Source organism: Haemaphysalis longicornis, unplaced genomic scaffold (assembly GCF_048455015.1).
Source record: "Haemaphysalis longicornis isolate Haplotype H1 unplaced genomic scaffold, Haemaphysalis longicornis Haplotype H1 scaffold_1, whole genome shotgun sequence".
NCBI classification, from domain to species: domain Eukaryota; kingdom Metazoa; phylum Arthropoda; class Arachnida; order Ixodida; family Ixodidae; genus Haemaphysalis; species Haemaphysalis longicornis.
Window position 1 is genome coordinate 476,131,926 of NW_027526203.1, and position 72,089 is coordinate 476,204,014.

The following is a 72,089-nucleotide window of genomic DNA, read 5'->3' on the forward strand; positions in this document are numbered from 1 at the left end:
CACGACCCTGTGGGCAGAACGCCAGGTACATGGTGCTCTTCCCACTGCGCCACAAAACCGAGACAGAATCAAATGCTACGAATGCGCCTTATATCCTTGACTCATTCAAACTACGTCAAGATGCTACTGATACAACGCATGATGGGGCAATAATTAACACTTGCAATAAAAGAAAAGAAGCTCCCACTTACAGCAACAATGATGGAGTAAAGGTCGTTGCGACAGCGAAGCCCCAAGCGTACCACTTAGAGAGATTGACCAAGATTGGCCAATAAAACATAATAATCATACCCGTTCCCGACACGTTTCACGCGATTTCAGAATCAATCCAACGGAAACACCAAGTGAACCCCACGATGCGTCGCATCTACACAGGGTTCCTCTCGCGGGGAGGTGGGCGCAATTTTGGTCCAACTTCATTCCTTATTTCAGAGCAAACTCCAGTTTGGTGGGGCCACTTTCAGTTTGGCTGCTCCTATTTCATAACCTTCAAAGCATAAACGAGCACAGACTCACAAGTGTTTGCTTTGTTTTTCCACAACGAATGCAGTTGCATCCTAAGGTTCGTACAGCAAAACAGGCCCTATTTATAGCAGCCAATAACAGCTTCTCCCCCCCATTCCATCAGAACTTCCGTGAATACTTTTCTAGACTGTCCGGAAACAGTTTGGTCTGTAGAAATATGATGAACAGTTACGTAGGCAAAATGCAAACTACGCACCAACAGTAATCACCTTCACAGCATCGAGCAAGAATTCAAGAGAAACTTGCAGTTGGGGGAACATTGAATGCATGCCCTTTGTGAACATTTCTCGCGTCACATCAAATGGCAAGGTCAACGCAAAGCCTCCTGTGCAACACATTATTGCTCTTGCTGGAGTTAGTTGCTTAGCTTGTGCCCTGCACATACCAGTCAGCAATTTTTACCTGGACCAAGCAATCGACCAGATTGCAAGTGAGCAAACCTGCTGCAACGTGTCCCTGTTGAATCTTGCCGTCTCTTGAGTACAAACAAAAAGGTGCCATTGCTTTTGCACCAAACACTACTGCTGTGACATAAAGAGAATGATCTCAGAAGTGTTGCACATTTTATTGAATAACAACAAACTTCATATTCATTTAGCAAAATAAAAACTTCATTTTTAAACATGCACACTGGTGTATAACCCGCCAGCTACAAATCATTTGCAGTGAATAGTCACCAAACACTCATTTCCCACAACAAACCAAACTGGGCAATACAATGGCTACGGGGTGTTACACAGGAATAGGCTATGCTGTGCTCAAGAACAGAAAGAAAACTTGAGGGCCAGCCACGGGTGAAGCATCCGCCCAACAACTGCGATCGTATTCCTGAGAGCTACATTTAGAGACCATTTTTACGTTCTACTACCTTCTTGAACATACTACAGTTGCAATGTTTGGCATTTTTTTTTACTCCTCGCAAGACAAAGGCATCGAGGCAGTCTTCCGATCTGCTATCACATTTGTAAGAAAAACGCATGCACCCAGTAGGGCAAGCAAACACGGCTGGCCACCTCAACGTGCATGCAGGCAGAGTTGGCTCGCGCCACCACGAACCTCGTGCACCACAAAAGCCACGTCCAAACTCTACGTTACTACAGCGTTCCCTCGCAGCAGTGCTTGTAGAAAAATGTCCTGGCTTCCGGACAAAGCTACGCCTCACACAGGCAACTGCTCACCAATGAAAGAAAACGGCATGCACAGAGTTCAGGATCTCAGCAGATCCGAACCGAGGCGTTTTAGTCATTCTGCAGAGCTGATGAGAAACCTCGCGAAAATTATGGCATAAACTTCTTTGAGGGCCCTTTGGTTACCAAGGAGCACAATTTGCGCAGAAACTGCATTCCACACTGACTGTGCAACGAACATTAGTGTGAGTAAAATAGCCCTGTTTCGGTGGCGCTTGCTGCCCGACATTTGCAAATGACTAGCAGTCCAACCAGAAGATGTGCAGGAGAGATTGCACATTCCTCAACGACCCCAACACTGGCTTTATTGAATGTTAAAACTGAAACAAGGGCAGGAGGAGGAGGAGGCGAGCTCGGTGTGTCAGCACCAGGAGAAGAAGGGGGCCTTGTTTTGGAAGCTCTGAATGAAGTTGTCGTTGAGGGACTTGATGCGTCCGCGGGCGCCCGGTCGACGGCTGCTGCGTTCCATGATCACTGCGGGCATCTGCACCAGCTGCACCGGCGACTTGCCATCCTTCAGGGCCTGGTTCAGGTTCAGGATCTGCGCAGTGGAGGAGAGGGACGGGGCACCGAAGCCTGAACGACTTGGTTTGCACTCACGAACTTTGCAAAGCTCTTCCGGCGTTTGTTTGATGGCAAACAATCCTTTCTTTGTTTAGAAATAAATACCTTGCAAGCAAATAAGATAACATTTTCCTTATATTTTTCCATGACATCGTGAAGATGGCCCACCAACAAAACCATTAGAGTCCCTTTGAGTTTGCATTAGTGTCACAATTAACGTTAATGCAAACTCATTAACGTTAATGTTACACAGGCAGTAGTGCCTGTTTTCATGCCCTTGGCATTTTCTGCTTTAGTAAGCATCTGCTGCTTTTGCAGATAATAATGCAATAAATAATGCAATAAATAGATAATAATGCAGATAATAATGCAATAAAAAAAATAATGCCATATTTAGAATCAGTGGAGGAAAAGCAGCAAGTCTGACAAGTTTCACGGAGTTTACTCCAAAATTAGAAGAAATAGTTTTAAGAGGGGTGTCCCCCCTTAAAGGAGCCATGAAGAGAAAATACAACTTCGTTTAATTTGAAAAAACTAGGATTCAGTATCTCACTCAGCTCCATTACAGCCACAAACGATGTTTTTTTAACGAAAAAAAAAGCAAGAAGTATTTATTAAGAACTTTCAAATTTTGCGCCACAGTGACGTGTTATGAGCAAGAATGACGTCATACGGGCCAACAATAAAACATAATTTTCAGTGCGTCAACTGCACGTTAGCATTCAAGTGATGCGCTCAAATAGAACTAGAGGCCCCGTTACAGACGTCCAGTCATGTGTTGTCGCGACAGGTCAGTTAGGCAGCCGCCAATCGCACAAACAAGGTTCTGTGATGTCACTAGAAAAGTTGCGGGAAATTGGCTAGGGGGTCGCGACTGCTTCACACGTTTTCTTTAATATCTCCGTTATTTGTTCGAAGATTGCGATGATATTGGTATCATTGTTATCGGGACTAAGCAGTCTTTCTAATAAACCCAACTTGTATTTTGTCTTCATGGCTCCTTTAAAAGAGACACTCAAGTGAATTTGTTAAGCTCCTATTTTTGCTTGCACTGCGTATACTGCTCAAATAAACACTTTTCATCGTTTATCCGGGCAATAAGGCGGTATTTATTTTATAAACCCTGAAAGAAGAAAATACCATGCGCGGTTTGCAACGGCCCCACCAACTAACAACAGTGACATCAATACAAGGTGCTACAAGATTGGACGATGTCCAAGATTAAAATTCAAACCAGTTTCGGTTTCGGTTCTGTGAAACAACATGCTTGGCAACCCATGTTATATCGTTGGATGGGCATTCTCAATACCTCACTAATCGGCATACCGCGCTCCTGCTATGTTGTCGGCTGTAAAATGCATCAAATAAGACCGCCAGCATGGCTTGGTATCGTAATGAGCACTAGCCAAGGTGTACACAGTTGATGAACGCCCTCTGCGTCATCGAGATGCTCAAATGCAATGTGCTCCCCGCACCCCCTTTGGAGTTTGCCTGGCTCACGCCTGTATCGTAAGTTCGCACCAGGCCAAGCGTCGGCCCATTCAGGACTGTGCCTGCAAACAGTCAGTGTTTATGGCCACACCACGCCAACGAGAACTCGCCAGCGCATCAGTGTCAGTCTGCACGCGTTCTGCGAACTCGCTCGTGGAGCAATGAATGTTGCAGCTCAAAAATGGTGAATTCGGAATAAAAACCATCGCTCAAAAACAAACAAATCAACTCAAAAAATAAAAAAAGATAACATGCACTACTGAGGATTTGAACTTGCAACTTGCACAACAATACGCCTAGTGCTCCAGGCCACTTGGCCATAAGCCAGCAATGCCAGGGGCGGAAATGTAAAGTATATAATGTATAGCCAGTTTAGATTTTTTACTTACTTTTAGCATTTCAAGAAGCTCAGATGACTATTTCTTGTATAGCGCTCGTGCAGTAAGCATCCCCCAAATTTCCACAACATCTCACGTCTAGCAATTGCATTTCTTAGACGGAAAAGCATTCACAGATGTGTGGTCGTGCTGCTGACCGCTGTGCCGGTTCACCCAGCACAAAAAGTGCTTCCCGCACCCTGGTTTTATGCTGTACGGTAAAAGTTTCAGTTGATTTTAATTCCTTAGTACCTATATTAACTTTACTGACTCTTCTCCCGCCTTCAATTGGCCTTAATTTTTCTACTAGCATACCAGTCAGCGAAGCATCGCATGTGCGCCTGTGAGAAGCAACTTGGACTTGGAGCTTGATACAGCGTACAAACTAACAAAGAAAGTAAAGGCACATTCTCCCTGGCACAAATGTGCCCTGGCTTAGTTTCAACTGAGCGAACGAAATGCGACGACCCGCAGGCCGCCGGCCGACTAAACGCTGGGCCGACTGATTCTGTCAGAGGGCCGGTGATCCGTGCAGTAGCGCAGTCAAACAAAGCCATCTCGTTTTGACGTCATACAACGATTGATTGATTATGGGGTTTAACGCGCCGACGCAACGCAGGTGATGAGGCGCGCCGTAGTGGAGGGCTCCGGATTAATTTTGACCACCTGGGGATCTTTAACGTACGCCGAAATCTCGTACACACGGGCGTTTTTGCTTTTCGCCTCCATCAGAAAAGCGGCCGCCGCGGCCGGGAATCGAACCTGCGACCTCGTGCTCAGCAGCGCAACGCCTTAGCCACTGAGCCACCGCGGCGGGTTGACGTCATACAACACTTTATAGGAAATTGGCAGTGAGGATGCAGATAAGAGGACACATTTTCTAATGATTTTTCTACTGAATAAAGTCACGTAAATGCAGCGAGAGTGGTCGAAACATGGCGTAGAGACTCCCGACTACAATTTGCGCTAGTAATCCCACAATGTTTACAAATCACTTCAGTGTCCCTTTAAAGGGACACTAAAGGCTGAATGAAATTTTGTTTTAACTGAAAGATCATACGTTTCATTTCGCTCTCAGCTTTTGTTCTACGAGCAACGATTGGTTATTTCCTGAGAAATCCGCAAAGAGAGCCGTCATTTCTCTCCCCCGCTTCCCTTTCATTTTTTCGTGACGTAGACACCAGAGTTACTGGATATATACCAGTTGCGAAACTCCCCATAGCCCTTTACGGCCCAGCCCACACAAACGTGTGGGTCAACAAATTCGTTTACTCAGTGGCGCCTGTTTCGGTTTCGGTTTCACAGCCCTGGGTAGCCGCTGCGAACGCTTCCGAGACTTCATTGGTTTCGGTAGTTCACTCATTTTGCCACCAGGGGGCGAGAAATCGCACATTGAAAACAGCGCCCCAGCAGGCGCGATCACGATAGCCGCCTTCAAGATTAAAACTGATATTTCTTCTTGCTATTCTCGTATTTTCTGAATAACAAGCTTAAGACACGACTTGCAGGACTTGGAAAAACACGATCGGGTAAAAAATACACCCGTTCCCTTCGTGTGCGTTCCGTCATTACGCTTGAAAAATGCACCCACACATGTGTGTGGGCTGGGCTTTTGTCGTTACAAAAATTTTGCTGGGCGGTATAGGCTGGCGGGCTCGTGCACTGCAGCGCTAGAGATAAATAATTTTTTCTTGCTTTCTTGGTGCCTCATTTATTCGCGGTTTTGTGCTGGCTCATTGGTAATCTTTTCTTGCACCTTAACCTTGAACTAGTTCAGTAATTACTTGTGATAATAATATTATTTATAATTATTAATTATATTAATTAAAACTTCATTGTTATTTATTTTCACAAAATCCTATTTATAATATAGGTACTCCTGAAACAATATAAAACTTTGAAGTAATACATAAAAATGGAGTTTTTCTGCGCCTGATGCCGTTTTTAAGGTATTCTTACTATGCGCAGATCATACGAATAGAAGCCCAGCCCACACATATGTGTGGGTTTGTTTTCTGTGTGAAATACTCTGAGCTTTCCATTTTCACTTGTCGAAGCATCATTAGGAAGGGGTAAATGCACAAAACTTAATTACTTGTTGCCATTTTTTCTAAAAAAATATCGTTGGGCTGGAAAGGGATAGGCCCCATGTATTGAAAGCCGGTCTTCGGGTGCCCCCCTGCGCCGGGGCAAGCACGGGGCAAGTTGACTAGCCTGTCGTCTGTTGGCAGAAAGGTGAAGTATAGTACTCAAGCGCTTGCGGCTGCTGCCGTAAGTTATAAAAAGAAAAGCCGCAAAAGCACAAGTAAATTTCACCTAATTAATGAGTTCTAATTAAAAACCAATCTTTATTTTACAAAAAATTTTGAATAATAATTGTTCTGCGAAGTTAACGTTTTGTATCCTAGGTGCCGCGCGCGTCGACTTGCCCCTTTAGCTTCCACGGAGCAGGGGGGCTAGCGCCGCCCGGATTCTGAAGTGGAGTTTCGCAACTGTATATATTGAGTAACTCTGGTAGACACTGCGTCATAAATTTGAGCGAGACACCGGTAAGGTTTAGAGCGTAAACGGTTGGCGCTGGGTGCTCTCAGGCTGGCAACGGTAGCTTTTACATCACCACCGAGAACATTTCTTTGGCTGGGGAGGCTGGCCTTCGTTTTTATTACTAGCCAACGACCGAACGAGAAATGATTTTCACCGCTCCAGGAGCTGCTGTGCCCACCCACACCGGCCACCCAGACTTCATCACCCCGGCCGCGAACGCAGCAGTGAGAAGGGCAGTTTCGAATATCGTGCAAGAGCAGCTGCCCGGCAAGGCGTCACTCAAGCAGGAGCCTTCGTGTCAATTCGTCTGGTGATGACGTCTACCTCATGTTCTCTTCCTTCCTGCATCACACCAACCAGGTGTGAAATACCTCCCTGCCATGTATAGCACTTGAGATCGTGTATGATGGTCTTGAGTAGCCCTCGCGAGGCTGAAGCTCTGCCCGGCCCAAACACCACAAGGGTAGGGCTATGCGCGCACGATTTACAGATTACTTATCAACAGCAGCTCGCAGCGAACAGAAGAGCACAAGTTCAGATCGGTCGGATAACCCTCAGCAGTAAGTATGCTAACCTTCCCAGGGCGATAAGAACAAGGCACAGGCACGCCTTACCGATCGCTTACACACCTGCACTGCATTTGGTTCCTTCTGCTGCCTCCGGCCAGAGATACTGCTTGCAGAAGCTGGGCGTTCACCATGGTAGGCTATTGATTTCGTTAATTGCGCACCAATGCTTTTCCAAAACGAAACGGAAAGCATGATGGCTGACAAGTGTGAGGGAAGCAGCCTGTCTCGCAGTGCATAAAATCTGTTGTCTGCGTTCTTTTCAAATTAAGTCAGCTCACGGAAAGCTTTGATTTACATTTATTTCACACGTTAAACCACTTCGGAACTATTTGTTTTAGGAAAAACATTTCTAGGTGCTTCTCCAATGAGCTCTCGCCGTGCACAAATATTGTGATATCACAAACTGTAGTACCCGAAAGCGTCTGCACCTGTTTTCACATTTCTGACATTTCCTGCCTTGTTAAACAATGGTGAATTTGGACTCCGAGTACCTTAATCTATCGATACAGGCCAACTTGTTTCCACCTTTTAGCGTCCCTTAACTTTACAACCCCTGTGTTTTGTAAAAAGAGAGAGAGATAAAACTGGCTCCATTCAAAACAAAAACACTTGTTTACCATATTTCTTATATGTTAAAAAATATTGAAAAATTTACCTTTCACAGTAGACGACATCAACAGTGACACAATAGGGGGCACACTAAGACTAGGGATGTGAGTGGTTGAAAAAAAATCACACACTTTAGAAGAAAAAAAAAAACTTTTCCTGTGTTTTTTTTCTAACCGGGATAACATTAAAAAAAAAATACAGAGCTTCTCTGGGGAAATTTGTTGTGATGCGACCAATCTGCAGTGAGGGAAACGCCTTCTGAAATCAATGCCTTGATGTGAAATTGTGCGCAGATTTTGAGCGCGAAAGCTGTTACGACATTTGTGATGCAGTATGTAACAATTATACTGTTTTCAGTGCTACCAGAAAAATTCATCAGGCACGTGAGTCCTCTTAAGTGATTCAAAGGCGACAGCCAGCGATTATCCAAGATTTCTTCACTGCTGCATTCTGTTTGCAGTGAGCCATGTTCACCTGTCATGCGGCACGCATCTGGACACTTCTTGCTCCATCCTGGCACGGTACCGAGTCAGCGCTGTGGTTGCCACACTTGGCTGCAGCTCTGGCAACCCAGGTTCAAATATGCACAGAAACTCATTTGCGTTCAAGTCCAATTTGAACCCAAATGAGTGTGTATATTTTGTTTACTTGTTTTCTTTTTACAGCGGCCATAATTTCGTTTCATCGGTGACTTTTCCTGTTTGATAAGACATCTAAGTATTTCGAGTTTTTTACAGATCTGTACAGAACCACTATTTTCCAAGTGTTAATATTTTTCTGGAGAAAAAAAAAATATGAAAATGCCCTTTTTTCACGCCCCTCAAAATTTCATGAAAACTGACATCTCTACTAAAGGTTACCAGTGTGTCACTCACTGCGTGCTAGCATTCAAGCGGCACGATCAAACAGAACTCGAGGTGCCACTGCAATGGCACACTCTGGGCCAACCACACGAGCCCGCGATGGCATGAGCACCCTCAGGCGAGAAAGTGGCTTCCGCATAGCTGTTGGGGCATCACTGGCATCACTTACGGGGTCTAAGCAGTCTTTGGAATGCACCACACTTGTATCCCCCTCAGCAGCTGCGAAGCAGCTTTTGGCCGACAGTTGTTTGCATGCTCAAGCTCGTTTAATCCGGTTTCATGGTGAAGCTGGCTGCAACCCACTGCGAAGGATCTTGCCTCCACTTGCACATCCCGCAGTTCTTCTGGCCATCATCTTTAACGGCAGGGTCTTCACTCCCCGCAAGGCACACCCGGGGCATGCAAAAAGCTTTTCCCCCCCTGTTTGTGCTCCGCTTCTGATGCGCTCATCTGACACCACAGGTTGTTAGACCCTTCTGCAAATAAGCTACTGTCACCCACACACTGCCACACTGCAGCTGCGTCAAGCCATGGCAGCATTTCAATTATGTTATTATGTACAAAAAAGCACCAAGACGTGCATAACAGACAAGTGAACCATCCTGCCATAACGAGCCAAAGTTTTGCAAACCTCCAGCTGAACATATTATTGTTCAGATATGTTCAAATAAACCCAAAAGCATCGACCAAAGGGAATGGGGGGGGTTGAAAACAAAAGACCTTTCAGCTACCGTGCAGAAGCGATGAAGCTCGCACGCCTGTTGCTCAAAAGCCACCAATGATGTTTTTTTCCCCCAATGACAAACTTGTGACTAAAATCACCGACCACTGGCGACTGATTCACTTGGGTCTAAGCCGTGCCACCGGAGAGTGTGGCCACTCTTCAAAGCATGCAGTGCCTCCCCCTGCAGGCCAGTGTTCGCTCCCTCCCGCACTCCCAATGCCTGCCCTCCCTGTGCAACCCAGCCGAACAGGGAGCAGAACTGTGCGGGCGCGCCCAGGGAGCCAGTTCCAAGTCGAGTGTGGCCGCTGCATTCACCGGCAGCCGTGCTGACAAACGCCCCACGCTCACAAATAAGGACAAAAACAATGTTCTGCACAGCCCTGAACAACGGTGGGCCTCCTTGACTATCAACTCGGCCCTCCATTTTCCCATGTATTCAGTTCTGAAGACAGTCCTCACTTTGCCCGTGGACTATCCAGGAATGGTAAACCGAGGAAACCCCGTGCAGTTGATACCACATACAACAATGAAATAGACTTCATATTATGCGATAACCCTGGCGTCGTGCAGGATGTGGAAGTGCTCGGAAGGGTAAGGTGTAGTGACCACCGTATGGTAAGATCTCGAGTTAGGCTAGATTTGAGGGACCGCAACAAGCTAGTACGAAAGAAGCCGATAAACGAACTAACAGTAAGACGTAAAGTAGAATTCAGGATCGCGCTGCAGAACCGATATTCCGCCCTTAACGAGGAAGCCAAGCTTACGACACAGGAAGCCAGCGACAACCTTACACGCATCATCACGGAGTGTGCAATAGAAGTCGGGGGCACTATGGCTAGACAGGATACTGGTAAACTTTCACAGGAGACGAAAGATCTAATCAGGAAACGGCAAACCATGAGAATCTCTACCGCAGCTGACAAAATAGAACTAGCCGAGCTCTCGAAGGTAATCAATAAGCGTAAGACAGCTGACATACGGAAGTATAATATGGAGAGGATCGAATACGCTGTAAAGAACGGAGGTAGCCTGAAAGCAGTGAAGAGACGTCTTGGCGTTGGGAAAAATCAGATGTATGCACTTAAGGATAAGCTAGGCAATGTCATCACAAATAGGGATAAAATAGTCACAGTGGCCGAGGTGTTCTATAGGGATCTGTACAGTAGCCGGGACATACAGGATAATGCCGAACGAGACAGTAGTTCAGAGGAGATAGACATCCCACCAGTAACGACCGAAGAAGTAAGGAAGGCCTTGAAAGAAATGAAAGGGGGCAAAGCACCTGGTGAGGATCAGATAACAGCAGACCTCTTGAAGGATGGCAGAGAAATTGTACATGAAAAACTGGCAAACCTGTATACGCAATGCCTAATGACCGCAATGGTACCGGAATCTTGGAAGAACGCGAACATCATCCTAATCCATAAGAAAGGCGACATGAAGGACTTGAAAAATTAGAGGCCGATCAGCTTACTGTCAGCCGTCTATAAGGTATTTACCAAGGTAATCGCTAACCGAATCTCTGCAACCTTAGATTTCAGTCAACCTAAGGAACAAGCAGGGTTCCGTAAAGGTTATTCAACAATGGACCATATTCACACGATCAATCAAGTGATAGAGAAGTGCGCTGAGTATACTGAACCCCTATATATAGCCTTCATAGATTATGAGAAAGCATTTGACTCGGTCGAAACCCTAGCAGTCATTCAGGCATTACGGAACCAGGGGGTAGATGAGCATTATGTAAGAATACTAGAGGATATCTACAGTGGGTCTACAGCGACCATCATCCTCCATAGGGAGAGCAGTAAAATACCTATAAGGAAGGGTGTCAGACAAGGAGACACAATCTCTCCAATGTTATTCACAGCATGCTTACAAGAAGTATTCAGAACGTTGGATTGGGAACAGGTGGGAGTAAGGGTTAATGGAGGATACCTCAGTAACCTCAGATTTGCTGATGACGTTGCCTTGCTAAGTAACTCGGGGGACGAATTGCAAAGCATGCTTTCCGCACTGGGCGAACAGAGTAGAACCGTGGGCCTCAAAATTAATATGCAGAAAACTAAAGTAATGATCAATAACCTCGGGACAGCACAGCAGTTTGAGATAGGAGGCGAGGCAGTGGAAGTGGTAAGCGAATATATCTACTTAGGCCAAGTTGTGACCCCAGATCCCAACCATGAAACAGAGATAATTAGAAGGATCAGAATGGGGTGGGGTGCATATGGCAGACATTCTCAGATAATGAATAGCAGCCTACCATTGTCGCTGAAGAAGAAAGTGTATGACAGCTGCATCTTACCGGTACTCACCTACGGGGCAGAAACTTGGAGGCTCACTAAGAGGGTTCAACTTAAATTGAGAACGACTCAGCGTGCAATGGAGCGGAAAATGATAGGTGTAACATTAAGGGACAAGAAGAGAGCGGAGTGGGTCAGAGAGCAAACTGGTGTTAAAGACATATTAGCAGAAATTAAGAAGAAGAAATGGACGTAGGCAGGGCATGTAATGCGAAGGCAAGATAACCGCTGGTCATTAAGGGTAACAGATTGGATCCCTAGAGAAGGCAAGCGTTGCAGGGGGCGGCAGAAAGTTAGATGGGCAGATGAGATCAAGAAGTTTGCGGGGATAAATTGGTCACAGTTGGCACAGGACCGAGGTAATTGGAGAATAATGGGATAGGCCTTTGCCCTGCAGTGGGCGTAGATAGGCTGGTGGTGATGATGATGATGACAACAATATGCCTGTCATAATGAGGAATTCATCTAAAACCAGCAATTCATGCATCGGTGCTATGAAAAAACCACGCATAGCAGTGGAATAAGGCTCACACAGCAGATTACATCTTTGCTTCTTGGCCTTGTAAGTGAACTGGGCATGAATAAGTGTGCCCATATGTTCCCAGTGTCCCACATGTATGACGCTTTTTTAATGGGCTCTAACGCCGCTATTTTTCTAAATAACCACTAGCGCCACCCTACAGTGAATCAAACAGGCCTCTGCCTTGATGTGTGCAAGCCTACACAGTGCTTGCCCTTCTTACTGACACTTGCAGGACTGCACCCTCCAGGCGAACGCACACTCTGTACGAATAGGGTTGCCGCCTTTCCCCAAAGCAAAAACAGGCAATTCAGATTAGGGGTTTAAGGAAGGGGGGGGGGGGGGTAGAAGGTTGAATTTAGGGTGAAAAAAGATGCCACACCTCCAAGAACTGGTCACCAGTCGTGCCCTCAACCCACCGCCACTCCCCCACCCTAAAACCAGAGTTCCAATAAAGTGGTCTCTCTCTCCCTCTCCCTCTCTCTCTCTCTCTCTCTCTCTCTCTCTCTCTCTCTCGTATTGACATGCAATGCCATTTCTTGTAGCAGAAAGCAACATAACATTTGCACTGAAGGCAATTGAGGTTTTGGCTATTGCTCTGAATGTGCTGCACTGATGAGTAACCGCACATTGCTGATCGCGCTGGCGGCATTTCGTTGTGCTGTTCCTCCCTTTGGTCCCCTTCCATCTCGTGAATCATGCTCGGCTACACATTTCCTCTGCTCGCATTTCTTTGCACAACTTGTCGACACATATTAGTTGTTGCATATGTATTTGCGCTTTCAAAAGGTCAAAAATAAATAACCGCGGCACGATAGCCAAAAAACCGGCCAATGCCGGCTGGTTTTAGGTACAAACCGGTAACCGGCCCGCTGTCTAAAAAACCGGTCGGGCCGGTCCAAAACTGGTCAGGTGGCAACCCTATGTACGAAAGATGCCATGCAGCCGAAAAAAAAAAAAAAAAAAAAAAGTAAGTTATGGCAATTTATTTACTGTCGAATAATTTCAATAATGTTTCGACCGCCTATGCATAAGAGTTGGGAAATTAACAAGACAGTTGTGTTGTTCGATTTCAGGTGGTCATAAGTTACGATGCACTAAACCAAGCCGCACTATATTTAGGACACTGGGCAAATTAAGCGTCATGGGGCGATGTGATTGACCAGAAGCAACCACCACGCAACTTTACCATGTGCATAAGCACGATACTGCTTTTTTTACGTGCTGCTTGTGGACACGGCATGCCATCTGGCGGAGATAATAGATGCATTGTACAGTTTGGGTCGTTTTTTCGGCGTGTATTTTGAAAAGGCTTTGATAACACACGTGCGTTGGGTCGCAGTTTTTTTTTTCTCGCCCCACTGCATGCTTGCATCTCTATCTCTACACTAATAACAAAAAACATGCACTGGCGAACATTTACGCTAAGTAGATAATATGAATACGAGCTGATCCCGTTTTATGCTTTTCTTTTTTCAGGGAGGGAATACCATGTCCGGTGTTTTATGTGTAAACACCACCACCGAGAATTTTGAACGATGTTTCAGACCTTGTTGATGCTGATTGATTGATTGTGGGGTTTAACGCGCCGACACAACACAGGCGATGAGGCGCGCAGTAGTGGAGGGCTCCGGATTAATTTTGATTGCCTGGGGATCTTTAACGTGCGTCAAAATCTCGTACACACGGGCGGTTTTGCTTCTCACCTCCATCAGAAAAGTGGCCGCCGCGGCCGGACCTTGTTGATGCTGGTGGCAGTGGGCCCTCCAAACTGGCAATACTGCCACCTGACAATTTTGCAGCCAAGTGGCTGACGAAGAAAGCGGAGATGAAAATGACACTGACATGGCTCGTTTGCTTGAACGCTTCCTTCGAGCGGAAATTGTTGGCCTGGACCGAGTGAAGACGACGACGAGGGTGAGCCATCCAATAAGGTCACACAATCCAGCGCAAAATAGAAAAAGAGGGACTTGAAGACAAAACTACCTCCAAGCGAGTGGTTGGCTGACGAACAGGATGAGTTTCCTCACTCTGGCAGTAGCATTCGAGAAATTCTTTGACGACGACGTCCATAGGCGTGCGCAGGGTTCTCGATTAGGGCTCTCCGCCGCTCACCCCCTCTCCTTTCCGATAGCGAACACTCTCTCGCAAGGGGCATTGGATTGGATTCGATTGGATTGGCTTGGCTTGGATTGGATTAAAGTGGATTGTGTTGGACTGTGTTGCATCATAGCCGTGCCACGTTGCGTCATAGCCGCGGCAGACACGCTGGGGCCGGCGCATGTGCAGTACTCTCTCTTCCGCGGTTTCCCCTCCTTCGGGCGCGCTGCGCATATAACCGGTGTGCCGTTCTCCGGCGAAGCAACATCCACGCTTGGCTCAAACACCTAGAGTCCATGCCGCTTTACAAGTACGCCAACGTCGTCATCGACTGGGACCGGCTTACGCAGTCCCCTCAACGTTATGCGCGCTATAAAACGCGGTCCCTTCGCCGCTCCGCCTATGCGTCGCATCTACACAGGGGTTCCCGCGAGGGGAGGTGGGAGTTTTTCTTTTTGTCCTCCTCCTCCATGCCTGTACAGCTTGTGGTGCCAGCATATGTCTCAAAAATTGATCAAACAAACGCGTAGGTAAAAATAAAAATAATTCTAAGACAAGCCTTTTCTTTTGGCAGTCCAGGTATGATGATAATTGGTCACATCAATGGCATATTCTGGCTCTGTCCACTAGTGGACTGCACTGTACCTTGAACTGGTTCAGGAGGTGCAGGCTGAATCGCATGGGCTTCATAACCAATGCATGCAGAAAATGTACTCACCTGACCTCGCATGACCGACATTTGCTTCTCAAAAAGGTTCTTGTCGAAACCTGGGTCCTTCTGCAAGCACAGAAACAGAGGGAACAAATGTTCCATCACACAGGTCCCATCGTAGGCGAGGCCCGGGTAAATCTGGCGATCTTTTTTTATTCGCAATAAACATTGGTGCAGGTCAAACGCAAGAAAGACATCGTGCACGCTCGGCTCTCTGCATACATTCCAAGACATGGCTCCGAAATAAAATCAGTTGAAGTTGTGCCAGTCCCAATGGTCCCCCTTGTGCTGTCTGTCCTGCCCTACCTTTTACAGCGAATACTAAGTACCGAACAGCCCAGCAGCAAGTCTTATTAAAGCTGCGTTTTTGTTCACTGCTTGTGCGACTGTGATGAAGAGGGCGCAATTAGGCAACTGCACGCAAGCTTGCACCCCACTGCCAGCCCCCAGGGAAAAAGAGGGCGACACCAAGCTGCTCTAAGCATGCTTCCAGGTGCAGCATAGCACCCCCTGTAAGGCTACACAATTCATGCTCACACAGCCTGCCATTCAGCGCGGCTGCAGCTCACTGTTTCATCATGAGCGAGGGCCAAGGAAGCGGTGCACGTTGGCGAGAACACCACATGCTCTGTGGCAAGGCCCACTCTTGGTATAGTGCCGCCTTTTGGGGCTGAGGAAGTAGTGCGGGAAAAGGCTGGAAGACAAAAAGGCTTACCGCGAACAGGGCATGAAGTTCATCACACATCTCCTGCACAAAGTTCATGTCCGACAGCTGTGGCAGAACTAGGTCCCGTGTCTCCGCAGAGAAAGGCACCTTGGCCATGGGCAGCCATGCCCAGTGGTAAGGGTCTGTGCAAAACAACAGGGGTTCACACTTTTCAGGCACATCCCACAAGCTCTACACCTGGCAGGGCATAGCTCCACCTGGACCAACCATCCAGCAAGCCCCAAACATAACAGCACCGCCCATGTCAAATGGACAAGGGAGTTGCGAAACCAAAGGTTGCGGAAGCTCCACACAAAAGGCAAGCCAATTTTAGCTGTTTCTCTGGCATGACATTTCCACCGCATTTCAAAGCGATTCCTTTGCATAACGTTTTCATACAACCGTGCCCTCTTTAGGTAGAACATTCAGCTAAGAGGAAATGACTCATGTATCCACCACAAGATGCTGCTGCAAACCAGTGTAGGCACTGAAACATACCAAATATACACCAAACACCCAGTGCTACTTAGACTTGACGGCTCCCCTCTCTACTTCGTTCACCAAAACTCTGCTTTCTTGTGCCTATGTTTAAGTTGCAGCTACCACATCACTCAATCCAATTAGTTGCCCCGCTGGATTTCATCAGTGGGACTCAGTGAGGGAAAAAGACCATGTCGGTGGCCATATATGGCACAGCCGAGGCACACTAACAATGACCGTAAAGGCTGCTTGGCTTCTTCGCACATGCACCTGTTGATATGATGGGCCAGTATTCTGCAGAATTACAATTTAGTTTTGTATAATCTACACACGGGCATGTGAGCATGACAACTACGATGCAAGCCCTTATCCGACCAGATTATTCCGATTAAAATGCCAGGGTGCTGGAGCACGCACTAAAAATGCAAATGCCCTTGGTCGACAGAGCGAGCGATGGCCGATGGCGCAGAGAAAATAAAAGTAGAGAAACCTACCAGCCAACGATCATGGCCTTTGACATAGGAACGTGTGTAAGAGCACCGAGTGCACTGAGCCTTGCCATGCTGATTGCAGGGGCAGCAAAACACGTTTACACTAACGGCGTATCTGTAGCAGCCCGTGTGCACCGACAGTGATGGCGCACCTTCGGGGCTCGCAAGGGTGAAGAATAAAACGAGTGGAGGCCTCCAGGAGTAAGTGATGTAAGCATGCTCATTACGACAAAGCCCACGGTTTACGTACACTATGTGGCCCTAACACGCGCGATTGGCCAAGTGCAGAACGGGGCAGTAGTAATGAGGCGACACAAGTGCGACAGTACTGCAAAGGGCCTGTTCTAGCCCAACAGCAGCTCTAAAACGTGCTCACGCACAGAGCAAATACCGCCTGTGACAACACATCACTCACTGCCAGGGGCGTCAAAGCTAGTGGATCCTGAAGAAGCAGAGAACACTGCATTATAGGGCCACATCACCAGCTTTGGGGTTCACCCATGCTTTACCTAGTGAGAATGTCTCAAATTTTTAAGGTATGCATGCAGTAGTAGACTGGCGTTAACACAAACTTGGTTATGACAAATTTTAAAGTTAAGCAGAACAATACTTATGCTCCTTTGGGTCACACACAATGCAAAAATTAAGCTGAATTTTTGATAACACCAACAAATTTTTGAGTTGGCATTAACAGGAGTTTACTGAATAAGGTATAATATTTGGACATTTTGGACCTGTACACTGTCCTAAGCCCAGCACACCAGAAGGACCTGTTGCTTGCACCAGCAGTTATCGTGCCTCAAATGCCACTGCCAACATGCAATTATTCTTCCACATCAATTTAGTTTAACTTTGCAGCCACAAGCATCGTTAGCCGAAATCCCAGAAAGATGCCCTTCATTCTATTGGGGCTAAATTTGCACAAGGCTCAGTGGCCATAAAGATTACGGATGTCATCGCACTAAAGGTCAATATAGGCAGCACACTACCTACTACACAACAATTTCAACTGCATCTGGTTTTCAGGTTGGAAGCCATCATAAAGAGCAATAACATCATCACTAACGACCGTATCCAGGAGCTCTGGAGAAAAGCAGCTTGAGAGGGCAGGTGGTGCGTTTAGCACTGCTGTCACGTGGAAGCATAGAAGCCAAAATTTTCCATCCGCAAACCATAGTGGCATCAAAAAGACAGCAGTGGTGTGGTTTGCCGCAAACACCACAAACATTAAGAATTGACTTACTGCAACGTCTTCTTTCGCAAGTGAACGTTTCGATGAATGATAGACGGGCATTGTGACTGTGATTAGCAGGAGAAAAACATTCACGAAAAGTACACTTCAAAGCACGACAAGCTCACAGACCAATAAAACTGAGTCACCACTGTTCCGCTGCATCATAGTAGTATTCTTGTCTACTATACAGTGCAGTTCCAACCCCCTCATGCAACATCAAATGTTCAGTCTTTTCAGTCTTCCATCGATCCTTGCAATATTCATTGTTTTTAGATTTTAGGTTCAAGTCCAAGCTTACCTCCCGGTCACTAGCAGTGAGCTGAACATTTTTTCCACTACCCACTTAATCCCATCTTTAGCCCTGCTGTTACTCTGCTTTGACTGATACATTTTATTCACTGGTGGAATAAGTTGTAGCGGGTCTTTTTCGCAACTCCTTTCCCCGGGGCCCTTACATGCTCTCCACGAATCTGGATGCTTGAACGGAAAGGCCAGCCCGTTGTCGATGGCAGCAATGCGCACTTCCGGGGACCGGGGGCTCCAGCTCTGCGAGAAAGGGCATTGAGAAGGCACTAGGCGATGCAGCCCAACAGCCAGCGGTGCATACCTCAGCTCCTTCAGCCCCGCCTGCTTCCTGGATCCGCAAGCAGCACAAATATTCGCGACTTTCGCTCTCTTAGAACGCTGGCACTGTGCCCAGCCACCCACTCACCTGGGGCTCCTTGTCGGGCCGGGTGCACTTGATGAGCCAGTTGTCGTTGCCCCGATCTGCACAGGCAAGAGTGCGACCGGTCACACGCTTCACGGGGGCTGAAGTGAAGGAGCAGCCCTGGCTGAGCCCTGACCCTCCAGGGGCCACAGCAGTGGGCTTCCCTGCAGCCCCCACACCCTTGCAAGCACTGGAGCCAGCTACGGACGCTGTTGGCTGTCACATGGCACATTTACGCGCACTTCTCGGGAAGTCGCATTTAGAGCCACCTTTTTTTTTTTCGTTTTTATTGTTTATTGTTCAAATGCAAACGCATACAGGAGGAGGTCCCGAAGTTCTAAAGAACTGTCCGGGGGACCTCCCATGAAAAGATATCAAACATTGCTACATTTGAAAGCAGCGACAATTATACATTGCTGACTAAAGTAACCTGACTAGTACGAAAACACTTCATAGACAAATTAGTTATACATTGCTGACTAAAGTAACCTGACTAGTACGAAAAAACACTTCATAGACAAATTAGTTTGGACATTGTACAAGAATAATATATGTCATGAAGTTTTGAACAATACAGTCATCAGCATACAGTCATCAGCATAATTGAAAAGTTAACTGGCAACTCAAAGCTGAGGCAAAAAACTGCGTACAAACAAGCATAAGGAAGCAATGATGAATCACTCAGAAACTTAGAAAACATGATATTCGCGGAATCCTATGAAGTTATCCATCCGTTTGTAATAACAGTGTAACGAAATATTGCTTCACCCTTCTACTAAACTGTGTTGACGTGCGAGAGGATTTTATATGGTTAGGGAGGCGGTTCCATATTGAAATGCCCATGAAGTAAGCCGTAAATTGACAATAGTTTGTTTTGGCTTTGGGTAGTAAAACATTGTTATTTTCGGAAAACCGCGTGTTATTGTAATTAAGCAGAGCAGTGGCTGTTAGGCTGTCAATAAATATTTCCTGGGCACGAGCACGGTAAATCACTGTGGTTACCTTTTGCTGGAAAATATTTATCACAGGCAAAATATTTAAGCTGTGAAATATCGGTTTCGCGTGAGCCATGAAAGAACTAAACGCAATGAGCCACAACGCTTGGGTTTGTAAATGCTGCACATGCACAAGATGAGTGGCGTATGTGTTACCCCATGTAGACACGCAGTATTGCAAATGGCTATGAATGAAAGCGTGATAAAGAGAGATCATAATGTAACGCGGAAAATAGTGACGTGATTTGATAAGTACCCTCAGCCCGAATCCGATTTTTTTAGATAGCAGTTTAGTGTGCAGATTGAATTTTAGGTGTTGGTCCAGCAGCAAGCCTAGGAACATCACATCTGATGAGGGATGAATGACATGGTTTTGTAACCGTAACGGCGATGTTAGATGTTTGCCCTGGCGATGTTTGCCCTGGCGTAACGGCGATGTTTGCCCTGACAATGCTTTTTTTTTTGCCTGCAAATTTTTCACACAAACATGAGTAGGTGGGACTGGGTCCTTGGCAGCTGCCCAAGTAAATTCTGGGGTTGTGGCCTCCTTATTCTGCATATTTTTTTACCATGACACCAAAAAAACTGTTAGAGCAATGCTCATAGCCTCGACAATGGGTTCTGGCTGTGAGGCAAGATGTATCCAGGCGACATTTTGCAGAGTGTACCAGTAATTTGCTTCAGACGAAGGTCAACGTTACATGTTTCATCCAGAGTATTTTACCCCGGCTAATTGTGATGCATTTGACTGCTATCCCACCTTGACTGCATACACCTTCAAGGAGACCTGCACCAGTTTCATTTAGAAAGGAAGTGCCCTTTCCACTTTGGACATTCACTAATAGATCATTTTCCCTAGGAAGCGAGACAACCGGAGCGAGAGAATGGCATTTGGGCCACTGGCCCTGACTGGGGACAGACCTCCCGAACCAGCTGACCTTCCTGCTCTGCTGTTTGAACGCTCCTTGGGGCCTGATCATATTGAAGGGGGGACTGGAAATTTCATACAGCATTGCAAAAAACATTCAACACGGTCCCAGCGCTCCCTGCCCACTGTGCAGCCAGGGAGCCTGCCAGATGGCACTTGACCAAGACCATTTTCTCCCTTCACCTTTCAACTCCCCATTCCAATTCGGAAAAAACAAGCACAGGGGCTCAGGGTCCCGGGTGTCACCATGATTACTCACGGCACCCGTGCAGGGGCAAAGAAACTGAGCATTACGCGAGCCGAGCTGTACAGTGCCACCACGAAAGAAAAATTCACTACACGTCCCGTGATGCCACCTCCATAGCCCTCAGAACAAATAATGCTCACGTGGACCGAGTCCTTACTGGACACTTGTGGCACCAGTCACAGTCACATTAACAAACCAGTGTTCATGCTGCTCTTTTTTCAAGTGTTTAAGGACTTTCAGGGCTCTGTGTGCAGATTGGCACAGTTAAAGGGGGACTCTGGTATTAAAACGACTTCTTTGAATTTTCACGTAAACTTTGTGAAACTTGCTAGCCTTGCTGCTCTTTAGATGCGACGCATCTCTTTAACTCGCCTTGTCCCGCGTCGTCGTCGCGGTGCAGTCCGCATCCTCGGCGCAGCAGCTGTGCACTCCGCCGCTCTCACCGCAGCGCCATCTGTGCGTCAGCGGGGTCAGCTCGCTCCCGTCGCTGTGCCAGCTGTGCGTTAGCGCGCAGCTTACGCTCGCGCTTGCGCTCGGTTAACACATGCGCATGCGCTGCTCTCTCTCATTCCGCTGCATATAAACGCAGTAAGTGCGCCGCTCCGCTCAGTCGTTCCGCCGCCGGCACTCCGATGACATCGTCCGATGATTTGAATAATGCAACGGCAACCCCCGATGCGTCGGCATCTACCCCATGGTTCCCCTCGCGGGAAGATGGTGTAAATTTTTTCCCACCGATTTCAAATATGCCACTGTTTTTCAGTTCATTACAGTTCATGTCAAAAACAGAAGCTTATTAAACTACGGTGTTTGAAATGGGCACTCAAAATGGTTCCTTGCCACTGGTGCTGCCGAAGTTTAATGAGCAGTAAAATTAGTTCCAAGCCATGCATCAAAAAACTGCTTCGATTATTGCATTCACCAGGGTTTATAGCATGGGAAAATAAAAATTTTAGTTTTATTACCAACACTGTTTTGTTTATTGTTTGACCAAAAATGGCTAATTAATCTAATTATCTTGGGAAGTAATTGACCAACTGAAAAAATAATGGCATATTTGAAATCAGTGGGACAAAAGCAGCAAGACTGACAAGTTTCACAAAGTTTACTTGAAAATTAACTCTTTCGGCCCTGGTGTCGTCAATTGACGCCATCACATTGTAGTCATCTACCGCATAGAGAACGAAACCAAAACAGCTAGTTTTTTGCGGAATTGCCCTTCAATGATGCCTATTGCGATAGATATCACTGTTGTATCATTTTAGTGGAGCTACTAGCTACAAAAAATAAAAAGATCCAGTGAAGTAAAAAAAATGGCGGACTCAGTTTTATTCCAAAACTTGTACATCTATAAATATGTGCACTACACGGCTGAATTTTTGTTTGTAGGTTGGTGTAGGTTTCCATTACGTTTAGGAAAATGTGCAAAAGTTATGTCATTGTTCTACACAAAATTTTTAATGGCCAGATGTCTGAAATAATTCTCTCATTATTAAATCGGTTATTACTTTTACTTCCAGGTGTATTTTCCGTTTCTGGGCTTATGGGACCCTAAAATTTAGGAAAACACAAAAAAAACACTGTTTTGCTTGAAATAAAAAAATCAGGGCCGAAAGGGTTAAAAGAAGTTGTTTTAAGACCACTGCCCCCCCCCCTTAAGTGTGCGTGTGGGCAGGGGGGGAGAGGCTTGAAATGAGCAATCCCTGGAAATGGGAATGCTGCTGGAGTCAATGGTAAAAAGGAACTTGCAAAAAGTCCCTGTTAAATTGATGCATATTTCTTCAATTTCTCATCATTGTCAGTTACATGCATAAGCACATTTCGTGAGCTACACAATGCAATATTTTATTCACTAAAGATTATCAACCTTATGTTGCTTTCATGTTTATAAAAAGGAAAAAAATTTGAGGAATTGAAGCATTTTAAGGGTCTCTAAAACCTTGGGGGACTTTCAAGGTATTGAAAACAAGCTTTTCATATTGATGGGTTTTAAGGACCTACATGAATGCTGACAAATGGAAAATAATGCTCAGGCAATAATGGTCAAATTCTGCTTGCAGAATAGCACACGAAAGCAGAATTAATCGCCCCAATACGTCTATTACTATGCCACATTGATTGATTGATTGGATTGTGGGGTTCAACGTGCTGACGCAACGCAGGCGATGAAGCACACCATAGTGGAGGGCTCCGGATTAATTTTGACCACCTGGGGATCTTTAACGTGTGCCAAAACCTCGTACACACAGGTGTTTTTGCTTTTCACCTCCATCAGAAAAGCGGCCGCCGCAGCCTGGAATCGAGCCCACGTCCTCGTGCTCAGCAGCACAATGCCTTAGCCACCGAGCCCCTACGGCGGGTTGCAATGCCACATAAATAGTAGAACTTTGTCAGTACAACACTAGGGCACCTAATCTGCAGGACGCATGATGAAAGTGTCAAGCAAGCGTGCACTATTCATGTGCCCCACTTGAGAGTGAACTGCAGCAGCATAACGCACACCCCAGCTGGGACTGCCCCCACCACTCGGGTTAGGGCCACTACAGTAAAATATGACGACAAACGTCACCAGTGCAGAGTGGAGGCATGCAACTTTCCAAGCTCGTCAACATTCAGTGCAAATGTGCGCTCAGTGCAAACGGGACACGACGAGGGCCACTTTGTCTCTCGTCACTGTCACGCACAGCCGCACAAGGAATGCGATGTGGGTGAAGACTACAGAAACAGAAATGAACAAGCGCTGCACTAGTGCCACACATATACTCAAAACCAGGAAAAATGCCCAACTCCAGGTCACCTACATAAGCCCCGGCAAGCGCACACACACTGACAACGTTCAAAGGCCAGATGCAAGACACGCGTTGCACGGGCCGAAACTGTGAGCGGGGGGCCCTTTTACAGACTTTGTTAGGGCACCGCCACAGCAGCATGAAACCAGAGAGACCCTTTCTGACGGTGTAATAGAACCGCCAATCCCCGAAGGGGTATGCCTCGCAATTGAAGAACAATCGTGTCCCAGTGCGCAAGCGCGTGGGAGGATGGAACGCGACGGGGACCACCATCGGTCAGCGCAAGCTCAGTGTGCGCTTGGACAGCACCAACATGATCTACACCCACTGACAGCGCTCGTGCTACCACACCAGGACGTCACCAGTGACCGCCGGATAACGGGGGCCGTACCGTAGCGTCGGTCTCTCGTACCCGCCACCACACCGAGCACCCGCGCCTTGCGCCGGGTGTCCGGTCATCAGCCCTCAGGCCTGCCTCTACTGGGCCTCCGGGCGAGGGGTCCGTGCTACCGCGCCGGGCCGCCTCGTGCTCCTGCTGAGCTGCGCCACCGGGTCGGGCCACGTGTGGTTCAAGTGACGCGGGGCCAGCCAAACGGGACCAGCACGTCTGCGACCCCCAGCTACTGTGACTGCGACGACCCATGTGAGCCCAGTCCAGATTACACGCGCATGTAGTGCGTTCGCTACCCTCACTGAACTGGGACTTGCGTGGGACTGTTAGAAGGTGCAGGACTAAATCCTGCTTCTTGTTTTTTCTCCTTTTTCATTCGTGCTTGCTGTGTGTGTCAACGTTTCGGTTTCTTCCCTTTTTGACCCATTTGACCCGTGTTCGCAGCATAATACAATGCTCCTACATTTCCCCTTCGTGTTGTGGCCTCTGTCATCATTGACCTCGTGTGCACGTCTCGTGGTTCACACCACCGAACCCCGAGATCATCACAGACGGACTTCCCACCTTCACAACAAAGCCAAACACAGCAGGCCTTCAAGGTCCTCACAAAGGTTAGACCAGAGCCCTTCAATGCCTTTCTGGTCATGAAACTTCGCCGTCACGCTATGGGAGAGCTTCGTACGCTGCCGCGCTGCGGCGCTGGTGTTGATCGGAGGGCAGCCGGGGGCGTGGTCAGAGCGCGTTTGGCAGGGAACGGACCACGGAGTAAGATAAAACAGACACTCGCCGCCTTATCAGCAGTGCGCTTTCGCTTTACGTGTCGTGGGCCGCTCAAATGGATTTATCATATCGTGAGTGGCGAAAAAATTTGGTGCGAACAGGCATGCTGCTACGGCGTTCCTGCCTGCCGGTCTGGCTACAGGCCACCCGATGCCCTCCGATATGCGGTGGCGCCCCTCGCGGTAGCCTCTGTCCCCGCACGAAACTTGGCCGGGAGTTTCATGACCAGAGAAGCATTGAAGGACTCTGGTAAGACGAATAAGGCCCCAGCTTTACACATGGCACTTGGCTCAAGTGACCAGACGTCCCAACTTAGGCAGGGCATGTCCCGGTTTTGCGGCTGTAGTCTGTTGGTCCTGCTGTCCCGGCAGCCTGCTTCAAGGACAATTTTTGTCCCACCTCGGGCTGAAAGTACGGAAGCGCAACAAGCCATAGCTAGCCGGCTGGCAGTCGTGGGCAAGCTTTGCCGCAAGCCGCGACTCGTGTCTTTTTCATTAAAAATATGGGACTGGGACAAATGTGACTGTGGTGTGCTGTTCTTTACTATAACTGTTCTAATATCACGATTTATACGGAGGACACTTTCCCTTCGTGCCTTTTCACAATAAGGCCAGACCTAGCTATAGAAACATTTGCCCATCGGCTGGCTCCTGTTGTCTGGCACGCATGCTTCCCACACGACATGCTGACACTGCTTTTGCTGGTTCACGCCAATCCACGCAGGTTGTCCCCGACACCCACCCCGAGAAGCACAGGCGAAGTGCGTCACCTGCTGCCTCCTCCAGGGCACTACCGAACTTTTCTAGGCAAGACCATGCTGGTGACATTGATCTAAAGCTCGCAGCTTCCAACGACGTGTTTGCATTTCACACTGTCACCCACAACCAATGCTTCCAGTAAATGCACTGCACCTCAAAAACTTGTGCAGAAGCTTTTCGACGACAAGTTTTCCTGTGTCCACACTAAGGCCAAAGCAATAGGTTTGAACGCGCTTGCTCCGTCTGGAGCAGAATAGCTGAAGCCTGACCTGCAGCAGGGGGCGAAATTTATCTGGGTCTTTTGTAGTGCATCAAAGCACAAGCACTTGAAGGTGCTTCCAACAATGACCCGCTACTTCAGCTCTGCCGCAGGAGTGCAAGCGAAGCTGCTGGATGTCAACAGCTTGCCAGGTAAGACTCCAGTCATGGTGAGCCAGTACATTATAAACACACTGTAAACCAACAACGTTGCATCCAAGCTGGTTGTCATTAGTGCTGACAATGCGGAACGGCAAGAACAATGTCTTCTCAAGAATGCAAGATGCTTTGCCTCACAAAATCATGGGGGTTGGCTGCGCGCAGCACACATGCTCCACAACATCATCCAGACTGACGACGACTGCTTGTCACGCGACATCAAAGCCGTAAATGTTATGATATACTCCCACTTTTACATATACAGGGGTGAGACAGCTAAATCAGATTTGGGAGCAGTTTTTGGAGCAGCAAAATCACGATTTGGGAGCAGAACCTTGATTTGGAGCAGAAGAGCGACATTTATTGTCACCTTAGGAGCCTAAGAAATCACATTTTTGGCAACTGGGGGGGGGGGGGGGGAAGTGCACTTTTTTATCAGTTTTGAACGTACATAACCCTGAAGCAGCCTTTCAATAAAGTTTTTTTCTACCAGAGTATCGCAAGGTACAAACTGCACTACCTGTTTACAAATTTCTTAGGCTCTATGAATAGATAGCGTGGAGTTTCGTTGAGAATATCGAATTGAAAAACTAAGCAATCGTAAGGCATTTTTATTATCATGTGACTGCCGCAATTATTATTTTTGTAATCCCAGACTAGGCTTTACACACAAGTGTAGAGCCACGGCAAAAGTTGCGCAAAGCGAGGTGACAGTCGTCGCATCCCACCAGCCCTCCCATTTCAAGCCCCAAGATGCACAATCACTATATATATGATTGTAATTTGAGTAAAATTGGTATGTTTAGCCACCTTTCTTTTGTCATCAAATTTCACCTCAGATAGATGAACCATTATTACTAGCGCGCAATTATAGCATGCCCGGCTATCGGACACTGCTTGATCATTTTGCGGCAATGTAGCCTGCTCCGCCAATTTTGCAGTGTCGATCATCCCATTCCCGCCGCTCGCAAGCTCGCTGTCAAAGGCAGCAATAACTTGGCGTTTTATAACACCACAATGAGTCCGAAATTTCACTTCAAGCACACACCGCGCCTCACACTTACAGCCAAAACACGTCGAATTCGAGGGCACCACATTGTTTTTGATGAACTCCCGTCTTTCGGGTCGCGCAACTTCCCGCAACAGATCAAACGACTAAATGTAAGCCCGGCCACCCCCATAACCAAAACCAGGGTAGAAATTTGCGAAGAACACTCTGCCCGAACCACAAGCAACTGCTTCGCCCAGCGGCCATGCTTTCCAATCTTCACAACACCAAGATGGCGGCAGCCAGTAATTTCGTTCCTGAAATATGGCGCTCCGAAAATTGCCGTTTTTTCATCAACTTGCACAAGTAGTTTGTCGCCTCAGTAAACATAAGTATTTTTTCAGCAGGACTTTGCAATGGTTTTCAATGGGAAAACTTTAAAAACTCAAAGAATATATAACTCAGAATATATATATATATATATATATATATATATATATATATATATATATATATATATATATATATATATAACAGAATATAACAAAGCATATAACTCTTTACTGAAGCCACCTTACAGAATTTCATCCAGTTTAAATCACAGTCGTTCAATAGCCCCATTACCGGCAGTACATCAGCATTTAGCTCATCCTTTTTTCCTAACGCTGTAACACTATGGAACGCGTTGCCCGGCGACATCGCCACATGCACTGATAATAAACGTTTTAGATAAACTGGAAGCAAATATTCTCCCTCAAGATTAACCTTCAAGTTCTACTGCTGTAACACATATTTTGTGCAAGATGTATTGTTCAACTTAATCATTGTGTGCTGCTTCGATCTATTGTTAACCCTGTAAAATTATGTAACACTTGTTTTGCGATGTTCCTACCTTAGTCAATGTTTCAAACTCTGGTGCTTTAGTGTTTTTGCACGTTTTTTGTGTTTTCAACAATATCTAGGTTCATTTGTATTTCTGTAAACACTGTTTCATGACCCTCCCTTATGTAATGCCTTCGGGTCTTCAAGGGTATAATAAATGAAATGAAATGAAATGTGCAACCCGACATTGCGACTTTTGAAAAAAACTATCCCGGAAACAATTTTATGCGGGTTTTTATTATCAGATCAATCAATTAAACCTTCACAAACAGCTTCACCTTGGGGACGCTGGAAAAGTATGCACTCAGTAAGCATTTTCACCCACTGAAACTGACGGAAGCGTTAAAAATCCTTGGATCTCAGACTGTTTTGGAGCAGTTTGGCACAGTTTTTGCAATTTTCAAGCTTTTGGAGCAGCCTGGCGCAAGAAAACAAATTTGTATCAAAATTGCGCAACTCAGCCTTTTATAACACTGCAATGAGTCCGAAATTTCACTTCAAGCCCGCGCTGGCCTCACACTCGAAGCCGAAACACGGCGAATTCGCGGGCTGTTTTTTATGAACTCCCGTTTTTCGAGTCCCGCCACGTACCCGCAACAGATCAAACGAATAAATAATAAACCCAGTTACCCCCATAACTAAAACTACGGTAGAAATCGGCGAAAAGCACTCTGCCTGAGCCACAAGCAAATGCTTCGCCTGGCGGCCACGTTTTCGCATCTTCACCACACAAAGATGGTGGCGCCCAGTAAGCTCGTTCCGGAGATACAGCGCTCCAAAAATTGCCGTTTTTTTCATCAACTTGCACAAGTAGTTCGACGCCTCAGTACACATAAGTATTTTTTCTAAAGGACTTTGCAATGGTTTTCGATGAAAAAACTGAAAAAACGCAGATGTGCAACCCGACATAGTGACTTTCGAAAAAACTATCTCGGGGACAATTTTATGCCAGTTTTTTGTTGAATGATCAATCAATTGAACCTTTACAAACACCATCACATTGGAAGTGCTGGAAAATAATGCCGTCAGTAAGAATTTTCCCCCACTGAAACTGACGGGAGCGTTAAAATCCTTGGCTCTCAGACTGTTTTGGAGCAGTTTGGCGCAATTTTTGCAATTTTCAAGCTTCTGGAGCAGCCTGGCACAGGAAAACAAATTTGTATCCAATCTGCGCAATATGCGCAGCTGTCTCACCCCTGGATAACAGGGTCAACAAGCCATACATTGCACTTTTCAAAGATATATACAATGGATGCATGGGAACTATAAGGCTAAGGCTCCATTAAAGAGCACAATAGTTTCCTATACAAAGGGGTGCCTGGCAAGAGGACACAATATCTCTGCAATTATTTACTGCCTGCCTGGAGGGTGTGTTCAGAAAGCTATTAATTAATAGGAGGAAGACAGGGGTGCAAATAAATGGGGAATATCTGAGCCACCTAAGGTTTGCAGACACTTTCTTGTTCAGTCAAGTTAATCGGAGATGGCAGAGCATGCTTTGCCAATTGTGCTCGGCAAGTTTAGTTGCTCGATTAAAAAACCACTAAACACGAAAGACTAAAGGCTATGTTCAATAAGCATGCCAAGGAACGCGAGTTGGGCTACGAAACCTTGGAAACAGTAACCGATTACGTTTATTCTGAGCCAGTTGTAAGTGCTGATCCCAATCATGAAAATGAAATTACCCACAGAATAAGCACGAGATGGGCTGCTTTTGGTAGGAATTCTGATATCCTGAATGGTAAGCTTCCTCTTTCACTCAAAAAACTGGTATATAACCAACGTGTTCTTCCAGTGATGACGTACGGGGCAGAAACTTGGGGTCTTACTAAGCGATTTGAAAGGAAACTTCGATTGGCCCAACAGGCTATGGAAAGAACAATGCTAGGAGTCGTGCTGAGGGATGAGAACACAGCTGCGTGGATTAGGGAACAAACTCGTGTGGAAGACATTCTAGCTCAAATTAAACTAAGCAAATGGGCATGGGCACCTCACGTCATGCTCGTGAGGGACAACAGGTGGACCATCATCCGTTTGACACACTAGCTGCCAATGGACCGGTTGATTGCGGGGCTTGACGCGACAACGCAGCGCAGGCGATGAGGCGTGCCGTAGTGGAGGGCTCCGGATTAATTGCGACTGCCTGGGTATCTTTAACGTGCGCCGAAATCTCGTACACACGGGCGTTTTGCTTTTTCCCTTGCCAATGGACCGAAAACGCAACGGGGGCCGCTCAAGGACCCGATGGAGGGATGAGCTACAAACATTTCGGGGGAAAGGGTGCACTCAGCCAGCACAAGATAGACGGGGTTGGATCTTTGGGAGAGGCCTTCATCCTGCAGTGGGCACAGCCAGGCTGATGATGGAAGTATTAAAACAGTGAGCATGATTTGTGTATTCTTCAAAAGTGTTCATTAAAATGTGAATACTGCCATCAATTTTGGAATTCTAGCAATGTGGTTAACAGAGCATTGTGTAATACACAGTCCAGTGAGGTACGAAACACCCGCCCCTTTTTCACAACACTTGCATCGGTTCATAACAGCCTCCATTGGGTCTTTCTGCGCCCCCATTATACCATGCATCCTTGAATTCACATTTATTCCTGCCACTCCTCCGTGATTAGCGACTCGACCATCGCACAGTTTCAGAAAGTGCCTCACACTGCTGTCACGCAGCTTTGTCTACTGCTTTTTCACTACACGGCTGCCACAGGTTAAGCTCGTGTCGTCTCAGAATGCCCACTTGTTCATCCCATTTCTGGTCACTAGTGAAACACAGTGTCAACATCACCCTTGTGTTGACTCATACGCAATGCCTGCCAGAGACTCTGCGCACCATGAAACACCCTCCCAGTAAGGGCCTTTAAGGGCACTATGAACAAACAAACCGGTGACCGTACGTAAAGGAGTACTGACACAAAATTTCAAAGCTGAGATAACTATGTAGAAGGCTTCCTTTGTATATGGAGATTTCTCCCAGCAAGTTTTAACAGTAACCGTTCAGTACAACATAATTTAAATCCATTTTAATCTTTGCGCCCATGACAAAGCTCTGAACGGATACCCTTTCAACACCGGCATCAGCATGACGCCATCTGCTCCTGGCATGGCTCCTGACATCAAACTGCTGACGTCAGGGCTCCCGTGGCTGGTTGGAGCGTGCTGCTCCACCGTGCGATCACGTCACGGGTTTGGCACAGACGGCATGCTGCCCGGGCACGTGGAGGTGGTGAAAAGCATGACCGGTCTGGGCTCGCAGGTCCAGACCGGCAGTGGTGCGACAATAACGCTGACGTCACGAGTGCCGTCCTGTCATAGCAGCCACCTTGGTGTTAGTTTTGTCGAAACCAAAAATGACAAATAAACGAGGCTGTAAATAATTATTTACGCTGCGATCGACTGCCTGATGTGCAATTCCATGATTAGTGGGTTAGTAGGCACCCATAGCAGCGGAAAAGAACGTAACACAACAATTCTGTTTCAGAACTCCTTTAACATCGCAAAGTTGGCAGCAGGGCAAACTTGGGAGGTCAGTGAAAGTTGGCCCTGCTGGAAATTCTAGTGTACTGCGCAAGGGGTCAAAATTTCATGCAAATCGCAAATTCAATGCCGACGCACCAGTGTTGCGTATGATGTAGTCGAGCACCACGAGCCGCTCGAACTGAAACTGGAACATGCGCTGCAGATCCGGAGGCAGAGGCTCAGATTCAAACTTGCGCAGCCAGTAGTCAGCGTCTTGGTAGCCTTCCACATAGAGTTGAAAGGAGCCGACCTGCGAGAAGTGCATTTTCCCATCTCTGGGCTCCCAAGCAGGGGTTACCCACCTTGTGGGGCAAACCAATCCGATGGAAATGGCGACCCACTTTCGGGAACCGTTCGGTGACGTTCTTTTTGGTTCGGGCCTTGGCACGGTCCAGAGCCGAGTAGTTGAATGTCTCACTCACGAGCTTCACCACCTGGGCAGGGAGAACTCATTCACTGCCCGCAAAGTGTCCGCCCGGGGGCTTACCTTTGTCTTAGGAACAATGTTCAGCTGCAGTTTTTGGTCCACTAGCGAAGCCCCCGCTTCGGACAGGTAGCCCTGGTTAGGCACTAGGCAACTTCGGCCAAAGCAGCACGGACAGCAGAGCTTGTGCATCCATTTCGTCCACTTGGGGTTCAGCCTGCCGTACGGTTCCTCGTCTTTTGGTTTGTACACGGCGATTTTCTGAAACGACACACAAGGAACGCTTGAGGAAACTGCTCGCCCAGACCGCCTGGCCATACGAAAGTAGCCAACATTCTTGCGTCCCTTCGTTACCGATTGTCACGGCAGGTGAAATTGCTTTAACATTAACGGTTTCCGTGAACAGCTGCCTCTCCCGACGGAACACTAGGCAACAAGCACAAGTGTTTCGCCTGAATTGTTACCGTATGCGTACACAATGAATATAGTTGCAACAACAAGGCGGTCACTCCACCGCTCCATAATAAACGCGATGACAGCAGCATACTGAAGAGAACGCTTCCCCGTGACAGGAGACTGCCGCTATCAGCACCGCTCCCGCCCCCACCGTGCCGAGTCCCTGAGCTGATCCGAGCTTCACCCGGCCAACAGACGAGAAAGCACCAAACCCTACTCAAGAAAATACTTTTGACGCCTCTATTACTACGACGTAATCGAAGGCAGCGTCGGCTCCACTTAGGCTTACCACTCGCTCAGAGTTTTTGACAAAGTAGCTTCCACTTGATCCCTGGTAAATGCGCTCGGGATATATCGCCGATTCTATAGCTGTGATGGCTTCTCGAACAACAGAAGCGAACTGCGGGTCATCTGGAAAGGTTTCAGCTGTGGTCCCCAGATCAGGCTCCATTCGACGAAGAAGAGGCTGACTCTCTCGCGTTCGCGATGTGTTGCTCGCTGCCGATGGCCCTACTGAAAACGTCACGTCGGGCAGGTTTTGCTCGTCGCTGTCTTGGTAAGGACCAGGGTCATCACCAGCGTTGATGGCGCGTAATTTTCCCTGTTCGCTGGTCATTGACATAAAAAAAAAGGAAAAGAAACGGGACGCGCCAGCCCCGCTACTTGAACCATAGAGATTTGTCACAGGAAATAAAGCAGGAGCGGCCGGCTGGCGTCAACATCACGTGATTGCCGTATCCGCCTGTCCGGCCCATGCGAAGCGACTAAAACCCGCCCGCCGACCGGACGTTGTTGCCAGCATACTCGAGAAACGCGTGCTGGCAACACTGATTTGTTCCGACCGCGACCGACGCTGGACGCTGCTCCTCATGGCTATGCTGGCAACACTTGCAACGCGCCCGGAACAACGACCGTGTTGCGGGCGGGTTTTAGCACGACCGGCGGACCGGCTCCAGTCGTGGGTTTTAGTCGCTGCGGTCTGCTGTGATGCTGCCCAGCACGGCCCAGCACTGCAGAACCTAGTACCGGGTATCGCGCATCAGCCGATCTACAGAAGAAGCCGATCTCCACTGTTCAGCGCCGGAAATGTGCCCATCTTGCTGGTTGCTTTCATCAAACTGCTGCTGAGTGTTCTCCGTGCGATCCTTGTGTGAAGTTGGCTCAGCTTGGTGCATTTGGTGCAGCACCGCCACCCGTTTGTGCCAAGGAATCTGAGAGTAGAAGGCGAGCTTTACGCTCCCTGCAAGCTTTCGACATTGGTGCCTGTGCTTCTTCGTGTATTAGCCGGCGTGCTTCCGGCCGTCACTTTTATCTCGTAGTTGTGATGGAATATGCCTAGCAATAGTGACTAATTACTCAGGACTTCTATGAATAACCTCATTCTACTAGAGCCTGCAAGCTCCGCTTCGGTATGTTTGTAGTGTATCAGCTTGTCAAGTCTGTTTGAATTTGTAGTGTATTCTAGCCTGTGGGATCTTTAGTCGTTGCATAATTTGACGTGTGCCAGCATTTGTGTTCCGTTTAGAAGAATCTAAAAAAGCATGTAATCTTAAGTTAGTGCGAAGGGTGAACAAGGAAACGGACAATGCATTTTAATTGTACCTAGAAGCTCTAGTTACTGCATGTGGCTTGTGCTAGCCACTATGATGCCTGCATCGCTTATTAATTTCAGCAAGGTAGGTACAAAGACATACACAGCAGAAAAGTGCCGCGCTGTTTTATGCTTGTATTTGGCGTTAGGATGAGGTGCTGTTTTATACCAAATCGCCCAGGATTGAACTAACAGGACGGACGCTACTTGCAACTGATTTATTTAGGGTATGTCCATCATGTATGAGAGAAGCAATAACAAAAGGCCACAAGCATTCGACCAGAGCACAGGCACATTCCTTGGAGTAGATTGATAAAGAGGGGTCTCACTCACACATATTGTTCTCCTTCATTTGATACAAACTTAATGTGCCATTACACCACAGCTTCCTTCCACTATTTTTGTTTATCAATTTGGGTACACAATTACAACCTTTGCAATGAAACAGCCTGGGTAATTTTCTACCGAAAGTGCACGTTTTCAAATGGTCCCTAATACATTAGGTCATTTGGCTGATGTAAACTTGTCAAGTCAAGGGTGTCTCATCACACACTTAACAAGGAGCTTAGCATGCTTCTTACGACAAACTGTGTGCAAGTGTGCTGAAGAATGGCACATGCCCACTCGAGGATTGACAAAGGCAGGGTATTATTAGTGCACACGCACTAGGGAGGCTGACCACGAGATATTCATGCACGTGTCTGGTGCCTCAAAAGCCAAACCCCTCTGACGGAAACGCTTGAGTTTGTGCAAAGCATTTCCAAATTGTCCATTTAAAGAAAAAAACCAAAGGAAAAGCAACTTACACACTAAAGACGAGCGGGTTCCATCTGGGCCCACTTAGTAAGGGCTGTAGCTGCACAGGATACACAGAGAATGACAGTAAGGAGAGCAGGGTAGAGCATATATACAGTAGACGCTCACATTAAGACAAACTCGAGGAAACCGTAAAAATATGTATTACCAGAAATTTGTTTTAAGCTGAGGTTTTTGCATTGTGGATGTTACAAGCAAGCAAAAGTGTTGTTCATCCTATTCATGGAGTTCGTCTTAACTGGAATAGAGGCGTGAAGGTTTGGGAAAAGAGAGCTGAGCGCAGCCAGTGGTCAATTTACTAAGACAGCAAAGAGGACAGCCGCCGACTGTGAGAAGCGGGGAGCTCAAGCTCAGTTTTCTCACAATATATATATATCCGGGTTCCGGCCTTTGCGGCTTTATTGCCTCGTATTCGTGCAGTGCATTGGCTCTGCAAGCTAAATAGTCTCACGGGTGGACAGGCAAAGTATTTCAACTGATATCAATGCTCAGTGTCACACTCGTCAGTCTGAACAAAAAAAAAAAAAAAAATCAGAACGATAATCTAACTATGCTTCCCCCGCTCAAGTGCTACTACTCACACACTGAAGTCAAACGACTGCCAAATTCTTTTTTTCTATAATGGAGGGTATGTAATTTACAGAAAAAGCATGCTGTGCACGCTGCTTCAGATTGGGGGAAAAAAAACTTTCACTTCCTCCAAAGAAATTAGATTTACTACTCCTGCTATACACCTTTTTGCAGGGGTGTACAAATATCAAATTTTGTACCGCAAATCACACACGAATAGAAAAAGTGACTGCAGATGGAATAAAATATGTTCGACTGAATATCATTGCTTTAGCGTGTTTACAGCTTTGAAAGCAGAGCTCAAAGAGAGAGAAAAGATAAATTGGTTAATCACAACCTGACATGTAGAGTTTGTGCACTGATTTAGAAATGTTACAAAAAAAAAGGTGAATAAGAGACAGTGGATTAGTGAAAAAAGTTTGGCACACATTTTCTTGGAGACATGTGGGTTCTTCAACGTGCTCTGAATAGAAGTATATTTGACGGGCTGCAGCCCCTCCAGTCATTGAAATAAGGCCCTTGCTATGCATGCCTACTAGGACCAGTATGCTACCGAGGCATAGCCAACAAGTAATAACTTAATTTCTCGTTCATGCCATCCCATTGGCCGGACACTTATTTCCGGCTTATTAACTTTGCACAGGTAACATTCCACTTCAGTTACTGTACACCAGAGTTACCACTCTGGCTTTGCTCAAGGTGTTGCTTGCATTAGGCTTTCTTGCAAGGCTTAGTCGTCGTGCAGAAAAGCCGACCCAAACAGGCGTTCGTTGTGGTGAAGCTTGAAGGATTGCATGTTGTATGGCAGAGCAAACTTTTATAGCTCTGTTCGTAAATTTTGAATACCTAGAACGGTAAAATTGCACTTCGGATAGAAGCGTACAGCATAAATCTGCCATTTGCTCTCTACAGTAGCAAAATAGCGTTAACTGAGGTATACATGCGTGGCACCTGTGATATCCAGCCGGACGTCACATTTGCAAGCTGGCTTTGCTGACTAAATGTGGCCCTGCCTGAGGCATAATCAAAACAGGAAAAACACAGCATAATTTACGCTAGGTCACTCACTTTAGAGGTGCTGTTAGAAGTTTCTAGGCTATTGCGTTCATGTGTTCCAGGGTATCGCATTTTCTCACTACTTACATTTTGAAAGCTCGGTCCATATAATTTTGGATGACACATTTGCCTTAATCGTGGGTCTCTATTTTGCGATCTTCTGAAAAACGTCTTCAGGATCTGCCATGTGTTCTATAGCTTGATACAACTTAAGGAGCTGTGCGTTCTGTACGAAACCTTAGCAGGTTATTGATGCAAGCACAAATTACCAAAGGCACTTTTTTTTCTGTTTTAAATTACGTTTCTGCTAACAAGAAATAGATCCAGTTTAAATTAAAACCATTATGCACTACCCACTGTAACGGCCCACTGTTTCACTGCCATGATCGAAGATGTGGGTTCAATCCCAGCCATGGTAGCCATTATAATGGTAGAGGCGAAAAAGAAAACCTGTGTGTAGAGATTTTGCTGCACATTTCAAGGTCCCCACGTGGTCAGAATTGATCCATAGCCCCCAATATGGTGTGCTTCAAGGGGCATGTGCAGCTTCGGCACACAAGTTGAACAAAGCCTCTCTCCCCCTCCCCCCCCTCCCACACACACAAAAAGGGTACAAGTTTCAGCTGTCGGGGTCGCTCAATTACATAGACCAATATAGGACCTTTACTTTCAGATTTTATAATATTAAGACTAAAAAATGTAGTGCTGCTTTGACAGGCCAGTGTTATTTTATTGCAGCCTTTCAGAATTTTGGGTATTGTTTTCAACAGTGAGCAAACCATGGTCTACACCAGATATTGCCTTTTCAGACAAAAATAGCAGACAGGTAGGCAACGCTCTCAGTAGCAGTGCAAAGTTGTGCCACCTCTGTAAACATTTCGGTCGAGTTGTTGTCCCAGTCATGTTACGAATGGGAGCTCCTTCAATTTGCAATACTGCCATGGAGGCCTTTCCTGCCAGCTAGTGTACACAGACCGACAGATAGTTCTTCAGTGAAAATTTTCTATATGCATTTAGTGAAAAATAAAGTAGGTTTGATGGCTTGCTTTGCTGCCATATTTTCATTTTAATCTGTTATGCAGGACCTGGCGGTGAAGGTTACTCGTAGGACTGACACTTGGACAAGTAGATACAAACTATATTGAAAAGGTGCAACACATGAAAAGGAATCGCACTTGTAAATAAATTTTATTTACACAAATGCACTGTACACGCCATTTGTGTGGTTACAATGAGGTGTACAAAACAAAACTATAGGCACCAGAAAGAATAGCAATGGCCATGAGAGGTAAACACGTACCCATTTAAAATTATATCCTGGCATGCTGCAACTGCACTTCAACAACACATATAATCCATGTGGATCATGTGTATGGTCAGGTGAAGAGAATGAATGAAAGGATCTTTCCTTCTGCGCTGTTGTTTTTACTGCGCTGCGGCTAAAACCAGGCTGGCTTCATAGATAGCGACCTTCCCATGGCAGCCGGCGACAATGAGGGCCAGCGTGCTGAAAATTGCTGGGTAGGGACAGCGCACTCCATCAGGTGGTGCTAAATAGTCTCCAACCTCCCCAGCTTCATTTTGCTCACAGAGTGACTGTTGGCACGAAATGCAGTGGCTGTACCAATAACAACCGACCGTTCTGTTAGTATGTATATCACTGGTCAGCACCTAGAATACAATGGCTCGTCCAGACCTGACTCTCACCAATGGAAAAGTCCAACGTATACAACTAAACCACACGGGTACCACACTGTCTGGCTCGACTACCATTATTAATTTTTGAGCATTCCCATTCATTCAAACATTCGTAACCTTTACCGACCTTGGCTCTACATGGAGAAGCATTCTTTTGTCGTGACGGTCATTTGCGCACGTGCGAAATTTGACAGGAAACGCTTGACTTCGTGCAAAGCATTTCCAAATTGGCCATTTAAGCACAGAAATGCCGTCATTCTTGCGCGGGAGCATAACAATTTTCCAGCTGCAGGAGCACTAGTTGATCCAAACTTCTTCAGGGGCTGCGGCTCTTTCACATAAACTGTGCCACTCGTGTAGCACCGTCCTCAAGGTGGCTCGCCAGCCCTACAAATGGCAAAGTTGGGTATACGAGAGTTGGCCCTGGTCAGGGCCGACGATGAGAACCGTACACATAGTTATCTTTGTGATATCTTTTTGAGCCACGCCCGTATACCAAAGCGATAAGAACCAAACAAAAAGAAAATGCTTTTGCCATGCCGGTGCTGGCCTTGCTCAGCTGTATGCAACAGTAAACCATCGGGTTGACTCAAAGTGCAACGCAAGAAAATTGCACAGGATCTCATCATATTAAACAGGATGAGAGCGCGACAGCTTCTTTTTTGGCTTGGTTTGTTGTCGAGCGTTCCGCCAATGCCGCCTATAGCCTACAATCCCGACAGTGCACTCGGTGCAGCCACTCATTACAAAATCACTATCCATGCTGCTGCGGCACTGCCTCGACTGAAACAGAGGGCCAACAAAGACTGTGGGAGCAATTTATTTGAATGCACATTTATATTTGTGTTGCACGTCTACGGAGCGTGTTGCAAGGAAATCGGAATTGACCAAGCGCCAAATGTTTCTTTTTCTGTAGCAGTATATGCAACAGTGCACACCAAGTGCTTCTTGTTTATTTCTTCCTGGTCCACGCCATGGAACAACCATCCATGGAATGCCATGGATGTGCGCACCATTCTGTGACGTGGAATGTTAGGAATGCATTAGGAAATTGTCAGCTGTTGTGGTAGCAAGTAATATTTTCGCATTTAGAAAGCGATTCCCTGAAGCACACTGTCGAGCCCACAGGTGTACTTGGCGCAGTGTCAATGAGCCTATAATAAGTGCAACAAACTGAGGAGGAGGCGAAATACCATTGACAACAGGCCGGACAAGTAGCTCACAATGCTTCAATGGGGATCACAAGCAGCACAAGCTGGTGCACTGGCAAAGGAAAGAACTAAAAAAGGCCAAACAAGGAGAAAAAAAACATTTGGCATCGGCGAGCATGAGAGGTCACTGTATATAAAGTCGGTCGGAGCGAAACTGTTTTTCATAAACCCCCTCTCAATTTTTCTTTAAACTCATTCCTCACTCCGCCGCTGTCATTAAAACAGTTGCACGAGGTGTGCATTTCTAGAGCAGCCGTTTTTCTTATGAAGGCAAACAAAATTGCCTTCGTACACAAAGTCTTAGACAACATTAATGCACCAACTGGTTTAATTAGCCGATAGTCTGCAACTACGGTATGCATTACAGCTCAAGTATGGCTTCCGTGCATTAACCTACAAATTTTAACTGCTGTACGGAAAAGAAAGCAAGCTTCATTAAATATATGTGCTGACAGCAATGTAAACTTAAAATTCCTTATAACAGAGCTAGAAATTCTTTCAGAGCTAAAATGATAAAATTCAGTGCTGAATGATGCAAGGCACCACTAAGTACTGTCATATGTACACGCTAAGAAAAAAGTTTAGCAGTGTCAGTAACTCTTCGTAAAACTTTTCTTTGTGCCCTTTGGCAGGGCATGAGCAACAAAATGTCACTGAATTGCTCCACAACAATCGCTTTCTTCTTGTTGCTCTGCAAGTGCCATGGCTCCAGTCCACTGCTCAAACAGATGAGACACTCTACCCCGCTGACCACGAACAGAAGTTCTTGGCTCGCTCCAGGGACACAACACCAGTGGTACCAATCTGCACCAAGTTTGTTGCTACCTGGCTTGTGGCTCCCTGCTGGCAAAAGAAAAAAAAAATGTGCAGTGAGAGTTAGACAAGGGATTGCAGGGGGAAAAAAATCAATTTCTCCTTTTAAAGGATTGCAGGGCACACTGCGATTTCATGTATGCATAAGCAAACACACATGCACTCCTTAATGGAGGCTTCATGTCAATGAGGCATGGGTGACATAACATTGCCCCTTTGGAAGGGAGGTGTGTTCTCTTCATCTTGCTAGATGGCGTGGCCAGCATGACAAGGATGACAAGACCGAGGGAAGGAATGATGATGTGGAACAGAAACAGTGGCATTCTACTAGTTCGTAACTGTTGCACATAAGAAGCTGCACTACTTCATGACTTTCTTACATTAGTGAGGTCCACATCTTCTTGTAAGCATAGTTGCGATCCCGCCCATTGTTCCCCACCCTCTCCTTAGCGGGGTGCGGCTCCTGCCCCGAGTCAGTGGCGGCTTTGACGGTGTGTAGTGATACAAGTAGTACGGATAAATTTTAGCCCAAGCTTGGTAGGTGCCCTACCTTATCGAATCGCATCTGTTATTTTGTCAAACTGTGGAGTCAATGGGCATGGAATAAAAAAGTGACGTGCAAGACAGAAAAAAAAAAGTGTAACAACGTAGACCACACAGAAAACACAGTGCAGTAGAAACAAAGGACAAGGTGAGGCCAGGGCAAGAGCTTTCGACAAATGCTTTATTGCAGGACCTGCACTTATAAAAACACCTGGCTCATAATAGGAGAGAAATAAAGGAAAACATCAAAACGAACAACGAAAGATGAGACAAAAACCACCACGCGCCGCCTACGCCAAGAAATAAATCTCTAGCTTTCATAAAGCCATAGATGGTCTATTGATGCGTTGATCACCGGACCATGCCATCACAGTTGCTTCCACAAGTTCTTTCGTCAGTCCAGACTGGTGGTAATGCAAAGCAATCATCTCGTCGTGCAGGGGATAACACAGGTATCCCGATACGCACTTTTTACAATGGGAAGCCCGCTGGCCGTCAGTGGCAATGCTGCTTACTTTATTCTTGTACTCTTAAATGGACATTCAAATATCTGCTTGTTTGGCCAGTATAGTCGCTGCCACATGAGAGTGAAATTTTGTAGACAGCATGATGCCCACAGCGTACCAGCTTAGAGCAGACCGGTTTTTGCACACGCGTTAGGCAGGTTAACCTGCACAAGCCCAAAAGCCTGTTCGGGGCTGTGAACAAGACATTGATCCCACTAACAGCCACCTGGCTGCCCATTGTAAAATGTGTGTATCGGGATACCTGTGTTATCCCATGTACGACCAGACAATTGTTTTGCATTACCACTGCTCTGGGCTGACGAGAAACCTGTGGAAGCAAGTGAGATAGCATGTTCTGGTGATCAGTGTGTCCGTAGACTGTCTATGGCTTTATCAAAGCCAGAGCTTGATTTCATGGTGTAGGCGGCATGTGGCGGGTTTCGTCTCGTCTTTTGTTGTTTATTTATTTTTTCTTTTCTCCTCTTACGAGCCAGATGTCTTTATATGTGCTGGCCCTGCAATAAAGCATTTGTTGAAACCTTGCACTTGTCCCGTCCTCGACTTATTGTTTTTACTGCGCTATGTTTCTCGTGAGAGTATGAACCAACACGCCCAAACATTTTCCCTTCTGTTAGACCGCATCCAGGGCAAAACAAAAGTTCACAGTGCGAAAGAATGTTAAGTGAGCAAACGAGCTTTTATAGGCAATGCCCAGGGGCGTCGGGTATGCTAGGTACAGCAGTTGCTGCAAGAACCAATGGAGAGTGCAGTAACTGCACAGAGACGGCAGTAAGAGGAGGAGGCTAGGGTATATATAGTCAGGATCCAGAGAGAGAGAGAGAGAGAGAGAAAGACTTTATTTATGGCCAGCAGGGAGTGGGAGGTCGGGATGCGCAGAGCCTCCACATCCCACCCACGTTCACGACGTCTTCGGGACTAGGCCCCGCCGGCGTCGGCGTGAGCGGTGCGTGAAAGGTACTCGGGAGTTCGTCCCTTTCCCCCCCGTCTGCGACTCGCTCCGCTTCTGCCTGGCGAGAGCAGCCTCGAGCTGCTGGACGGCTAGAGTTTAGCTTACATGGCCTTATCGTCTGGTGGTAGGGCAGCGTATCGCCTTTATCACCTTCCAATAGTTTCAAGGAGAGAGGCCATGTAATTCAGCTGATATTAGTGGTCATTATCACGCTTTTAGAACTTCGCAGAGTAAAAAATGCCAAGGTCATCATGAAGTGTTGAACCCAGAATAGTGGCTCAACTAGTTGCACAAAGCAAGATAAGTAACAGTCACCAAGCAGTGCTTAGCATGCTACACATGCCCTAAGCAGTGCTTAGTGACTGTTCGAGCGCTACCACATCGATTCACATTAGGTAAACAAATTTTTCTCATCCGGCATGCATTGCATTCTGTAAGCATATATGCTGGTGCATGTATATATGTGTGCCAGCTTATGTTGTATACATATGCACTAGTGGCATAGGCAAGATACATAAACTTGTGCATAGCTTCCTAGCCAATGCATTTTGGCCCTGGCAACTACAACACCACCCGAAGGTAAGACTAGCCAGATGAAATTGTGGTGGAGGAACTCCTGACGTTTGTACTGTGGATACAGGAAAATTTTGATATAGTCAGGTACACATCACATTTTCTGATAAAATGTGGCACTCCCAGCATTCAGCCGAGCGACAGTGGGGTGCTGGTACTGGATGAATTGCATGGACATTGGAACGTAACGAAACCCTGCAGTGTATGAGTATAGCATTCCAGGTTTCTCCATGTGAAGTAATACGTGATAGCTTAAGCAAAAAGCACCATATTCGTTTGGTCGTGGATTGGTCGTGGATGTCAACCAATGTGTAAGCAAGGTGCTCACTGCATGTTCCGAAACATGCAAACGTCTATTGCAATCTCGTCCTGTCTATTATGTTCGGCTATTACGCACGCTTTCAGTGTTTAATGAACTTCTTATTTTCGCTACACACGCCCATTGAACATCCGCACCACAACCAGCTGCGCCACCGATGCAGTGAGCAATTTTTGCGAGTGTCGCCCTCGCCTTACCGCGGTCCGATAGGATCATACGTTAACACAAATTTACTCGTAAATTTTAACCCCATAAAAATCAGATTTAATCAAATTTAAATGTTTAGAGAATAATATTCGATCACTGACTGATTCGCACAATCGTTACTCGCAAGACATCCAATCGTCATCGCAAGTTCTTGATCCGAATATCGGCACATCGTAACGGTCATTCTACGTAGTTTTTAACGAAATCGATGCCACAAGGCAAGTTACACTGACTGCAAATCATGCCTGAACATCCAAGGAGTACTATAAAAACAACGGCGCAACCGCAAACAGTAGGGCTCTTTGATTTCCAGTCTCGGACTCACCGCGGACTCCCCGAGAAGCAGTCCGGCATTCGATTTTCCCATGTATCCCTATGACTTCGGGGAATCCTCGGACTACCCGCGGACTACCCACGGTGAGTCTGAGACTGTAAATCGAAGAGCCCCAATGAAGCAACCAAATTACAGCCACGGGACGTGCGACAACGCCGGTAAGCAGTTCGGCCTCTTCCACTGGCTAATATTAGCACTTTACACAGGTTAACTGTACAGAACCACTAGGCTCCGAAGCTTTTCCGGCTTCGGGTGCGTCACGTAAGCTCAAAAACAGCGTAATATAGACCGTAACTAATGAATAAGCGGTATTTGAGTTCGATAACTCAATTGCCGTAAGCATACATGGGCGCCGCCATCTTGAATGTTTGTTTACATCAAAGTTACCAGACCAGCATCGACATTTCGCTAAATTTAGCGGCCACTTACAATCATTGCGATCTGTGTACTCGTTAAGCTTCAAAAGAAAGCAAATATGAAATGGTAATAGAGAAAGCCAAAATAGCATGGTATTAATCCACAAAAACGCGAAATCCGCTGTAGCAAATCATGGTGCACTTGTAGCAATTGTAGAATGTGCCTGTAGCAGTTGCTTCAGCATGGTAGATTGGCGGCAACTTTTAAATGCATACAAGCAGATTTGTATACAGTGTTCGACCTAATATCTTGTTAAGTATCGGTGACAACATATTGTTATTTAGGTACGCTGTCTTTCGGTTGGTAAGCGCGCTTTTTTTCCGTCATGCCGCTGCTGCTGACTGTGTGGCTTGCTGCTAGTTTTCTTTCAAGAAAGCCAGCCATTGGTAACAGACACGTTTTCACTGTCTTTTTCATGTGGTGCAAGCTATGTTCCATCAGGTGTATGTGACACCTGAGGTACGCTTCCACAAATTTCTGCATTCTCCAAACGTGTGAAATAGAACAAGCTATGAATCTGCCAAAAAGAAAAAAAAAAAAACAAGAAAAGCGGCGAGCAACCAAGAATAGCTTGTTTTTTTTTCTGGTTCAGAAACAGCGATTTCTTGTGTATGGTTGGAGCATTGTTGGAAAAATACATTGGCACATTGGAGTCCAGCCTGATGATACCTTTGCCCTCTGTGCACATAAAGCTGAAGTATCATTCGAAAACTCGGAATGCAAAATAAATGTGCTGAATACTGTCGGCAGACCAAGTGTGTTTTGTTCTTCAATTGCAGTGAGCTGTTGTTTACGGTGTGTGATTTTGAGATAATTGGTAGCAGCATATCTGCATTGGGTGCGGTAAAAGTAAACATGATACAAAACTAGGATACTGCAAACTTTTCTGAATACTGCGCTAGGAATAATCATCAAAGAAAAAAAGACGGCTCAAGAATACGATACTCCCTAATGCAAAATTGGAGCGCAGTGCAAACTGCAGTCTTCTTGGTGACAGCGTGCAGCTGCTGTGTCTCAGGAAGTGATCGTGTCATCAGTGAACACACGACGCAGACGCTACTCTGGCATTTTCTCACAGCGCCTCGGTGCCACTGAGCATGTCTCGCGTGGCCTCTGCGTACTGCCCTCCCTTTCACACTTTCATTTTACTTTCCTCCTCCGCCTTCCTGCTTGCTCTATCTCATTTATCTCCAGTGCCCTTTTCTTTGTTCGGTTACAACAAAGTCGACGGCCACACGGAACCACAGGAATCAAGCGGGCACTTAAAGCCAACTGCATTCAAAATTTCGATCTCTTGAAAACACCATTTCCGTATAGTCTGCTGAAAAAGAAAGCAAGATGCAAAATACAACGGCTGAAATACGCGTGTGGACGCCGCAAGCGGTTAGCAAAAACCGGCGATTTTGAAACCGAAATCGAGGAGAGCGCGGCCATTAAAATGACATTGCAGCCATCCAGCGAGCGGCCGGACGGCGTGCGGGGCAGCAAACGGGTGAAGTGTTCGCAGCAGAGCTTGACCGGTTCTCTAGCTCAGGGGTTCTCAAGCATGTTGGTTCCAGGGAACCCTGCTAAGTTCCGTTAAGTGCCAAGGAACCCCCCCCCCCCCTCCCCCGCCAGTTTTCATTCCGTTCATGCTACATTAACCTGCGATAAATTCAAAAGCAAGCAAGGGTATCGTTTTTTTCCCGTCGACTTTACGCGAATGCGTACGCTAGCGGCACCTATCTCCAAACAGCAGAAATGCGCATGGGGGTAATATAAGGCCGAGATTCAAGTGCAATAGTTTAACCACGTGGCCCGTTTTCGGAGTCTGGCTGGCTACAAGCTGCTGGCGAGATTTATTGCGCAGCTCGCGCGTTTCTGTTATGCGCCGAGATGTGCTTACTGGCACTCGGGCGTGAGTATTGGAGGTTCCTTCGATCGATCGCACCTCAAGTTCACCATATAAGACTTTGCGACTGCGGAACCAGGGAAAATTTATCAGTGGCTCGCGGAACCATGATGAGGGGCCTGCGGAACCCCTAGGTTCCGCGGAACCCACTTTGAGAAACCATGCTCTAGCTGCATGGCTGGCCAGAGGAAGAAGCCACCGTCAGCTGGAGCGTCACAGGCGTGTCATGGCTGTTTACGCAATTTGCCGGCAGGTGCAGCGTGGTCTGCGGTGGAGCTTTTGTAAACGCTTCTGACTGATTAACGAGGCAGTTCACGGGGCTACCACTCGTGTCCCAGCTGATGTGGGGGTACTTACTAGACATTAAAATAAATTTGGTCGAGGTGAAATTTGAGTGCAGTTGGCCTCTTAAGAGGTGCGCTCTAAAAAAGAAATGGCAAGCACATTGCCTTAGCAAGCTGCGTTGCAAAGAAATTATTTCTGTAGCTGAACAGTTCTGAAATTTGGTTGGTTCTGAAGTTTGTTCAATCTATCTATCCCAGTCAGGAAGAGTATGATATACAGCTGTATAACTCCGGCCCTTTTTCATTTTTGAAAAGTGTTTTTCCCTGTTTTTCCTCACATTTCTTTTTTGCTGCTGAAGCAGCGCTGGGAGCATGAGCATGCAAGACAGAATGTAAAAAGTGGTATGGTCACGACACCTTTCACTTGCATTACAAATTTCCTGATCCACTTTACTCGAAGTAGTAGAATAATTAAGTGAAGCATCAGTTTTACAGTTAAAAAATGGGTAAAAGAAGTAAGTCCACCATGGGTATAAACATTTTAAAAAATGAGATGTCTATTTATATGTTGTATAAGCTGGCGCAGAATCTAGCAGTACACCCGATGTCGAACCACATTCCATACCGAGACACGGTGCTAGTAACTCCAATACCTTCGACAAACATCACGTAAACTGATAGGTTCGCCTGGTGCACTGTCGAGGCACGAGTCATGAGGTTCCCCGACAGCTCCGATGGAAACCACGCAATCTGATGGCTTCAGCTGGGAGGCTATGGAGCCCTGCAGTGTTGTGGAGCCACCAAGGACTTGCTTTCGTTTTGTATGTTATTTCTCCTTGTAAGCCATGCTCCATGTGTACCCAGGGAATATAGTGGCTCTTCACTGCTTATAACACTAAATATTTATCCTCATGGAGCAGATAAGGTTTGCAGCTCATTAATACAGAAATAAAAGTTGGCTCTGCCACATGACATGCAAAATTCAAAGCTTCACTGCATGGCATTTTCTTGAGTGTTAGCTTTTTTGGCACGACGCCGAAGCCATGCAAGAAAGCCTACCACAAAAGCCTTGCACAAGAGTGGAACTCTGGCAGCCAATGTTGGCTGAGGTGCAACACTACCTGGGCAAAATTTATAAACTGGAAAGAAGTTTCCCATCAATATGGTGGTATGAGTGAGAAATCAAGGTTTTAAACTTGCTGGAAATGCTTGCATTAAAGTAAAGGTCATACCAACCACTAACGTACCTAACCTCTTTTCAATGCTTGGAGCAAGCCATTCAAATGCAGTTGACTCTTGATCATCACCTAATTGGAATTTTCAGGTAATTGGAAGCAATGCTCTGGTCCCACCAATGTTACATTCAATGCAGTAGAAGAAATTGCTTGGTAATTTAAAGCTGAAACCCAATTTTTCTATTAATTGAAAGTTATTTCGAATAAAAAGCATCAAGGTGAACATCACATCTTCATAAAATTGGAAATTTTAAAGCGTCAAAACACCGCCGTGTCCTGCAATGTTGGCACCATCACAACCGAGGCAGCGCATAGCTGATAAAGCAGCCGGTCACTTGAGACTTGTGCCAGTGTAAGCATCTCTCTTTTGAGGCCCTCAACTTTCTTTGTTGCGCACAGCTCCGTGCAACAGTTTGCGCGGTGAAAGCTTCAGGCTTCGATTTTCACCACAAATCTGAACTATCACGGCAAGCTGTGTCACATTCGAATAGGCAACAAAACAAAACCAAGAAGAGAAGATTGTTGCGGACCAATGGCAATGCGCTATTGTGCCTTGTGTTTTTTTGTTGCGGACTTTGTACTAATGGTAGCCAACTCTATAATTTCTCTGGTCACAAGATGTTGAGGAAACCGCATTTTCCACGGCAGGGTGTGCCAAATTTCATTCTGCTGCCTTGCCATACTGTCTGAATCTTTTAAGGGGCAACCACATGCAGCGACAGCGAGAAGCAACGTGAAAACTGTAACTCAATGGGTACACCAGACAGCACGAGTGACAGCAACAAGTGAAAAAAATGATCAAACTGCCGCCAATGCCCTCCGGCGTCGTCGTTTGTCGCTGCTGCTCACTTGTGGGCTGCTTCTGTACAGCAAAAAGCAAGCGGCGGCGTCAGCCATCGCCTTCTGCTGTCGACTCCCTTAGCAACCTGATTATAAACATTTTCGCTTGTCGCCGTCATCCACACTACCAGTTTGCTGTACCCATTGGGTTACGTTTTGCTGTCGCTGCATGTGGTTGCCATTTACTTGCCATTTTTTGTACCATTTTCCTAGCGATACATAAATATTCTAATGCCTCAGGTCCTGATGACTGCCTAAGTTATCTTTTTTGTCACTTTGTTTTAAAAACTCTATAAACAATGAAAAAGATATCTGTATTCGAATATATTTGATTCATTCAAGCCAGTCAGTTTTTGCTATTTGTATTTTATGCACAGTTCGAAATTTCCTTTTTGCACATCTCTAGTTAATATGTTATGCAAGATTAAATGAATGAACAAGCTGACCAATTGTTCAAACTTTCTAGGGAATGTGAGAGCAGTTGAAAAAACGAATGTACACAGAGAACGAAATCTCACTGGTAATAATCGTGTGTAGAAACCAGGGTCGGAGCAAAAAAAGAAATGCCAAAAGCAGATATCTAAGGCACAGTAAATGCCCACAACGAAGTAACTTATGATGTTTCCATGTGAAGGAAGAGAAAGAGCAGGCTCAGAGGAGGTTGGCACTGGACAACTTCTGAGCCTGCTCTTTCTCCTCCTTCACATGGAAGCATCACAAGTTTGTCCGTTGTGGGCATCAATTTCCTGACTACCCGTGATTTTGTACCCCTTCTCTCTCTTCTACCGTCTTATCTTTTCTTCATATGCTGCATGGCCAAAATATGAAGTAAAAAAAAAAAAAAGAGGTCAGCAGAGGGTGGTACATGAAAATTCTAGTTGAAGGCTGTAGGATAAAGCGAACAGCAATAGGGATCCAGTTATTGCCAATTTAACCTCTCGTCACGGCAAACAAAAAGTCAGAAAAATCAGATGGTGAATGGCTTCAGCACATTAAGTTTCAGACGTCGTTATACACTGGCACAATAAGGCGGACGGCAGCGCCACTGACGTGTCTGAATGATTGGATAATCTAAAAAATCAGTCTGTGACTGTGTACAGGTGCCGTCATAAGTAATTGGAGCACAGGAGCTGTGGCCGAACTGTATCGGAGCGCCATGTAGCTGCACCGGCGGTAAATGAAAGGACAAAAACACGCATGCGCGCCTGTCGACGGCGATGGCCCATCTCTACCCCTCAAACCCCTTTTTAAATTTGGCTTCGAGCATTGCTCGCAGCACAGTGCCGCTCTCGGCGACGGCGCTGATAGCAGAGACGATTCTGGCAGCGTCTCTGGCGCACTTCCAGCTGCCGGAGAAGCGGCGCGCTGTCACGGGAATTTGTAGTGAGTTTTTCGTTCAAATATTTTTACGTGTGTATGCTATCAGCGCCATTGCCGAGACCAGTATGCTGCGAACAATGCTTGAAGCCAGGTTAAAAAAAGTGGTTTTAGAAGTACAGATGGGCTATCGCCGTCGGCAGGCGCGCATGCGTGTTCTCGTGCTTTCATCTACCGCCGGTGCAGCTACACGGCGCTCCGCTACAATTCGGCCGCAGCTCCCGTGCTCCACTTATGACGGCACCTGTACGTAAAGATCGAAGTCAAACATTGCTTTCAGGATTAATGTTTCATCAAAGAACTTGGCATGACCTACTCGTTCGAAAGCACCTTTGTCGCATGAAAGCTTGCTCACACCTATGACAATGCCACCAAGGAACGAGAGACCTGAAGAAGACACCACTCAGTGGAGGGGTGTGAGAGAAGAAAACCCAGGGGCAACAAATGGATCTGGACAAAGCAAGATAGCAGCAATCGGAAATGCAGCAGGCAGGCCTTAGTTCTTGTTCTACAGTGTACACAAATAGGCTCAGGACGATGACTATAGCATGAGCAATGCGAGAAAAATTCTCGTCTAGTGATGTGAGACCGGCCAAGAAGTGCCCTGTGTTAGCGAAAAGTAGCGATTGCTACCTATTCTTTGATTACCTACACGACTCCTGGAATTTTGAAACCACACTTGTATTGCTTGAGAAAATTTCTGCTGAAGTGCAATTACATTAGTAAATTGCAATCTTTAGCAATTCAATAACATATAAAACGACCATGCTCAGCAACCCTTGTAGTGCGATTATAGCAATTGAAAAAGAGAAGCAGCTGCATTACGTACACTTAACACCAACTGTCGGGAATCAAACGTGAGCGTGTTAAGTGGGCCCACCACATGCTACACAGTATTTGTTCATTGAAAGCATCAAGTATCTCTATTGCACTTTCCCTCCAACAGAATAAGTCATGACATGCATTCCGTGAAATAAATTCCATCTTCCAACTCCTGCATACAAACGCTGAAAATTCTCCATTCTGTTTTAAAAAAAAATTAGAACAGAAATTGTGAGGACAGGTGCAAATGTATCGACACACACACACACACACACACACACACACACACACACGCACGCATGCACGCACGCACGCACGCCACATATATATGTGGCTCCTCAACAGAAATATACTTGCACTGCACTGTCTACGAAAAACAGGATCGGGAGCGCAGATTCGGCGAAACACTTACATCCGCAATGAGAACACTGGCACCCTGTATGCCAAGGCATGGACAAGCAGTATCTTGAGGTAGGTCTGGCTCTTAGAAACGGAGCAGGTCACCGATCAGCGACTCGTACACATGCTGGGACTGTGGTGGAAATTTATCAGCCCCTGTAACGAAAGCGCAGTGAGCGGCGTCTTGATGACACATGATACGAAATAAATATCTCCGAAACATTGCTTGCTTTACATTTGTGCGTGCAATTTAAAACCCCTGTTCTGCTTACTACGGCTGTTAACGTAGTAAGCCTCCATGTAATAACTGTCACTAGTGGTAAGCATAGTGACACCACAGAAGATTCTAGCCAACAGTTACGCATATGAGCCTGTAAGTTAAAAAAGAAAAACATTACGACACTAGCGTGTGTTTAGGGTGTGCTTTCGCAAGAAATGGCACGTAGCTTATCCACTTTGAAATTAGTCTACACTTCTACCACGAACACTAAAGGCAACATCACCTTGTGTGTTTTCTTCTCCGTATGAAAAGGGCGATGTGACAAGTCTAAACACTTACCTCCTCACGACCTTGTTGCTACTACCGACGTTGACGGCCACGAAACCGAGCTAGCGAAGTCTCCGACTTTGCGCCGTCGAAGCTGAGGCGCACACTGACGTGAGGCTCGGTAGGACTCAAGGAACTTCAGTTGGAGTAAAAGCTGCGATTCCAAACCACGAAGGTGCACAGGCCGTCCGGCCGTTCAGTCGAAACGGTGCCGGAGAAGCAGGGAGAAGCACGGCCCGCGCGGACGGACAAGCAAGAAATGCGCAAAACAATGTTGTCAGCACGGCCAAAGGCCCTCGATTTTTCAGACCAAAGTTGGAGACGTTTTGAGGCAAAAACGACAGCGTTGCCAGCATAGTTTGGTGCGTTTAGGCCGATTTGGCGGCGGTCGCGGGCGGGTTTTAGTCGGATGCGGCCCATGCGGCGACGCCAGGCAACCTTGGGCGACCCTCTGAACTATGGAACTCCGGACAACGCGTCAGAAACGCGAACAATTGCTTTTATGTCCCCGAATAACAACCACCTGAAAACGGCCATTGTATGCGCGCGAGACACAGGAGTTGTAAGCGGGATATTCATTTTATTCGGTCTGCGATCCTTGTCTTGTAGCGGCACATGCACGCGGCCGCCCAAGAAAGCAGACGACATCCCACCCACTTCCACGTTCCCGTGGCAACAAAACGGAAGAAGCTCGAGCGCGCCTTGTTTAAAACACGTTTCGGCGCACAAATCCAGTGACCAGTTCACCGTCTCCAGTGAAAACAGATTAATTTATGCGGATATACCCAAGTGTACAGATCTTGTTCTAAGTTTTCCAACATTACATATTTTAATGATCCTTCGAAATTAATATAGACTTCTTATTCGGCCGAAATTACAGATCGAGCGTGTTGACCACCTGGGCGACCGGTCTGCGCTGTTCTTCTTCTCCTTCAGAGCTAAGGCTAAGCAGTCGGTGCACGTGGTGATGGAAAGAAATGCGGAGAGATATATTCACTAAAATAAATTAGCTCCCTTCTACTCTGTGAAGAAGGAAGGAAAGAAACAAAACACGCTTGTTTGTAATTTGCGAATGAGCATGCATACTTCCAATTTATTTAGCTGAATAAAACTTGGAAGGACTCGAGCTTTATTCTAGCGGACAAACATGGAGCCGACTGTGTCCATACCGCGTCCTAGTCATATTACTGTCTGTGTAACACACCAACCCAATCCGCTCGACCACTGAGGACACCGGACAAGTCGCATTGGACTGTTTGACGTCCACGCTTAAACCTCCCGCCAGCACAACGGGCATGTCATCAGTAAGGGCATGAAACCTGTAGCTGACCAAAGCTAATGGATTAGTTGAATCGCATAAGCGTGATTACTATCGACTCGATATTTCTCGCTGAATGGTCAGAGTACTATATATGGGTATTTAAATGATCAAAAGTTGTGTAGGCCACTCGCGGGGTCGTTCGGCTTCAACCCGCGCCTCTGTGCTGTAGCCTCTTCAGACTGTCTGAGTAACAAGCGCTGCGGAAGCTACATTTCCGCGTGACTCCATTCGTAGCGTAATTCTCTAGGCGCCACTCCATGTGGACGCAGATCCCTTAGAGCCTTAGAGCATATTCCTAGTGGATCCCTTAGAGCCGGGGAATCAGTAGACCTGGGCGGTGTGAAGAGCTCAAGCTTGGACGCCAAACAAAGCAGCAACAACGTCAGTTTCCTTTCAGGATGACGAAAGCTGTGTCCACTTAAAAACGCATCCTGCGTGCGGCCCCTTCGATGCCGTCTTGAAAATAGACCTCCGCCGCGACTCGGGGACGGTAAGCTGTTTGTCTCCGTGGGCACTTTTCGCTTTGGAATGAGCCGGCGGTCGGCGCGAACCAAAGCGCGGCCCGCAGATCTGGTCCCGCTTGGGCGCGGCGGCACGAGGAGAGAAACCTCCGAAGGAGCGCGGGAAAACACTGGACGCGGCAGGCGTGTTGATGACTCGAAAACGAGAGGTCCACCTATACCCGCCTCCGTCCTAGACCCCGAATCTAGACGAGAAGCTTTAGCGTGTTTCCACTGCCAGTTACGACCGAACAACGAGCCGACCGATCGACAACGAACTATTGACTGCTGGAACTGTTGCACGGCACCGACGGGAGCAGCAGCGCGGGGGTGAGCAGAGACATTCTATCCCTATTAAACTAGAGTTCCTGTATATAGCTCCCTGCGGGAGCTATATACAGGAACTCTATATTAAACTGCTGTCTGATGCCATCTCTCGTGCTTACCTGTCGCTCTCGAACCCAAAGGGGACCCGTTAATGTGTAACGGCTTGCCGACTAGCAAGACTATCAAGCTGCGCAACAGGAGTTCATCGCCGCTGAAACTTCAATGACCATGCGCAAACCCACGCACGAAGCGGACCGCCCCCCAGACCAAAAAGCGATATTTTTCTGCTTATCGTCTTTGTGCTAATCGTGCTGCGATAGGAAGGTTGCGTTGCGCGACATGTCCAAGCCCCCCTCTCCTCCTCCACCCCGCCACCCATCTTTCAAAGGCGGCGCGCCGGGCGCGCCCGCCACGTGCTTTCTCTTCTGCGCGGGCAACCAACAAGATTTTGGCCCGTAAGCCGTGGCGGCGAACTGTTTGGCAGATGTCTGTGAGTGACAGCTACCTGCGCGGTATTTGAGCACTCCCATATATGCAGGTGGAGAACTTTACAATAAAACTAAAACCTTACAGGCTTAATAAAATATGCTTCTTGTAAGAAAATACTATTCTGTACCATGTCGTGTGCATGCCGACACGGTGCTTTGACTAATTGTGAATCTGTGATGGACCGGCAATCAAACCATACTAACTTTTACGCCTGATAAAATCCGTTATATATTACTAGACATCAAGCCAAGAAATTAGTTCCCGGAAAGCGTAAAATTATGTATAATTTATCACTGATCAAGGAGCATAACATCGGCTTCAAAAATTTTCGTATATTAAAGCGTAACCATAATAATAATAATAATAATAATAATAATAATAATAATAATAATAATAATAATAATAATAATAATAATAATAATAATAATAATAGTAATCTTCAACATAATCATCATCATCATTAGGGCCCCAAGGACGCAGTAGCCCCAGGCCCCAAAATTTCCTAATCCGGCACTGCGTGTAGGGTCGTCCTGACCTAGCCCCCCTGTATGTCTAGGTCCAGTCTCACGTTCGGTGCCGTGGGTGACCTTCGGCGTGGTGAGGATGTACTTGTCGAGAAGTTTTATTTTCACCGCATCTTCACCGTGTTCCGCGATTTCCTTATGCAGGAGTTTGGCGAGCCTGTCTCTCTGGTGTGATTTAGTCTTTGTCTCGTCTAGCAAGTGTCGGAGCAGGTTCCACGTCTTCCCGTTATAGAGCTGCCCGTCCGCCACATTTCAGAGTTCGTTCCACCGTTGGTTACTAAGCACTCGGCAGTGCTCTTCTATCGCTCGATTTAGTTCCGCGATCCTTTCTCAGTCTCCCGTTGAGTTTTTGTTCCTTCCACCGTCGCAGGATGGACTGCTTCGCCGCGATGAGGTGGGTTAGTCAGCTGTCCATGCCGTCAGCCTGTACCTCCGTTTCGATTTTCTTGGTCGCAGTTCTGACGACGCTCACGATCTCCTTCATCCATTCCCCGATGTCTTCGATGTTTGGGGTACAACTAGCCCCTTCGCGCCTTAGTTTGCTGAACTTTTCCCAGTCGACCCAAGTGTGCCTGCGTGGGAGGGTCGACTTGGCTCCCGGCGTGACTATCTCGATCGCCACGATCATGTGGTCGCTGCCTAGGTCGTCGCCGGTGATTCTCCAGGTAACTGCGCTGGCGTCGATGTTCTTGGTAAACGTGCAGGTCAGGGGTTGTGTCCCTGGACACCGAGTTTCCTATTCTCGTGGGGTTGGCCGGATCCGTGATGAGGATGTATACGATGTTCAGTGCGTCCTGTGTGAGGTTCCTGCCCTTGGCGTTGCTTCTGACGTACCCAAGCGTTCAAGCAGTTTAGCGTTGCCCGCAGCCATACTCGCTTTTTGCAGGATCGTCTTGAACCGCTGCTGAGTCTGCGATGGGTTGCTGTATATATTAAATATATTAAGGACAACGACACTTGCCCACCACAATTTCAGAAAAAGCGGGCTTTATCTTCACCCTGGTAATTTAGTGAGTCCCTTCCTCACAAATGTACACAGTCGTCGGCCGTCGGTCGGTCCTGTTTGCACCCTGTAGCCAGGGAGGGACAGTGTTGCCGCGAGAGCTTCTTGCAGTAATATGATGTCGGGCTTGTGTCCGGCATGCTCCATGTGTTGTCGTAAAACTGCCCGCTTCCCCTGCAGGCCGCGACAGTTCCACTGCCACACCACTATGCCAGTTACTGTTGTGGCCATGGTCTGGAATTGCCTCCCGCCACCTCCACTCGGGGGTCCTGTTTCTGTGCAAATATCAGATGGCTCATGATCAACTGGTTACTTCTTTCCAATTCTGTGTATGTGTTGTCGACTTTGGAGAATCTCCTTTCGATGGTGGTTTTGCGGGACGTGAACATCTTTTCGATCTTCCTCTCGACCCGGCCGAGTCTGGCATCGCGCGCCTGTAGCCGAGCGTCGACGTTGGTGATTTCCTTGCTACCCCGCTTCTCGGTCAGCCTCTTCTTCTGCGCCGGCTCCTTGGGTTCCTGGGCGTTTTCCGCCTCCCGTGTCACGGGCTTGCTGGTAGACGGCTCGGGTGTTGCAGTCGTCCCAACCTCCATCGGTTGCTCCTTGGCTCTGCTGACTCCTAATTCCCCGCTAACTCCCGTGACGCAGAGGCCAGACATGACCTGCATGAGTCACTTGATAGCTTTCTTCATTTCCTCATTCTCCTTGCGTAGAGCCTCGATCATTTCGAGCTCCTTGCTTTTCGTTTGTTGCTTCTTGGTTCCGTTACTCTTGGTCTTGGTTGACTCGGCCTTGGTTCTCCTGGCCTCATTGGCCCAGCTAACGCGTTCATTGGACGGAGATCTTCCGTTCTTCCCGGCGCTAGCGCTGCGGCTCTGACGTCGCTGCTTGATGGCGTCCCTCGACAGCGAGTGATTTTTAGAAGGAGATCCCGAACCACAGGTTATCACACTGCGTATGCTTCAGACAGGATAGTATCCAAACTTGGCTTTATTTCACTCCATCAATCCAGACGGCTATAGTCCGGACTGCCCGAGATGTGGACAGAAAAGTAATTTAGGACACATGGTCTGGGGATGCCCCTCGTTACAGAGAGGCCCGAATAGCTGCACCGAAGAAGAGTGGAGCTCTGCGGTACGAATCTCCGAGTTTTCATGTCAGTTATGGGCTGTCCAGAGAGCCCACGATGCGGCGGTGAAGCTTGGACTTCCCGTCCCAACGTGGGAGCGTCCCGCGGCTTCATCACCCCCCTGACAAGGGGGTCATCGGAGTCTCTCAGGACCACCAATAAAGTTCCTTGTCTGTCTGTCACGAGATCTCGACTTGCGCGCAGCCAGCGAGCCGAGTACCGGGAAGTCGTGTTCGAGCTGCAGCTGCTGCTCCTCCGCGGCTGCGTCACGTCGCTCCCATTGTCTCTTTCAAACCACCTGCGGTGTTTTGTATCTGGCCTTGCATTTCTTATCGGCCGTTAAATGGCCGCCGCCGCACAGCTTACACTTTGGCGTACACGGATGAGTCACCTCGATGTCTAGTTTGCCGCACCCCCTGCATCTCCTTTCGGCGGGGGTTGGGCACACATTCATTTGATGTCCGACACGCCCGCACTGATAGCAGACGTCTACTTGCTTGCGGTATAAATAGCACCTTAGTAGTGCCGAGCTGTATCTGACGTAGTTCGGTACTTTTGGGCCTTCGAAGACCACAATCACCGCCGTCGTGTCGCCGACCCTTTTGGCGGCGAGGGCCAGCGGGTTGTACTCATTGACGATGCTCGTGTCGATGTCCTGGGGGTCTCACTGAGCGGGATCCCCCTTATGGCCCCCTTGACTGTGTCCTGCGGCGCGGTCCTGTATGCGCACACCTCAAGTTTCTGGCCCTTGATTTCGATCTCGCTTATTCTGCCGTATCGGGTGACCCACTCCTCCATGGCGGTGCTGATCACCACGGTGTTCTCAGGAAAAACAAATTTTTATTAATGCGAAAGAAAGTATGGTGTGATGCTCGTCTGTTTCGCGTTCGCATCTGGTGCAAGAAAACCGTTCCCGAGCAGCTCAATGCATCGCATGAATTGTCGGTCGCACGGCTACATTCTACCTTGTTGTGACGCAAGCGCAGCATCTTTGTTGTTTCAGCCGTTGTAGACACTTCTCGAGGCTCCTCTTCGTCCTCATGATCAGCTACGTCGTCCACAGGTCTCATAACAATCTAGGCGTCGGACAGCATTCCGGTATCGGGGACATCGACCTCGTACAGCGTAAATTTGCCGTTCACGACCTCGTTCAGCACGTAGTGGAATCTAAGTGTTAGAGACCTTATCAGCTTGCAGCGGACTTTGCCTTGTGTTGTCTCTGTCAACATTTTGAGATATCCGCAGACCCCCGAAAAAACGTTTCGAGATAAAGGGGGGCAAATACATGGCCCTATGGGAGGTAAATGCACGGCGAAAAAAAGTTTCGACTTAACCGATATTTCGAGATATTTGAGTTCGAATTAACGAGAGATTACTGTATATATATTATCACTATCACACGTCTTGGCATGTGTTCGATCTAATCGACCGAGCGCGCAAAGATTGGTCGTTCGACGTGCACCGTGCAGTACCGTCCGCAGGGGTGGGGCCACTGATTCCGCGACGTTGCGTAAAGTGCTCCAACCAGGGAACCACGCCCAACCGACACAACGAAGGACTATCAGTGCGCACCCACACTGCGATTGGGGCCTTGGAATTTCTTTGTCTTTCTCGTCTCGTGCGAGAGCCAAACCAGTGTTCTCAAAAGTTATTTTCGGCGGCAGTCGCCTGCGGCAAAGCAGAAGCTGACGACATCGCATTGTAGAACACATCTGAAACAAAGAGGCGCGTCATATGTTGGATGTCGGACGGAGATAATGCCTGTTTTTGTGACAATGGTGGAGGCTATCCGACCCATAGCGACACTGATAGTGGTCGCGAGTCAACGTTAAAAAATGAGCTTTCGTGTTGCACCGCAGGGTAGTTCATGTTCGCGATGATATTTATCGACATGCGCCGGAAATCCGAAGAGTTATCAGCAAAATAACGTTTCTCGCATTTTCTGCGTGGCCTGGGTGTAATGACACTCTAGCGGTGCTACCACGCTAACGGAAGAAAGAGCGACAAATGGGTTTATCTTCGCGAATTGTCTGCCTGACTTGGCCACCTTTGGAGTGGGTTCGTAACTTCATATGGCCGCATGGGCCTTGTTATAAGAGACCCTTTTAAGCTCACTCAGTGAAATTGTCGGAGAGAATCAGCTGACCAGTAGCGTACGCAGGATTGCATTTGGTGTGTGGGTTTTTAGGTGGAGGAAATGATCACCAGTAAAAGGAAACCTTGGATGCGGCATTTTCGTTTTCTTCAGGAGCATTGCAAAATGGCTCATCACCATCATCAACAGCCTACTGCAGGACGAAGGCCAACCGCTCCTGTCCTGCGCTGCACGCGCCCATTCTTTGCACCCAAATTTCCTTCCCTGGATCAAGTAATTGGCCCTCCCCTTTATCTCTCAATATCCAGCCCCTTCGGCCATCCCTTGCATACGCCACTGAGGCTGACATTTGGGGTAGACCCCGACGGTGGTCGCCCTTGATAACGTACCTATCGATGCCACACTTGAATGGCCATCACCACATGACCGATTTCGCAGAGTTTGGGATGACTACATTTCGCGGCCGTGCCATCATTGGATCTCGTTATAAGCAACAGTCTCTTCTATAATAAGCGGCCATACGCAAAATCAGAAAGTATGATCGTTTAATGATCGGCTCCCCCGCGGGAGCCTTGGATGTTCACAACGAGAGCGAAAGTACAATTGTCTGCCGGCTCCCGGAGGAAGAAGAAGAAGCTCAACCTCCGCAGACGTGGCTACTTCGGCTTCTGCAGTTTTCTGTCGCTCTAAACAGAAATTTCGTCCGTTCAGGACCAATCAGCTCACCAGGCGAACGCTTCCGTCACGTATACCGAGTGACGACGCGAAAAATTCGCCTCCGCCCCTTCGGCGTCGGCGAAGGAGACCTGGCCGGGCATGCCCTCATCCCGGATGGCTCACCGGTGACGGCAGCAATGGACGCTGCGCAAGTGCCGGCATCGGCCGCCCTCTGCACGCAAGATTCAGCGTCACTGAACCAGCCAAGCGGTTCCGACATCCAGTTGACCCAACAACAGGAGCCAGTGATGGGAGACCCCGTGGTTCAACAACCCGCCACCTCATGGGAACATACCCAGGAGATGGACTACGATTCTTCTGTGCCTGGAAGTGAAGTGCCAGCAGCCTGCGCAAAGCACGCAACGGTTCCCGCACATGATACGCCGCCCACTAAGAAGGTGAGGGCCACCCCAGATGCTTCCACCGCACCCGCTCCTCCTTGCAGCAGTTCTCGTACCGCTGTTTACCCAACCCCACCCCCGACCGCTCATTCCGGGTTCACATTAAACCGACCACCAGGTTTGACGTCACCACTATCCCAGTCAAATTAGTTCAACAAGTGATAGACCAGTGCCTAGGCACCCAGGGTTATCAGGCGTTCGTGGTCCATAACGTGTCCAATACAATAACCGTCCACCTTGCCAGCCTGGATGACGCTTACAAGGTCTGCGGTATTACCAGCATCCCTATCTCCACCGATGGTACCGTGACAGTGCACTCTTACTTCGCCTCTGGTCCCAATGTGCAGCGCTGCGTCCTGTATGACCTTGACGAAAATGACTCCTCTGCGACCATTCTACCTGAGTTACGGTCCCCCACACACGAGGTGCTGGCTGTCCGACGTATGGGTAAGAGCAGGACTTACCTAGTCACCGTACGAGGTTCTTCTACCACACCGGAAAGGTTTTATTACAATGGCTGTGTACTGCACCCAAAGCCTTTCCGGCCACGAGCCATGTACTGCTACCGTTGTTTTAAACAAGGTCACCAGCAAAACTACTGTCCGATGGCAACTGTGGACACAGAGAGAATAAACTCAGACGGCAAGCCACGCTATCGTTGCGGGCTTTGCAAGACGGATGACCATGAAATAACATCGGCAAAGTGCCCCACTAAACAGCGCGCCACAGCCCGCGCTCGCCGTCGGGAAACCAGTTCAGCAAGGGCTACACTGTACAATCGATTCCAGGTCCTGGAACCCATTGAGGGTTATGCAGTAGAAGAGCCTGGGGAACCCGATGCAACAGGTGGTTTGTATTCGGACGTTCTCAAGGGGTCCGATTCTAAAAATCACAGACCTCCAAAGCAAACGCCAAAAGACTCCTGGGAGTTGAATGAAGCTGTTTCGGTTGACGAAGACCTGGATACTCAGATAGCCTACCTATCTAAACAGCTTGAGGCACTGCGGCAAAGGAAGACACGCGTAGCAGCTCTCCGCAAAGAACGCGCTGAAGCGCGTTCTCTGCAAGGAACACAAAATGTGCCTTTACGGATGCGGCTCAACGCTCAAAAGACAACCCCCTGTGATCCAGCTATCTGGACCGTTATACTTGAAACCCTATCCAAGCTAACCCAACTAATACAAGCTAGCTTATGCCATGGCTAAGTGTCAGTCCAGCCGTCAACCGGTCATCCTACAATGGAACTGTAGAGGTCTCTCGAAAAAATTAGGAGAGCTAAAAACCAAAATTCACTCATGTAAACTCCAAGTGTGGGCACTCCTTTTACAGGAGTCAAACAAACTATTCCCTCTCCCCCACTTCATCGGTTATCATACTCCTACCATCCCGGATAACCGCAGTGGTGATGCACCTGGAAAAGCGACAGTATACATCGTTAGAAGTGTTCCTCAAACACCAATCAACCTTCAGAAATGGTGTAACCAACATCAGGAGGTGGTTGCGGTTTTAACACGCCCAGCCAAAACCCCCCTCCTTCTTGTGTCCTTTTATGGAAGGCCAGGCAGAGCACGCCTTAACCTAGGTTGGCTCCACCACCTTAGGGCAACGTACCCAGGCACTCCCATACTCGTAGGAGGGGACTTTAACGCCCCACACAGTGTGTCTGGATACGAGCACGACACTAAAAGAGGAGTACAAGTTCACGACACATTGACGGACATGAACTTTTTCTCCGCACCTACCATCCCTTCAACTCGGTCTCATGCACCGGACCTTACGTGGTGGCTTGGCCCCGGGAACCCTTCCTGGAATCCGGAGCCAGATGCTTGGGGAAGCGACCATTCGCCAATTTTGGTTGGCCTGCACGCGAAAAAGTTGCAAAAGCTTCGTCGCCGGGTCAGAATTGTTCACTGGGACAAGGTCCGCTCTGATGAACGAGCTTTTTCGCTAACTGCGGAGAACCTCATTTCTACGCTGCAGTCCGTCCTCACAGACTGCACTATACATACAACAGTGAATGAGGATCAGCCGACGCCCGATATGCACCTCCTTAAACTCTGGGCAGAGCGCCGCCGAGAAGAGCTCCATGCTAATCGCCACCTGACGCAACTCTACGCTCGTGTCACGGCAAACCGTATCGCAGCACAAGCTCGACGCTACGAGAAGCAGTTGTCACGACGCCGGTGGAATGACTGGTGCGGCGCTGGTCTTGGCTCTGGTACTGGAAACAAGGCCTTATGGCGAACCTTCCACGCCATGGAGCGGGGTGGCAGCGTGATGGATCCATCAGCTAGCATTCGCCTGGCTCTCAACATCAGCCCAGAGGAGTTTGCGGACAGAGCGGCCGTCAGTTTCTTTCCGAACTACCTACAACCTCCGGCCGCCCCTCTCTGTGTTGATGTATCGGACGTCTCAGGAATAACCGACCCATTTACGATGGCCGAGCTCATCACGGCCATTGAAGAATCCAAGGCGCACTCTTCTCCAGAGTATGATGAAATCCCATATGAGCTGTTCAAGAACTTGGAGGGGGAGGCTTTGGAAGCACTACTATACTCATTGAATGATGTATGGGCTAAAGGTGTCATTCCACCCGAGTGAAAACACTCAGTGGTAGTGCCAATCCCCAAGCCGGGAAAACCTCCCACTGGTATTAGTGCACTTCGCCCGATTTCCTTGACACCTACAATATGCAAGATATTTGAACGAATAGTGGCCACTCGGTTATCCTGGTGGCTGGAGCACAATAGAAAATATCATCCCGCTCAGATCGGATTCAGACAGCACCTGGGTACCGAGGACGGCCTGTCTGTTCTGGCTGACGATATTTTGCATGTTTCCCCTCACAGGCACCTTGTGCGAACTGTGGTGGCTACCGACATTGCCAAGGCTTACGACAACGTGGAACACGAAACAATACTTAGAAACATGGAGTTTTCGGGGGTTCCACTTAATGTCACCAAAGTGGTACACTCCTTCTTGTGCTCAAGGACGTTTTCAGTACGAGTGGACGGAAAGCCTGTTGGCCTGTTCGAATCTAACCGTGGGGTACCGCAAGGTTCCGTGCTAGCGCCTCTACTGTTCAACATCGCGTTTGCACCATTGGCATGGAAGCTACAAGACATCCCTTGTGTGAAATTTCTCATCTACGCTGACGATGTCACACTGTGGTCTACAAACCGAGACCTCGGCTTGCAGTGTCGTCATCTGCAGCAAGCCCTGGATGTTTTCCATGCCTTTGCGCAATCCGCCGGCCTGGAAATTTCCGCTGAGAAGTCTGGCTATGTACAAGTGGCTAATAAGACGGGGAGGAAGTTAGCCTCGAAGGCTAACTGTCAACTTAAGATTGGTTCAGCTGCAATACCAGCCAAGGAAGAGCTGCGGGTGCTGGCACTTCAGATCCACCAGTCGGGTTCAGGTATCCATTGGCTCCGAAAGGCACGGAAAGACTCCTCGACGACCTTGCACTTGATCCGCAGGATTGCCACGCGGAGTGGAGGAGCCCGCATGGAGGTGGCTCGGCGACTTGTACGCGCTGTTCTACAGCCGCGCTTACTCTACCAGGCGCAGTTTCACAGACTGACAGCACAACAATGGGCGAGGCTTGAGGCTATCAACAGAGAGGCCATGCGAACCATCACGGCACTTCCTCGTCTCACTCCGATTCCTATCTTACATGAGCACGCTCAGCTCAATACTATCACGGGGCTTGTCAATCAGCGTGAAGAAGCGAGAAAGCTCAAGCGTTTTTACATACCTATGGTCGGAGCTCTCCATTCGTATTTCTGTAAAGAGCCTCCCGTGACTTCAACCATAGACGACCTTCCACCCTGGCGCTATACAGCAATAACAACCAACAAGACAACGAAGCTTTGTCGCCGTGAACAGCCAGCGCCAACCTCAGATACCACAGTTCCTGAAGGTTACTGTGTATTGTACACAGACGCAGCCCTTCTCCCGCACGGAGGACGGACCGCTTTCGTCAGTTCCGCACACTCAGCACTGAAAGGCTCGCGCTGTTATTCCACCGACACGCCAGACCCGCTGCTACTGGAACTCCAGGCTGTATATGACGCAATCAAAGCTGCAAGTGCCCTCCCTAACATCAAAGAGGCGCATATATACACAGACTCACTCAGTGCTGTGAAGCACCTAAAGCAAGTGAAAAAGACTACCGTGATTTGCCAGCACATTCACAGCCTCCACATGACAGCACAGCTAATGGTACGCGTACATTGGATACAGGGGCACGGTAACAATTTTTTCAACCAATTTGCGGACAATCTTTCTCACTCTCCGGCCCCACCTGAATCTGAATCCGCCCCTAGCCCTCTTCCTAGTGATCCATGCTCCCGCCTTTTAGCCATGAAATCTCTTCTGAGAAGGGACACACGTGCCTTAATTCCCCCGTGTGTCTGCTCCCTCCCCCCTAATCTTTCCCGGGTGGAGGAAGTTTCTCTGAGGAGGCTTCGGGCTGGGGTGGCTCTCACACCTTCAGTCACCTGGACTTGGAGACCCGCACCAGAAGACCCAGGAACATGTCCCAAGTGTCCGGCTTCGGCGGCTGAAGCTGATGTCAATCATCTCTCGTGGACGTGCACAGGAACCAGAACAGCTCGGGACAGTGCGCTAAGAGTGGTTGGTCTTCGGTGGGATAAACCGGGGGGCTTTAACCGGTGGGTGCACGAAGACCGCTACTGCAGGTCGCTGCTGAACTTTTTACACGAGACCGGACTCCATGTCTACCTTTAGACTTGTACAGGGTCATCCATTTTCCTGACTACCTGCGCTTTTGTACCCGGTATTTTTATTCTACCTAATGTCTTATATTTTCTTTATATGCCGCATGGCAAAAATGCGAATTAAAAAAAGAAATTGTCTGCCCTGAGCATGCGCACGCTGCACTGCACAGAATAAAACAGCCGCTGTGAGCGCACCACTTTCCCTATTAAAGGGACACTGAAATGAATTTGTCCAGCTCCTGTTTTTGCTTGCATTGCGTAGACTGGCTCAAATAAACACACTTTCCATCGTATGTCCGGGCTATATAAGGCATTATTTATTTTTATAAAGCCAGAAATAAAAAAAACTACAATGCGCTATTTGCAGCGGCAGCACCAACTAACAGCTGTGACGAAAGTACAAGGTGCTACGTGATTGAAGTATATCCAAGATTAGAATTCAAACCAGCCTCTGTTTCGGTTCTCTGACATAGCATGTTGGCAACCCAAGTTATCGTTGGATGGACATTCTCGATACCCCAGTAATCGGCATACCATGCTTCTGCCATATTGTCGGCTGTAACATGCTTCAGATAAGCCCACCAACACGACTTCGGATCGAAACAATCACTTCCCGAGGCTTACGCAGTGAATGAACTCCCTCCGTGTCACCGGAGACGCTCAAATGCGATGCGCTTTTAGATGCGGAGCATCGCATGCTCAGGGCTGTGTCCCTCCCCCCTTTGTCCGCCATCCGCACTCTTCTGCGCATGCGCGTCTCTTCAGCCCCGTCAACGTTTGGGCTGACGTCAGCGCAGTCCACTATAAAAAGAATTAGTCGGGGCCCAGTTTCGATCCCACGACTCTCTGGCCGCAACGGGAGGTACGTGGCGCTCTTCCCACTGTGCTACAAACCGAGACGGGAGCATGTGCTACGAACGCGCCTTATGTCCTTCACTCATTCAAACTACTTCAAGAAGCTACTGATACAACGAAGGCACGCGAAGCTGAACGTCAACGGAAACGACGAACTGAAAACTAATGGGAACTTCAGTCGACCCCATGGCTGCTTCACATACTACTCAGGGTTCCCCTACGGGAAGATGGTGTAATTTTTTCTCCCAACTTTGGTGCTTGCCTGACTCGAGCTTGTATCGTAAGAGGCGGGTTCGCACCGGGCCAAGGGCCGGCCGATTCGGCCCTGTGCCCGCAACCAGTCGGTGCTTATGGCAACACCACGCCAACAAAACCTCGTCAGCGCGTCAGTGTCAGTCTGCACGCATTCTGCGAACTCACTCAAATAGCAATGAACGTTGCAACGCAACAATTGTGAATTCAATTACCCCAAAACAAATAAATCAACTTAAGAAAATGGCCGCGTATCTGCTCTTTTTGTTGCAAATGCCGACGAAAGACAATCTTTCGTCGACGTTTGCCAAGTAAATGCCTCCCTTCTCTTTCCGCTCACCTGTCATGCTGTTCCGATCCCGTCTCGTTCCTCCCAAGATAACACTCTAGAGGTTTGCTCAAGTCAATTTAAATTTACCTCGTTCCACTGCTCCAAGTCGAGTGCCTCGATGCCAGCTCTTCTGTACGGTGGAGATGCGCATGCATCGAGGCACCCTACTACAACCTTTATAGAACCACGTTGCCCCACTCCACGAGCGTTCCAAGCAGAATGTGGAACACTAGTGGAACCTATCTAGTGGAATCTTTCGTTGCTGTTACCGTTTGATTTCTTAAATGCCGCCAGGAGCTATGCTAGCGCGGGCAACAGCAGGTGACGATTTTCTGCAGTTGATGTAGTATTTCATTTGCTATCACAAAAGCCAAGCATTCATAATTTTTTTTAATAAAGGAACACTGAAAATATCACCTATGCATTGATTTTCTGCCTTATATTTGCGTAATGTCCTGTTCCTGTTCAATAACGGTGACAAGTAGGAACATTGACACCGGGCTTAGAGGTTTATATTTGGCTGTGGGTATATAAGACATTGCGCAGCTTCTGTTTCACTTTAACCGGGTGGCTGAATGGAGTCACAGACAGACAGACAGACAGACAGGCAGACAAACATACCACGGCCGCTCGATGAAAAGTGACATACAGACAGGTCAAAATTTCTGCGTTTAAGTAGCCCAAGAAAGACTATTGTCTTTAAAAAACATGCACTATCGGAGATTCGAACTTGCTAATTGCAAAACAACACACCTGAAGCTCGAGACCACTCGGCTACCAGCCTTTTTTTTATTGTATTCGGCCACAAGCCACCGATGCTAGGGACGGATATGTAAAATATATAACGTGTAGCCAGTTTAAATTTTTATTTATGTTTTGCATTTCAAGAAGCTTCGATGACAATTTCTTGTATAGCACTCATGCAGTAAGCGTTCCCCAAATTCCCCCGATATCTCATGTCTACGGACTGCATTCATTAGACGGAAAAGCGTTCGAAGATGTGTGGTCGTGCTGCTGACCGCTGTGATAGTTCACCCAGCCCCCCAAAAGTGCTTACCGAACCTTGGTTTTACACTGTACGATTGCGGTTGATTTTAATTCTTTGCTACCTACATATTGGCTTCGCTGACTCTTCTCTCGCTTTCAATTGGCCTTAGATTTTCCTACTAGAGCACCAGTAAGCGAAGCGTCGCATGTGCGCTTGTGCAGCGCTTGTGTGGAGCTACCTGGACTTTGATGCAGTGTACAAACTAACAAACTAAAAGCACATTCTTTCATTCACAAACATGTCGTGGCTTATAGTTTCAACTGAGCGAACGAATTGCGACGACCCGTCGGCGGCGGGTGGATAAACGCTGGGCCGACTGACCCTGTCGTAGGGGGGTCTAGGACATTTCGGTGCCGGACGTGTCGGTGCGGACATTTCGGTGCACGTACATTTCGGTGCACGAACGTCTCGGTGCACAAACTTTACGGCAAGCAAATTATCTGGTGCTTACTTGTTTTAGACAGCCATTCTATATTGCCGCGTAACGTGGGTTATGGCATGTCCAGCTTTCCGGCTCATGGCCAGTAGTAGTGCCTTTGGCCACCACGTGCCGCATTAACTTCAGTTTTTGAAATTCCCGGCTTCAGCGTCAACGTTTGTATATCAAGCATAAATGCAGAAAGAAAAGAGCCGACTTTTTTGCGGCAACGCGATAGTCGAGCCCCGCTCAACCGGCTGCGAATGATAAGGCAGCTGAAGCGCAGCGCTGCCAAATAGCAGCCGTTACACGGCGTGTTGATAGCGAAGCGTGGGTAGAGATGAATTGTCGGCCGGATGAAGACGGTTGCTTTGGTGGCCGAAATTTTTCCATGTTTTTTTTAAGGCACACTAGAGCCAACCTCGCATAGAAAATGCGGGCAAACGGGCCCCAGCTTGCCTGATACTGGGTTGAGTCTATAGTTGAGTCGGGCTGTTCTCTCTTGCTCCCGATGGGCTAAGCATGACGTTTGGCCCTGTGAGAACAAGGTGGTTTTTGCTGTCCAACTTGCAAAGGTCGCGGGCACAGTCTTGCGGGGCGCCGGTGAGACCACGGCAAGCACTTTCTAAGGCCCACATCGCGCTACCTCAGTTGTGTTGTATATATGCTGTATATATTCCTGTACATAAAGTGTACATAATTTGGACATCGCAGCCCCGCACGGGGCACCTTGAGTAATCTTGGTGACTGTATTGGCGACGCCGCGGACCCCGAGCCCCCATACTCACGCTGTAATCTACCGTGGCAAGGAGTTGAAAGGTGAAGGGCAGAAACCACAAACGGTGGCCGTCGGAGCCCAGGTCAAGCTCCGGCGGATGGGCTCCCTGTCTGTTTACCAGGCAGGGAGCTCCGGGACCTCTCTCTGCATCAGGGTAAACCGAGCGAAGGAAGTACCCCCGTCCCCTGCTTTTTTCAATATCGCATGTTTTTTTTTCTTTATCCCCCCAATCCAATGATCGGCCCCCTAAAAGGGGCCGCACCGAAGTACTAGCTAAAGGTAAATCACAACATTTCCACAAATTTCTTGTCATTCACTCTGCAGAAACCACTCCTGTTGCCAAGAAGTCTCATTCTGTTGGCAAAATGCACTGAGTCTGTTGTTGGTTCAGGCTATGATGCTAAGAGACTCGCATCAGGTGATGTACTGGTGGAAGTAAAAAGGAAAAATCAGAGTGAGAACCTACTGAAACAGACGACGTTGGCCGACTTGACTGTCACTGTGACACCACACCGAACCCTCAACTCCTCGCAAGGAGTCATACCAGAGAAAGAACTAGAGTCTGAGACGGAGGCAGATCTTGAGGCGCTCCAACCTCAAGGTGTAACTGCGGTGATACAAATCGTAATCCGGAGAGCGAATCAAGAAACTCCGACAAAGCATCTAATCCTAACGTTTGATCGCACAACGCCACCAGAAAAGGTCAAAGTGGGTTTTCTTAGCTGCAACGTACGACCGTATGTCCCAAGTCCGAGGCGCTGCTTTAAGTGCCAACGATACGGCCATGGAACCCTATCATGCAGAGGACAGTTGACATGTGCCAAATGTGCTGAGACGGGTCACTCTTCAGAAGATTGTGAAAGCTGCGCTCTGAAGTGCCCGAATCCCAGCGGACCGCACGCTGCTTATTCGCGTGCATGTACACAATTCAAGGCGGAAAAGGAAATAATCCATATACAAGTAAATGAAAACATCACCTATCCAGAGGCGCGCCAAAAGCACAAGCTGCTTTCCGCACGGGGCACCTTGAGCAATCTTGGTGACGGTACTGGCGATACCGCGGACCCCGAGCCCCCAAACATACGCTGGATCCAACCGTGGCAATGTGTTTATAGGTGGAGGGTTAGAAACCACGAACGGTGGCCGTCGGAGCCCAGGTCAAGCTCCGGCGGATGGGCTCTCTGTCTGTTCACCAGGCAGGGAGCTCCGGGACCTCTTTGGCTACCAGGGTAAGGTCAAAGAAGAAAGTACCCCCGTCTCCCTGCTTTCCAATGTATCATATGGCATTTTCCAACCCCCCCCCCAAACGTGATCGGCCCCCGAAAAGGGGCCGCACCGAATTTTCGTTCCCACCACTTCCCAACTTGAGTATTCCGAAACCGAACAACTACTCTCGCTTCTTAGTAATAGAATCAGTTGACCAGTTGAACCCTCTTGCTTCAAAGTCAGTATTTCTCGTCTCCAAATTTCTTGAAGGTGTCATCGGCGAATCATATAAAGCCAAAAAACAAAGAACCGGTGAAATCCTTGTTGAAGTCAGTAGCCAGGATCAGGCTGATAAACTACTTGCACAAACCCGCATCGCCGATCTGGCCATCCGAGTCACGCCCCACCGCAGCCTAAACAGCTCCCAGGGCGCGATTTCCGAATATGACCTAATCAATGAATCTGAAGCTGACCTGCTGGAGGGCCTTCGTAGTCAGGGCGTAACAGCGGTCAGGCGCATAACCATCCGCAGAGACGATAAACAAATACCGACAAAGCACCTCATCCTAACCTTCGACAAGGCGACCCTTCCTGAATTCATCAACGCAGGTTACATCCGTTGTTCAGTCCGGCCTTACATCCCGAACCCACGGCGCTGCTTCAAGTGCCAACGGTTCGGGCACGGCACAAACACCTGTCGCGGCCGACTTACCTGCGCAAAATGCGCCCAGCACGATCACCCGGCCGAAAACTGCAACGTGCAACAACTTCTTTGTGTAAACTGCCAGGGTCCACATGCGGCCTACTCCAGAAAATGCGAAAAGTTTCAATTAGAAAAGAAAATCATTAACATCAAGGTCACTGAAAACATCACTTTCCCAGAGGCGCGGAAGAGGTTCGCCTCTTTCCCTCTGGGGAGGTACGCCGACGCAGCTCGCCGGGGGGCGGAGCGGCGTCTGGTTTCGGCGGGGACCCAGTACCGCGAGTCGGACTTGGTCCCGCCCCCGCCCCCCCCTGGGTTGCCTCTGGCAGCCCAACCCGCCTCCGCACCGCTCGCTGAGCCAGCAGCGGCTGTGGTGGCATCCACGTCCGGTGGGGATGCTGCTGCACCCACCGTTTCCCCCTCTCTACCGGCCCGAAGCACACGCGAGGGCCCGGACGAGATGGAGACGGAGGCAGTCGCAGCGACCCCCTCCCCCGCCTCACTGCCTGTGCCATCTGTGGTGCTCCCCACGCCTTCGGCACTGGCAGCACAGGCAAAGAACACCCGAAAGGGTACCACGTCAAGGGGGCCCAGTCCGCTGGGCACCCCCTTGCTTTCAGATGATGACATGGACGTCGAGCCCTTCCGGCTTTCATCGCAGCGGAAGGAACGGGCTGCGACGTCCAGGTCAGTAGAGAAGGCCAGAAAACCCCTTCCAAGAGTCCAAGCCCCGAAAGACCCTACATAAATAGTCACACTCCAGTAGCTCTGAACACATAATAATGGGAAGAGAAAATATTGTTCAATGGAACTGCAGAGGCCTTCTGAATAATCTTGACGACGTTTATGAGATTCTGCATGCCAATCAGCCAAGTATAATGTGTCTCCAGGAAACACATCTGAATTCCAAACACACAAATTTCTTGAATAGTTACATGGTATACAGGAAAGACAGGGATGGCTGCACACACTCTTCTGGCGGTGTTGCCATAATCACCCGCAAATCCTTAGCATGCCACCCTGTCACCTTGAACACCGTCCTTGAGGCTGTAGCAATACGCTTAATAATATTTAATAGGTTGATAACGGTATGCTCCATATACATTCCTCCTGATGTTGCACTTACGAGCTCCGACTTCGAGGCGCTGGTTGACCAGCTGCCCGAACCATACATCCTTACAGGCGACCTTAATGCTCACAACTCTCTTTGGGGCTCTTCCAGAACGGATGCCCGAGGTCGCCTGATAGAGAAATTCCTGACATCTTCTGGAGCATGCCTTTTCAACAATAAACAGCCTACATATCATAACATAAAACACAACACATACTCATGTCTTGACTTGGCTATTGGCTCCGCAGTTCTCTTTCCTCTTCTCGAGTGGGGTGTGGGAACTGACCCATACGGTAGTGACCACTTCCCCACCTCACTCACATACATAGGTAAAGGCCCAAGCAGTTCATCTTCCCATAATAGGTTCAATGAAGCACGAGCTAACTGGAACACATTTACAGAGTCATCGAAACTACACCACACATCCATAGCACACCTACACGTAGATGAAGCCGCACAACTGCTCACGGCGCACCTCCTCGACGCCGCCGAAAAGTCCATTCCCCACGCCTCTGGTGCCCCGCGCAACCAGCGGAGGCCGTGGTGGAATGAGGACTGTAGGCGGGCGCGAGAGGCCCAGAACGAGGCGTGGGGTGTCCTTCGTCGGTACCCAACGTCGGGTAACCTCATTTTGTTCAAACGGGCCAAGGCGTTAGGAAAACGTGTGCGCCGTGAGGCAAAACGAGAGAGTTGGCGCTCATTCATAACATCTATAAACTCATACACAGACACACGCAAGGTATGGACACGTATACGCAAACTCAAAGGACAACATACACACAGCCTGCCCCTGGTCAGTACAACAGGGGACACACTGGAAGACCAGGCTGAAA

General features: G+C 47.9%; 1 protein-coding gene and 1 long non-coding RNA gene across 2 annotated transcripts; both read right to left on the reverse strand.

The window, feature by feature from the left end:
- Window positions 1–1,071: 1,071 nt before the first annotated feature.
- Window positions 1,072–33,009, reverse strand: Pi4kiialpha (phosphatidylinositol 4-kinase II alpha). The gene is made up of 9 exons (XM_077688241.1): window positions 32,577–33,009; window positions 31,895–32,092; window positions 31,710–31,841; window positions 31,504–31,657; window positions 18,712–18,767; window positions 18,455–18,545; window positions 15,804–15,937; window positions 15,095–15,154; window positions 1,072–2,253 (listed from the first exon to the last, which is right to left on the reverse strand). Exons 1-9 carry the CDS (start codon window positions 32,907–32,909, stop codon window positions 2,074–2,076), a joined length of 1,338 nt encoding a protein of 445 aa, XP_077544367.1. The 5' UTR covers window positions 32,910–33,009; the 3' UTR covers window positions 1,072–2,073.
- A 4,480-nt stretch (window positions 33,010–37,489) lies between these two features.
- Window positions 37,490–51,726, reverse strand: LOC144156289 (uncharacterized). The gene is made up of 3 exons (XR_013319735.1): window positions 51,319–51,726; window positions 50,773–50,915; window positions 37,490–40,072 (listed from the first exon to the last, which is right to left on the reverse strand). It is a non-coding gene; the product is annotated as an uncharacterized LOC144156289 (long non-coding RNA).
- Window positions 51,727–72,089: the final 20,363 nt, after the last annotated feature.

Bases quoted from the DNA above. Each gene is read 5' to 3' on its own strand.
- Pi4kiialpha (XM_077688241.1), bottom strand. From the start codon at position 32,909: ATGTCAATGACCAGCGAACAGGGAAAATTACGCGCCATCAACGCTGGT. The intron at 31,842-31,894 runs GTAAGCCCCCGG...CTCCCTGCCCAG, and splicing joins ACATTGTTCCTAAGACAAAG to GTGGTGAAGCTCGTGAGTGA. The intron at 31,658-31,709 runs GTGGGTAACCCC...CACTTCTCGCAG, and splicing joins GGATTGGTTTGCCCCACAAG to GTCGGCTCCTTTCAACTCTA.